Source organism: Carcharhinus amblyrhynchos, unplaced genomic scaffold (genome assembly GCF_965287045.1).
Source record: "Carcharhinus amblyrhynchos unplaced genomic scaffold, sCarAmb.v2.hapA scaffold_39, whole genome shotgun sequence".
In the NCBI taxonomy this organism is placed as follows: domain Eukaryota; kingdom Metazoa; phylum Chordata; class Chondrichthyes; order Carcharhiniformes; family Carcharhinidae; genus Carcharhinus; species Carcharhinus amblyrhynchos.
The window spans coordinates 2,531,732-2,592,650 of NW_027649780.1; the positions used below are offsets into that span (position 1 = coordinate 2,531,732).

Genomic DNA, 60,919 nt, shown 5'->3' on the forward strand with positions numbered 1-60,919 from the left:
TGTATCCATTTAGTTATCTCACCCTGGATCCCAGGAGATTTAAATTGATGCAACAACCTACCACGTGGTAACTTGTCAAAAGCCTTGCTAAAGTCCATGTAGAAATAAAAATGATAAAATGCACTGTCATCATTTATCTTCTTGGTTACCCAGTTTTAAAAAAGATCAATCAGATTTGTCAGACATGATGCTCCATTCACAAAGGCGTACAGACTGTCCCCAGTCAGCTCTTGAGTATCTAAACGCCTGTACATCCTGTCTCTCAATATACCTTTGAACAACCTACCCACTATAGAGTGAGGCTCAGCGGCCTGTCCTCTCACGCGTTTCGTTGCTGCCCTTCTTAAACAAAGGTACATTTGCCACCCTCCATCTTACCTGTGGCTGTCCATGATTCAAATTTCTCTGCAAGGGGACCCGCAATTTCCTTCCCAACCTTCCACAACGTCGTTGGATGCACTTCATCGGGTCTCGGGCGACTGAGGGGGGATCTAATAGAGGTATATGAGATTATGAAGGGTATAGATAAAGTAAACAGAAGTAAGCTACTTCCTATGTTAGAGACACACAGGACCAGGGGCCATGGGCTTAAGGTGAGGGGGGAGAGGTATAACACAGATATCAGAGGGAGGTTTTTCACACAGAGGATAGTGGGGGTATGGAATGCTCTGCCAAGTAAGGTGGTGGAGGCAGGCACGCTGGAGTTGTTTAAGAGTAAATTAGACCGGCACATGAGTGGGTTGGAGATGGAGGGATATAGGAGATTGTTTTAAATAAGGTGCAGTAGCCTTGGGACGTCCCTGGTAATGTAAAAGGATGTGGAATGATACTAATGTTTTTCTCTTTTAATTCACTGGTTGAAAGTCGGTCCGCCTTGTTGTCCAACGAGGGGCATACACACGATGGGTCGTACTAGGGCTGCTCTTGGATGTTCGAGAGTAGCCTCGTGCTTCATGTCGTTAGTGTGTGCTGAAACTGGACCAGATGGTGGGCAACACGACAGCTCAGTGACTATCGCTGATTGCTGTGCAGACACATGGATTTGGGCCGGTGTCTGTGGGAGTTTGCGCATTCTCCCCGTGCTTGCGTGGGTTTCCTCCGGGTGCTCCGGTTTCCTCCCACACCCCAAAGATGTGCTGTTAGGCTGATTGGAGGTAATAAATTGCCCCTAAATTAGTTTCCCTCAATGTGGATGGCCATAAAACATTAGATAAGGGTCATGGGTGGAGGGGGTACAGGTAATGTTAAAATGGCGGCGCGGGCTCGTTGGGCCGAAGGGCCTGTTTCCCGGGCTGTTTTTGTTCTTTGTTCTTTGACTTGTCTGCAGTGAAAACTGTTCCCTCTTGCCGTACAGCACTTTTCCAAATGTCTTGTGCTCTTGAGCTGCATGAACACTGCAATCGAAATTCTCATAATTAACTTGTGCATGGTTTGGAAGTGACACCAGCAGTTGTACAAAAACACTGTTTTGAGTTTGTAAATCCGACTGTTTGAGTTTCTAACTCCGACTGAACTTCTTTCTCCTACCAGGGTATCAGACGTTCTACTTCAATGCATTTTAAACATGTCAAAAGGAATTCATCGAGCAGAACAACTACAGTCAAAATCAAACACTCCACAAAACCACCCTGTTATTGACCTGAATGCATCCGCACGATATATAGCCGTATTGAAATGTAAAATTCATAACTGGGTATAGCCATGGAGAAGCAGACCCGCCCCGAAATCTGTGCTGCTCTGCCACCGTCTACAATGAATACGTCGATTTTAATCTGTACACATAGGAGAGAACTTGGCTGTCTTTTTGTTCAGGGCATCATGGCCATGACAATGCCCAGATTTGATTTGATTTGATATAATATTGTCACATGAATTAGTCAAAGTGAAAGGTATTGTTTCTTGTGCGCTATACAGACAAAACATACCATTTATAGAGCAGGTGAAGAGAAAGTACAGTCATAGCTAAGGGTGTAGAGAAAAGTCAAAAAGATTTAGAATAAAGTTTCGAAGCACAGGGGAGTAAAAATAGAATTAGAAGGTATGTTGTGTACAGCTTGCAAGGAGTCGCCTCACTCCTACGCCATTTTGGAAAAGGAGACCGTGCTAATACAGCTAACTCAGTATTCAGAGACCGAATATGGTTCACTTTCACCTGTAGGGCTGTCTGTTTAATATTGACTTCGATTTTATGAATAAATATATCCGTGATCATACTTTACTCAGTGGTGACTTCACTTCATATCAACGTGGGCTCCCTGGAAGAAATCAATATTAACTGGAATCAGGCAGCAGCTGCACTAATCTGCTTATTCCAATTAGTATAATTAGCGTAAAGTATCAGAACAACAACCATCTCCCAAAAGCCAGACATCAACTATAAATTTGACAGTTCTGTAAACCTAGTTAAGATGCACTGAGTTATTCGGATAGAAATGCATGGAACACCGAAAGGCTTGTTGTTTGAGATTTACTATCCATTCATAGCAACTATTGGGGTTCCAGGTAAGACATCGTAGACATTAAGTTAGTAGTAGCCATATCTCATTGGTCAGACAATTTGTCTTTGATGGGCACGGAATTCTCTTTGCAAACAATATAGATTCTCTCCTCTTGCAGTCTATTTTTGTTGCTTTAGCAATCAGGACGTTAGCATTTTTCCAATGTTAATCTATTTAAATTCCCCTTGACACGTTTATCTGCAACAATGGTCTAATTTATCCATTAACAGTCCATTGTTTTCTCTTTGCCAACAATATTCCTTTACATGTCGTTTTCATTTACTAGACAGGACAGCGTTTATTGTCCTTCCCTACTACACTTTGAGGATCCCGTGATGTTTTTTAAACTGTTACAAAATCATCAATTTAATAAAATAAACTTTGTTATCTCTGCTGTCATCTCACGATGTAAATGTAATGTTATTGTGTTATTGTAGCTGCTGCTATTGGTGAATGGTCGCATCATTTTCAGTATGCAAACGCAGAAAATTCATTGCATTTGGAGGTGGCAGAATATTCCGCAAAAATGAATGATTCATTGAGTTTTGATGAACGGAATATTTACATGTTGAAGGCTATAACTGAATGTACTGAACTATTTTCATCAACATTTCGAATATAATTTTGTTATTCAGCGAATAATTCTGATTTTTTTCCTTCTTTCCACATACCTATATGGGCCCAGTCTCTTCCCTTGGTCTCTAATTCTCATTGCTTAAGTATGTCTATTGGAGGATTGTTTGGTAACGAACAGAAAGATGAATTGCTGAAATCACACTTCATTATCAGTTGCTAAGATATAACCTTATAGTTTACAAGGCAGACTGAGTTAAAGTAGGAAACAAATTAAACATGATGCCAATGGAGATTGTGTGACTTTGCATCGAGTTGTTACAAATATTACAGACAGCAAAGGGCAAAAGGTTGAACGTGCGGTTTGCCCATGTTAAAGGACTGGATTGGAATGCCCCTCTCAGAGAAACTACCCTGGACCATTGTACAGATGCATCTCATCAACATGTAATGGAACCATAGGATCCAAACAGTGCACAGGGGATAATGCGTCTTTCAAGTCTGCACCATCGCTCTGAAACAACATCTTACCAAGGCTTCCATTCTGGGATTGGAGCCCACGTTCTCCAGAAATTATGATGTGTGTTTGGATTACTAATCTAGCGGATGGAATACGGGCTATTGTCAATCACGTTGAGGGACTACCCTTGCAAACAGGGTTGAAGATGATCATAGTTGGAGCATGACTTATTAGATGGAAGCCAGGATTCATTTTGTCTTACTTAGCTTCTTTTTGGAAGAGGGAGAGGCGATTTAAAAACAGAATAGGCAAAACAATCAAAGCCACAGACATAAAAGAGAAAGATTTTAAACCAAAAGGGAGATTGAAGATGGAAAGATAGATAGATACATAAATAGATAGAGAGAGAGAGAGGAAGAGAGACAGAGGTGGAACTTGAAGAGCAAAAGATGAAAGATATGGAGAAAATTCGTGCGCTGAAATCTTTATTACTTTGTTATGGGCAGCGAAGCCTGCATAAACATTAACTTATTTCTATCACTGGAGAACTGAAACAAAATTATCCTGAATTTTTTCACCATGTTGCCAGCTCACCTGGAATATATGCCAGGTCTGTTCGGTTATTCATGTGTCGGAAGGTCCTTGGAATCTAAATTTTTCTTTCTGCAGTTTCCGTCTGGTCAGAGCATCTGTCAATTTCTCACAATCTCCAGTCTTCACTGTGTCTTCCACAATAAGTGTTTTTGTACAACTGCTGGTGTCACTTGCAAGCCATGCACAAGTTAATTATGAGAATTTCGATTGCAGTGATCATGCAATTCAAGAGTACAAGACATTCGGAAAGGTACTGTACGGCAAGAGGGAACATTTTCCAAATGAGATAGTTCAATTTGCCATATCTGGACTTAAGAGGAACGAGGGAAATTTTAGACGTTAATCAGCTTGAGTGGTTGGACCTATCACCACGTTATTAACATCATCCCGAAAAAAATCAGAAAACACTAACTGTCCCTCCCTGAATTTCTGATTTTTTGAATGTTTTACTGAGAAAATTGGCTGCCCAAGTGTCCAAAACCGAAATGGTCTCATCAATTTGTACAATTAGGTCACTTTAGATCTTCAGTAGCAGATACTCTGTTTTTTTCTGAGTTTCCACTCTACTGTTACGCACTCGATTGAGTTAATAATCTTTCAAAATTAATTCCTGATATGTAATTATTCTTGCCTAATTTATGTTGTCATTTTATGTTCAACTTGAGGCTGAGCTTTCCTTCTGCATTGCGCTTCACTGTATTATTTCCCACAATGTTATTAATGCCTCGTTTCTGTTTAAATCCGGATTATCATTAAAAAAAAAACGACTGCCTACAGGGTGTGTGATATTTTCAATTCAATGTCTTCTCAAAGATGGAAGTCGTTCAAAGAACCGTACAGATCTGTTCAGATTGTTGGATGTCAAGCCAATCAGATGCCTTTTCTGGTCCTCTAACGTGCACACATAATGTGGATTTTTCTCTCAATCTCTCTCTCCATCTATTACAGCAAATTTGGCAGTAATTGTAATCCTGTCCCGAGGGAGGTGCGGTCTTTCCAGGTGTATTACCATTTACTTGCTGTCAATGGCGACGACGGATCTCTTGGTCTTAATCACGTCTGTGATTTTCAACAGGATTAGTGGAATGTTTTTCCCATTCACATTTCTGTCCATCACACCTGTCTGCTGTTTCCGACTTGCCCTAATCTATGCAGTAATAGATAGTTCTGCCTGGCTAACAGTTGCTTTCACCTTTGATCGATTTGTAGCTATTTCTTGCCAAAAACTGAAAGTAAAATACTGCACCGAGAGAAAGGCAATACAGATCAGAGCGACCGTCTGTATTCTGAGCTTCCTAAAGAATATCCCCTTGTATTTTACATACGAACCGTTGTACATAGTTAATCTTGTCCCTTGGTTCTGCAGCATGAAACCAATATTTTACACTTCAACGGCATGGGCTGCATTTGACTTGTTTCATTGTATTTTAACCCCTTGCCTTCCATTCACTCTGATTTTACTGCTCAATGCTCTGACAGTCAGACAAATTCTAATAACCAGTAAAGTCCGCAGGAGACTCCGAGCCCAGAGCAATGGCGAGAATCAGAATGACCCAGAGATGGAGAAGCGGAAGAAGTCTATTGTTTTACTCTTCGCAGTTTCCGGCAGTTTCATCCTGTTGTACACGTTATTTTTTGTAACATTCATCTATGTCAGAATCGCGAACGTTGCATATTTCTCCGGTTCCAATCTGAGTGAATCATCATTTATGCTGGAGGAATATGGATACATGCTTCAGCTTCTGAGTTCCTGCATCAACCCATTCATTTACGCAGGGACCCAGAGTCAATTCAGAGCCGAGTTAAAGAACGGGATGAATTATCCACTGAATTTAGTTGTTGCGTTATTTAAATGGAGAAAATAATAAAATGAAAGCGTGGATTGTTCACTTTATTTGCGTCCTTTATTTTTGTCCAACTCTTCCACGCGTTCCACTACCAGTTTCGATACGGTTGTTCATTTTGTGAATTTCAGAATGTGTAAGCGAAACTTCAACGGAATACAATTACTATTACATGTTCCCATTTGGATTCAAGACCATTTCCTCGTGTTCAATCGGCGCTTGTACAGTTGCAATCTCCGCTACCTCCCTAAATTATATCATAATGCATGTGGGAAGCAGGGAGTCCAATGTGGATGTCAGGTAGCCCTCTGTAATGAAGCAGCATAAATATTCTCGCAGACCGTATAAATCTTTTAATTTTGTAAGAGGTTTATTAGATGATGAGAGGGATTGATAGAGTGGACATGCAGAGATTATTTTCTCGGGTGGATGTAACTGTTACTGAGGGGCATAACTAGTCAGTCTTACAAGCATTTGGGGGAGGAGATGGCCTAGTAGTGTTTTTGCTGGACTATCAATCCAGAAACTCAGCTAATGTCTTGGGGACCCGTGTACGAATGCTGCCACGGCAGTGGTGGAATTTGAATTCAATTTTAAAAAAATCTGGCATTAAGAATCTACTGATGACCATAAACAATTGTTAATAGTTGGAAAAACCCAACTGGCTCACTAATATCCTTTCGGGAAGGAAATCTGCAATCCTTAACCTGATCTGGCAGACAGGTGACTCCAGGGCCACAGCAATGTGGTTGACTCCCAACCGCCCTCTAAGAGCGATGAGGGATGGGCAATAAATGCTGACCCCGCCAACTACATCCACGTCCCATGAATGAAGATTTGATTGAACTGACTTAACAATCATATTTGTAGTTCGTGTGAATTTCAGGCGGTGGGGGGGGAACAAAGGAGAAAAAAAGTGCAATCAGATGAGAGCAAGAAGTAAGAGCACAACAGGAGAAAACAGAGACAAATCTTGGAGGAAGCAGGAAAGCACATAAAATATAGAACCGGTGGGATAGTGCGGCTAAGATCGTTTACTATTTATTACATTTGCTGGATTACAAAATGGGGCGCCATCTCATCGGTAGAATTGGAACATTTTGAGCAAAGATGAAGAGGGATTTCTTCATTCAGTGAGTGGTGAAACGATTACCCGAGAGGTCTGTTTGTAATTTTTATTAATGATCTGGGTGAGGGTATAGTTGGGTGGATTAGTAAATTTGCTGATGACACCAAAGTTGGAGGTGTGGTAGATTGTGAGGAAGGGTGTCATAGTCTGCAGGGAGACTTAGATAGGTTGCAGAGCTGGGCCGAGAGGTGGCGGATGGAATTTAATGCGGAGAAGTGTGAGGTAATTCACTTTGGTAGGAGCAACAGATGTGTCGAGTATAGGGCTAACGGGAGGACTTTGAATAGTGTGGATGAACAAAGGGATCTAGGTGTATGTGTACATAGATCCCTGAAAGTTGGGAATCAAGTAGATAAGGTTGTTAAGAAGGCGTACGGTGTCTTGGCGTTTATTGGTAGGGGGATTGAATTTAGGAGCCGCAGCGTCATGTTGCAACTGTACACTACTCTAGTGCGGCCGCACTTGGAGTACTGTGTGCAGTTCTGGTCCCCGCATTACAAGAAGGATGTGGAGGCATTGGAGAGGGTGCAGAGGAGGTTTACTAGGATGTTGCCTGGTATGGTGGGGAGGTCCTATGAGGAGAGACTGAGGGATTTAGGGTTGTTTTCATTGGAAAGAAGGCGGCTAAGAGGGGATCCTATTGAAACATATAAGATGATTAGAGGTTTAGATAGGGTGGATAGTGATAGCCTTTTTCCTCGGATGGAGAAAGCTAGCACGAGGGGGCATGGTTTTAAATTAAGGCGGGGTAGCTACAGGACGGATGTCAGGGGTAGGTTCTTCACCCAGCGGGTGGTGAGGGATTGGAATGCCCTGCCTGCTGCAGTTGTAAATGCGTCTAGTTTGGGGGCGTTTATCTCTGGATAGGTTTATGGACGAAAAGGGATTGGTATAGGCTAGTGGGTCATTGTTCTTGTAACTGGTCGGCGCAACATCGTGGGCCGAAGGGCCTGTTCTGCGCTGTAATGTTCTATGTTCTATGTTCTATGTCTGTGGAAGCTCAGGCGCTTGTGTGTTCAAGGCAGTTTAAAAATACCTTCTTAGTTTTTACACATTAGGAGATCTATGGGGCAGTGAAAGAAAAAGGTGTTGTAGATGATCGGCCAGGTCTTGTCAAAGTGCAGAATAGATGCTAAGAGCTGAATGGTCTTCTCTGTTTCTATGTCCTTTTGTTCTTGAAGGGAAACGTCCAGGAATGTTCGCCAGCACATGGTTGAGGTACTCATGAGGTACACAGCCATAGATATCCGAAGTTACAGCACACATTTATCTTCATAATGATGGAGAAGAACATGCATAAAAAGAGAAAACAAATAAATAGGAACCGCGAATATTGATGGGAGAATGGGGCATTGAAAGTAAGAAAAGCAACAGCATTAACAGAAATGGATGTCCACCCCCATAGAATCATAGAATCGGTATACTGCAGAAGGAGGCTATTTGGCTCATCGTGGCTACACTAACCACAATCCCACCCAGACCCTCTTCCCGTAACTCCATATATTTCCCCTGCTAATCTACTTGATACTAGGGTCAATTCAGCACGTCCAATCAACCTAACAGCGATGGGAAATGTTTAGAAATGTTGTTCTTACCTGGTCTGGTCTGCATGTGACTCCAGAGCCACAGTAATGTGGCTGACTTTCAACTGCCATCTGAAATGGCCTGGCAAGCCACTCCGTTCAAAAGCAACTCGGGATGAGCAATAGATGTTGACCAGGCAGCGACACCCAGGCTCCCATGAATGATTTTTTTTAAGTAATTTAATATGCACCCATAAAAACAAAAAACATGAAATGAACTCAACAGCCTCAAAGAAGTTAAGTCTGCTGGAATAATTGATTGTGTCCATTAATTAATAAATAATGTAAGGAAAGGATAGCAGACGTACTCGTGTTTAGGTACATCAATTTCTACACTTGATGTACCTAAACACGTGAATCTTCTAGACTAATGTCATCCGATTTGAATTGGGGAGCAGAATTAATAACTTAGCTTCACGGCTGTGGAATGATGATACGACCCAAGGTTCTATGGAAATAAGAGCTCGCTAAAACAACACAATATGAGGAGCAATTAAGTGTGAATTACGTTTGGGGTTGAGCGCATGGAACAAAGAGACTGACAATAAAAAAAATGATGTTTTGATTGCTGAGGGAGCAAACCTTTCTAGGGGAAAAAAATCAGCTTTATTATCATCACAGCTACAGATTGACTGGGTTCAATTTCTCAGTCAAACAAACGAGAACAGTTGCTGAGATGACGGGAGAAAGAAGGGAATTGACTGAACAGTGGCTTGCTTGAGATCGTTGTTACTGAAAAACTCAGCAGGAATTCAAATATTGGTGAAAGCTAAGACAGTCTTGTCCTTTGCCTTTCCAATAGTTCCCGTGATCCCTGCTGCCTTTGCCTGTGCCCATACAACTTTTTACCTCCTATCTTCCACCCTGGGCATATTTATATACTTCAATTACTGTGTCGATGTTGCTCATTTGTGTTATTGTCACTGTTAGTCCTGCAACATTTGTCAACTGCAATGACCGTAAATGCACTTCACTGTGCTATTAACACTTACTGTGGGTGCATGCATAGGCTATATTCAGCCTGTTGAAGCACTCTTATCCTGTCATTGACAATTGTTGTGGTCGCTTTCCTAGACAGTGATTACAGCGCAAATATAGTTTTATCGTATTGTTGACGATGTTTGCTGGAGTTGCGGATAGCTATGAGGGCCAGCACAGAATACAGTACGACATAGATCAGTTGGAGACTTGGGAGGAGCGATAGCAAATGGAGTTTAATCCTGACAAATGTGAGGTAACGTATTTTGGAAGGTCTAATAAAGACAGGAAATATACATAAATGGCAGAACCCTTAAGAGTATTGATAGGCAAAGGGACACAGGTCACTGAAAGTGGCAATGCAGGTGGAGAGTTGAGGAGGAACTTCTTCACTCAAAGGGTGGTGAATCTCTGGAATTCTCTGCCCGTTGAAGTGGTGGAGGCTGCCTCGCTAAATATTTTTAAGACGCGGGTTGATGGGTTTTTGATAAGAGAGGGGATTAAGGGTTATGGGGAGAGGGCGGGAAGGTGGAACTGAGCCACGACAGATCAGCCATGATCTTATTGAATGGCGGGGCAGGCTCGAAGGGCTAGATGGCCTACTCCTGCTCCTATTCCTTATGTTCTTATGTTCTTATGTTCAAATCAAATCAAAATACAAGATGAACATTGTCATTGGCAGAATAATGAAACCGTGGCAAAATTGTGCGGATAATAATTGCCAAAAAGGGAAAACTAATATTTAGGGATAGAGACAACACAATAGTAAGAAATTAACAATAATTAATAGTAACTGTGCATATTGATATTGAAAACAGTTAGGCGTGGTGGTAGTGTTGAGCACTGCTGCCTCACAGCAACAGAGACCCAAGTTCAATTACTGGCTTGGATAACTGTCTGTGCAGAATCTGCACATTCTCCCCGTGTCTGCATGGATATCCTCCTAGTGTTCCACTTTCATAGAAATCGTGGAAACCCTACAGTGCAGAAAGAGGTCATTTGGCCCATCGAGTCTGCACCAACCACAATCCCACACAGGCCCTACCCCGATATCGACCCGCTAACCCCTCCAACCTACGCATCTCAGGGCACTAAGGAGCAATTTTAGCACAGCCAATCAATCTAACCCGCACATTGTGCTACCGTGAGAAAGACGCGCTGGTTAGGAGCATTGGCCATGATAAATCCTCCCTCAGTGTACCCGAACAGATGCCGAAGTGTGGCATGTAGGGGATTTTCACAGTTACTTCATTGCAGTGTTCACGTAAAGCCACTTGTAACACTAATAAATAGAATTAAACAAAGACCTTTAAAAAGCCCACGATAGAGAAAGCAAATACATCTGTATCTTGAGCAATATAACTGGGGAGCAGACACATTGTGTTACAATTGTCTCCCAATCTGATAGGATGACACTTGGGTACTGGAGAAAGTGCAAAGTGATTCATCAATATTTTAATGGAACGGAGAGAGAACTCGGGGAGTTGTCAACCTGTGGCATTCTCGATCACAGAAAGCGGTTGGGGCCAGTTCGTTAGTGATGTTCAAGGGGGAGCTGGACTTTGCCCGTACAACTAAATTGATGGAGAAGCATGGAGACCAAGCAGGAGTGGGATTTGGAAGTGTTTGATCTGCCATGATCATATTGAATAGTGGAGTAGCTCGAAGGACCAAATGGCCCACTTCTGCATCTATATTCTATGTTTCTATGTATCTAAGAGGAAGTACTTAACAGCAAAAAGTGAATCGGCAATGGTTATTTACTCCAGTAAGTACAATGTCGAACTGTCACTAATATTAGTATTAAAGGTTAGTCAGTTTATTTATAAAGTGAATGTAAGGTAAAACGTTTCCACTTGTGGCAGTATAAGAACCACGCGGTATTACTACAAGATCAAAAGTGGTGTATTGATAGAAAATCAAAGACAACCTTTTCGCACAAAGCATGCCTATTTCATTCGGACCTGAGATTTTTTTTAACTGAAAATCATTAAAGGTTTGAAGGGAATGTTCGGGAAGAATTTAGAAACATTCAAAGTAGCAGGTCATGTTGCTCCAAAGGCTAATAATTCAGGCGGGATTCTGGGTTTTACAAGCAAAGATTAGAATTAGGAAATCAAAGATGTCAAGGTGAAACTTTACAAAGATTGGCCTGGGCACAACTACAGTATTTGGCAACACTCTTTAGGAAGAATACAAATGCTTCAGACAGGGAGTGGAGGAAATTTGCAAAGATGGTTGAAGGAAAGAGGGACTCCGTTGTGTCTATTAAATGGATAATTCTTCCTTAAGAAGGGGCATGTTGTACGAAGATTTGAACACAATGTGACTGCAGTTAGCCAGCAGCCATTCCCATTGACATCGAAACCCAGACCTCACCGAAATGAGGTGAACAACAAAGTAACCTAAGGCAATAAGATTAGACAAGCGGGTCGGATCTGCAATGCACTGGCTGAAAGTGTGGTGGTGGTACATTCAGTCGTGGCGTTCACCAGGATGTCCGGTAACTATCAGAAGATTTAAATAAATGCACTGTTGCAGCGTAGTGCCAGGTTGATTTCTCCTGAAAATGGTCATCGCAGACAGGATGAGCTGGCCTCCTGTGCCCGAACTATTGTATAATTATAAAGTATTATCATTCATTTGTTAGCCACAAGAAGGCTTACATTTACAGTGCAATGAAGTTACTGTAAAAAACCCCTCGTCGCCACGCTCCTGCTCCTGTTTCGGTATACTGATAGATAAGTAAGCACTGCAGTTCACATAACCTGTACATCTTTGGGCTATGGGAGGAAATCAGACCACCCGGAGGAAACCCACGCAGACACAGGGAGAATGTGCAAACTCCACACAGACAGTGACCCATGCTGGGAAATGAACTCGGGTCTCTGGCTCTGTGAGACAGCAGTGCTCAATACTGTGCCACCATGCTGCTGATCTCTTACTTCTATAAACTAAATGAGTAAATAATAAAATAAATTGATAGCAGTGTTAGAAAAAAATGAGTGATTTTGCTGTATATCAACTTTGAAATCAACCTGTTGAGCTGCAATTGTTCCTATTGTGCTATGAAATCTATCTATCCATTTCTCGTTCTTTAACTAATGCTCTGCTTTACCATGCCAAATAAATTGCACTAACGCGTGCACATCTAATTACTTCAGTTTTGTTTTTCTTTTGATATGTTCATGACATTTTAATTGTGGTCTATTACAGGAAGCACCCACGTGAAATGAACTGTTTGTTCAATTCTCCGCAACTAACATGCACACAGCGGTTACGTAATTATATTGCCACTGATAAATAAGGGATCGTTTCTGGCACAGCACACACACTGGAGACATCTCGAGTAAACAGACCCACAGAGAAAATGCACTCGCCGGCAAATGGTCCTTTATATGCCATTTACTATCCTGTCCTTGCAGCAATTGGAGTTCCAGGTGAGATATGAAGACAACCCTGCAGGTTATTGGTGAGCTCTCTGTGCAGGATTATTTTAAATGTGTTTTCGAAATTAACGCTTTTGGCGTGTTTAGTTTTTCGATGAACTAACTTTCTTTCGTTGATGCTGTTTTACTTATTTCTATTCATTTGCATTACCAAAAACCTTTCACCCAGAGTCGCGCCATCTGCATCCCCAACAAGTTTATCTGTATGGTTGCCATATCATATATACATGCATACACATACTTACATTGAATTTAAAAATCGCCATCAATGTGAGGGAACATAGTCCTACAACAATCCTTCAATTGTCCCTGAACCCTGATGTGGAACAAATAATTAGACTCAAACAGGTATTGCATATTAATGCTACAACCTTGTCTAAGCATTGATAGAGAGTGGGACAAATCTATTCTGACACTGTGTAATAGTTATAGCATTTTGAATGTTTACACAACACAAATCTAAAAGCGACCTGATCAGGTTAATTTCACCCAATGTAAATGCTGACATATTTAACACAGCACAAGTTAAACATAGATTGAAGTACGGCTTTAATCTAGAGTAGATGCTGAGAATGTATGGGCAGGGCAGGAAAACAATTTGGCTCTGTCAGGGATCTGACAATATATGGTGGCACGGTGGCACAGTGATTAGCATTGCTTTCTCACAGCGCTGGGAACGTGGCTTCGATTCCTGGCACGGGTCACTGTCTGTGTGGATTTTGAACATTCTCCATTTGCCTGCGTGGGTTTCCTCTGAGTGCTCTGGTTTTCTCCAAAGATGTGCAAGTTAGGTTGATGGGCCAAGCTGAATTGTCCCTATTGTCAGGGGGGACTCGCTCAGGTAAACACATGGGGTTATGGGGATATCGCCTGATAGGGCCTGGGTGGGATTACATAAGAACATAAGAAATAGGAGCAGGAGGAGGCCATGAAGCCCTTCGAGCCTGCCCCGCCATTCCATAAGATCATGGCGATTCAATAAGATCATAGGATCACTGTGGTCAGTGCAGCCATGATGGGCCGAATGGCCTCCTCCTGCACTGTGGAACCCTATGAATTTGATCTAACCTTCAGTCTCCCTGGACTGGAACATTCCAAGTTCTATTACGCCCTGCCTCAAGAAGATAGGAATGCTTACAGGAGGCTGACACTTGAAAATGTCTGTGGCTTTGCAGCTGTATGTTACATCAATTTCAATCCAGTGTTCAGAATTCCTTTTCAGCTATATATATCACAGTCACAGCTTCAGGGATCCTCATCAAAACCAATCATTTCCTTCAATCTGCTATAGGTTCTGCAGGTAAACGGTTCCAGCTAAACTGAGTTTGATACTAATGCTTTCAGCTGATTTTTTTCCTCATAGTCCAAACAAGTCTATGGTGTACCTCCATATTTCAATCTCATTTCATAGAATCCCTACTGTGCTGAAGGAGGCTGTTCAGTCCATCGCGTATGCACCAACCACAACTGTAGTCAGACCCTATCCCTGTAACCCCACATATTTACCCTGCTAATCTCCCTGACACTAGGGTCAATTTAGCTGGCCAATCAACCTAACCCATATATCTTTCGAATGCGGGAGGAACCGGAGCACCTTGAGGAAACACACGCAGGCACGGGGAAAATGTGCAAACTCCGCACAGAGAGTGACCCGAGGCGGAATTGAACCCGGATCCCTGGCGCTGTGAGGCAGCAATGCACTACCGTGCCACCCGAATGTGGATGTTGAAAGAACTGTGACCTTGTTTTCTCTTAAAGTTATATTCCTATATAACCTTTCATTGTGTATTTACAAACGTCAATGGCTTTTGCAATTCAGGGATTACCAGTCCGATAATTCAAGTAAGTATTGGCAAGCATTTGTAAGTTGGCAAAGTGGTAAGTTCTCGGTATTTTCAGTTACAAATCAGTTGGTTTGTTTAAAAAAATATGTATCTGAACATAACCAGTGTATTGATGTACATTGTGTCATATTGTGTATGTAATTGAATGAAGCCTGGGTGATATATATTGTTTCTGTAGTTCAGTGGCTGTCACGTTTGTGTACCTACAACTCCCCTGTTAAAACCTGGATGCAAATATTATCAGTTGTTGCCCGTTGGTGTAGGTGTGTGTTTCTCACTTGGCATTGTAATTCAGGAGGTCCTGGTTTGAAATCGCAGACGAGTTTTATGCTGTTATTCCCTGTTATGGGTGACACAAAGGCACAATGGTTAGCACTGCTGCCTCACAGCTTTAGCGGCCTGAATCCAATGACTGACAGTCCATGTGGAGTTTGAACGTTCACACCGTCTCTGCATTGGTTTGCTCTGAGTTCTCCAGTTTCCTCCTACAGTCCAAAAATGGTTAGGTGGATTGGCCATGCTAATTTGTTCTTCAGTGTCCCAAGATGCGCTGATTAGATGGATTAGCCCTGGTTAGAGTTTCTGGTTAGGAGGATGGGGTCAGCATGGAGAGGGCCTGGGTACGATTCTCTGTCAGAAAGTCGGTGCAGAATCTATGGGCCAATGTTGTTCAATCTTCTTCGACTATCCTATTCTCCATTGCAAATACTTAAGCGACTCATTTTTTTTTCTATTTTTCCTAATATTAATATTCCAGATTTTACTTCCTACAGTCAAGCATGATTTTTGTTTTGCTATTCAGAACACCAATTCAAAGGCCTGACTTTAGGGATCCAGTTGGCTGAATAAACAGGATAAATTAACGGTGTGTTATTTATGGCAGAAAACCTTGAGGGCAGAAGTTAAAGAGGTAGTATAATTAAATAACCTGGCAGTAATAGTCAATGTAATGGACCAAGGAAAAGAAGAACAAAAGCTGCACTGAGTGTCACCTTTAACATATAGAGTTGTTGTGAAGTGCAACATAATATGGCGAAAATTAGTGAAAGCAGATTTAACAGTAACTTTCAAAAGTAAATTGGATAAGTGATAGGACTGTGGCACATGGTTGGCACTGCTGCCTCACAGAGCCAGCGACCTGCGTTGAATTCCAGTCTTGGGTTTTGGGTGGAGTTTTTACATTCTCCTCGTGTCTGCTTTGGTTTCCTCCGGGTGCTCCAGTTTCTTCGCACAGTTAGGAGATGTGCTGGTTAGGTGGAATGGCCATGGTAAATTGCCCCACAGTGTTAGGGGGAATTAGTGTTTTAAACGCATTGTATTATGGGGATCGGGCCTTGGTGGGATACTCTATTGAGTTGACGGTGCAGACTCGGTGGACTGAATGGCATCGTTCGGCACTGTATGGGATTCTATCATTCTATGATTCTACATTCCTAATGCGGGGTTGGAGAACAAAACTAATGGCAATGTAAGAATATAAGAAACATCAGAACATAAGATCTTGGAACAGAAGTAGGCCATTTGGCCCCTCGAGTCTGCTCCACTATTCAATAAGAGTGCAGTTGATCTTTTTGTGGAATCAGCTCCAATTACACTCCCCTCCTCAACTACCCCACCCCATGCCCCCGCCCCCCGCCCACTCACCATATCCCTTAATTCCTTTACTTTTCCAGAATCTAATTTTGTCTTTAAAAGATTCAACAAGGTGGCCTCAACTGCTTCACTGGACAGGAAATTCAACAGATTCACACCCCTTTGAGTGAAGGAGTTCCTCCTCAATTCATTCCTAAAACTGCTCCCCCTTATTTTGAAGCTATGACCCCTCGCCAGTGGAAACAACCCCTCAGCTTCTATCTTTTCCATGCCCTTTTTAATTGTATATGTTTCTATATGATCTCCACTCCCAGTCTACTCAGTTTGTTTTCATAAACCAACCCTCTCAACTCTGGAATCAACCAAGTGAATAGCCTCTGCACAACCCTCAGTACATCCTTTCTCAAGTAAGGAGACCAACCCTTTACATAGTACTCCAGGTGTGGCCTCACCATCACCTTGCACAACGGCAAAATAACCTCCCTGTTTTTAAACTCCATCCCTCTAGCAATGAGGACGAAATTCCATTTTCCTTCTTAATTACCTGCTGCACCTGCAAGGCAACTTTTTGCAATTAATGCACAAGGACATCAGTGTCCCTATATAAGAGATCGATATTTATTGGTTGACCTATCAAAGTACTGACAAAGATAGAGTATTTGAGTATAGGAGTAAGGATGTATTGCTGCATGCAGGGCTTTGATGAGTAGACCTTGAGTATTGTGTTCAGTTTTGGTCCCCTCATCTGAGGAAGGATATTCTTGCTAGTGTGTGAGTCCAGCTAAGGTTTGCAAGACTGATTCCTGGAATGGCACGATTGACATATGAAGGGACAGTTCATCGACTGTACTTGTACTCACTGGAATTCAGAATAATGAGAGGGGATCTCATAGTAAAACATAAAATACTGATTGGACTGGACAGGTTAGATGCAAAAGAATGCTCCCAATTTTGGGGAAGTTCAGAACTGGAGTAACGGTCTAAAACTAAGTGGTAATCATTCAGGACTGAGATAAGGAAGAACGTCTTCACTCAGAGAGCTGTGAATCTGTAGAATTCTTTACCACAGGAAGCTGTTGGGACCACTTCGTTAAATATGTTCAAGAGAGACCTGAACGTCTAAAGAGTCCACGGGGATGGAGAGAAAGCGGGAGTGGGATACTGAAATCGCATGACCATATTGAAGGGTGGTTCAGCCTTGAAGGTGTGAATGGCCTACTCTTGCACCTATTTCCAATGTTACTATGTTTCGATGAAAACTGAGCACATTTCAAGAGCAAATGGCATTTCAAATTGTTTTGGAACAGTTTGAGTACTTCTGAAATGATTGTACTCAGAATGTGGGCAACTTGGCCACAGACAATATCTCACATTTGCCAATGTGATTGTGACCACCATGTTCCTCACTCTTAATGTGGAAATGAGAGATATCTAATGCAGCTGACTCTTTGGACCACTACCATTTCTTTCCTTAGGATAATTTCTGGAAGAATAATTCCATGCAGCAGAACAGACCGAAACATAATATCTCACCAGAAAAAATGACATTCCCGACAGTCCCACATTGGCACCGCACTGGTGTTTTAGTCTATATTACTTTTCTCAATCTCTGGAGTGGGAGTTCAAACCATAACAGAATGAATCAAAGGTGAGAATCGTTCCAAATGAGGGAAGGTTGACAAGCCAGGTCATGTTTCGTGCTGCTCTCATTTGTTTGATTTCGTTTTGTTTGAATCCAGGACCATGGTTCTGATCGACGCATCTTTCTAAATCTGTTAGTTTACTGAAAAAGGAAAATTAGAAGACTCTTCCCACGTAGTCTTTGTTTCTTTCCTAATTTGATCACCCGTTACGTGTCCAAATTGAAATTGTAACAGGAAATTTATCGGTGTTCAGATAAAATTTAGTTATATTTATTAGGGTCACAAGTAGATTGACATTAACACTGCAATGAAGTTACTGTGAAAATGCCCTGGTCGGTACACACCGGTGTCTATTCATGTTTAATAATGGAGAATTTAGCACGACAAATTCTCCTAATGAGCTCATCTTTTGGACTGTGGGAGGAAAGCGGAGCACCTGGAGAAACTCACGAAGACACGGAAAAGTCCATACAAATGGTGACATAAGCCAAGAGTTGAATATGGGTCACTGGCACTTTGAGGCAGCAGCACGAGCCACGGTGCCACCATGCCGCTCCATATCAAGTCTTGACTACTCATTTCTAACATTATCCATGACATTTGCCTTTTAAACATAGAACATTACAGTGCAGTACAGGCCCTTCGGCCCTCAATGTTGCGCCGACCAGTGGAACCAATCTAATGACCCTCTAACCTAAACTATTTCAATATTATCCATACGCCTATCCAATGACCATTTGAATGCCCTTAAAGTTGGTGAGTCCACAACTGCTGCAGGCAGGGCATTCCACGCCCTTACTACCCTCTGAGTAAAGAACCTACCTCTGACATCCGTCCTATATTTATCACCCCTCAATTTAAAGCTATGTCCCCTCGTGTTAGCCATCACCATCCGAGAAAAAGGCTCTCAGTGTCTACCCTACCTAATCCTCTGATCATTTTGTATGTCTCACTTAGGTCACCACTTCACCTTCTTCTCGCTAACGAAAACAACCTCAAGTCCCTCAGCCTTTCCTCATAAGACCTTCCCACCATACCAGGCAACATCCTGGTAAATCTCCTCTGCACCCTTTCCAATGCTTCCACATCTTCCTTATAATGCAGCGACCAGAACTGTACGCAATACTCCAAGTGCAGCTGCACCAGAGTTTTGTACAGCTGCAACATGATCTCACGGCTCCAAAACTCAATCCCCCTACCAATAAAACCTAATGCACTGTACGCCTTCCTAACAACCTTCTCAACTTGGGTGCCAACTTTCAGGGATCTTTGCACATGTACACCGAGATCTCTCTGCTCATCCACACTACCAAGAGTCTTTCCATTAGTCCAATACTCTGTAATCCTGTTATCCCTTCCAAAGTGAATCACCTCACACTTTTCTGCATTAAACTTTTAGGTTGTGTCAGTGCTCAACTCATAGTTCAAGCTATATTGCTACTGACCAATAGTTTTTAAGCATTGTGTCTGGCAAGGTACAAGGCCATTTCCAGCTGTAACTAAAGGATGCCTTATGGGCGGTGATGAAGGGAGAGTCTTTCGATGAATCAATCACATTACGAGGAGCGTCTGAAATATCTGTATTTCCCAACAGTGGTGCCAACATCTTTGCTACAAAGAATCACGTTATTGGTCTTTGTCAGAATTAAGTTGTGGCGAGATGCAGCGGCAGGATGGCCATTAACTGAGTTCGCAACAATTGTATTTTAGCCTCGTTCCTCTTTTAGTTACCTATGATGCTCCAGATACCTTAATAGTCGAATATCTCAAAATTTCAGAAATTTCTTTAACTCAGATTTTGTTTACTTTGCATAATCAACTTAGACGCCCGGGCGTACCGACTAGGACATTTTCAAAGTAACTTCATTGCAGTGTTAATGTGACACTACTTGTGACACTAATAAATAAATTTAAATTTTATCTGAACACTGATAAATTTCCTGTTATAATTTCAATAGGTTAAAGTTAATTGTTACACAATCATAACCTCCAGACTACTATGTGCAATTGCGTTCAGTTTTCTTTCTTGGTGCCAATTTCAGAAGTCTGCAAATTCAGGTCCTGCTAGCATGAAGCGATTTCTCTCGTTACTCATTTTCCTTACTCAGTAAACCTGCGTCGAACGAATGCATGTTTATTTAAGAAATAGAGTGGCACACTGGCACAGTGGTGAGCACTGCTGCTTCACAGTGCCGAGGAATTGGGTTTGATCCCTGGCTTTGTTCACTATCTGTGTGGAGTTTGGACATTTTCCCTATGTCTGTGCTGGTTTCCTCCCACAGTCTGAAAGAATTGCTGGTTAAGTGTATTGACCCAGAGTGTGGCGCCTAGGAGAACTTCAAAGTGACTTCATTGCTGTGTTAATGTAAGCCTTACTTGTGACTAATAAATACACTTTAGAGAGTCTGTAAACATTGTACCAAAACTGCATGAAATAAAACCGTTAATGGCACTATAATCTATTACTATGTCCTCCGTTTTGCAGTTAACATCATCGCAATTGTAACCCTGGTCCGCGGAGGTTGTGGTCTCTCCAGATGTGTCACTCGGTACCTATTGTTCATGGCAGTGACGGATCTGCTGGTTATCATCACTGCCGTTATATTGAACAGAATAGGCGGTATCTATTTCAGAAACACCTTCCTGTCCATGACATTAACATGTACTGTCAGCACTGTACTTATTTATTTCTCCCGAGACTCTTCTGTCTGGTTAACGGTCACTTTCACCTTTGATCGATTTGTGGCCATTTGTTGCCAGAAACTGAAAACAAAATACTGCACCGAGCAAACAGCAGCCGCGGTTATATCAACAGTCTGTATCCTGAGCTGTTTGAAAAATATCCCCTTCATCTTCACTTATGAGCCTTTGTACACAGTCAATAATGTGGCCTGGTACTGCAACCGGAAACCGATATTTTATGCGTCGCCTTTATGGACAGCGTTTGACTGGTTTGATAGACTTTTAACCCCATGCGTCCCGGTATTCCTCATCATATTGCTCAATGTCCTTACTGTCAGACACATTTTACTGACCAGTAGAGCCCGCAAAAAACTCCGAGGCCAAAACAATACGGAGAATCAGCGAGATCCAGAGATGGAAAATCGAAAGAAATGCATCGTTTTACTCTTCTCGATTTCAGGCAGTTTCGTCCTCCTGTGGTTAACCTACGTTGTCAATTTCTTGTCTGTTCGAATAACAAATACAAGCTACTTCACGGGTTTCAACTTCAGTAGCCCAAAGTTTATTCTGCAGGAAAGTGGAAACATGCTTCAACTACTGAGCTGCTGCACGAACACATTTATTTATACAGTGACTCAGAGGAAATTCAGACAGCAGTTATGGATCTCTATGAAGTACCCACTGAAATTAATTCCCAAGATCAATTGAAACAATCACTTGAAACACACAATTTCTCAAAATTTCTAACCTTGTGCTCGACACCCCATAGTTGTCTGAGTTCCTCGCCACTATACTACCCTAATTAAAGTGGTAAACTCGACCTTCATTTCCCACTGATCTGTCATTTGATTTGATTTGACTTATTATTGTCACATGTATTAGTATACAGTGAAAAGTATTGTTTCTTGTGCACTATACAGGCAAAGCATGCCATACATAGAAGGGAGGGAAAATGCAGAATTTGCTGTCATAGCTAGGGTGTAGAGAAAGATCAACATAATGCCATTCAAACGTCTGATGGCAGTGGGGAAGAAACTGTTCTTAAGACGGTTGGTATGTGATCTCAGACTTTTGTGTCTTTTTTTTCCGATGGAAGAGGGTAGAAGAGAGAATGTCTGGGGTACGTGGGGCTCTTGACTATGATTGCTGTTTTTTTTTTCTGAGGTGGCAGGAAGTACAGAAAGTATCATTGGATGGGATGTTTGTTTGGACATCATTTAAGACCCTTTGTACATTCTTGAGCTAGTGAACAGAGCAGGGGCCATACTAAGCTGTGATACAACCAGAAAGAATGCTTTCTATGGTGCATTTGTGGAAGCTGGTGAGAGATGTAGCGAACATGCAAAATCTCCTCTGTCTCTTGAGAAAGGGGAACATTTGTTGCCATTGCTGACTCATTTATTTAAAGAAATAAGGTAACACAAGTTATTGCTTTAAGATTGATTCTTCTCATGGAAGCTGTTACTTGTCAGCTGTGGTACTGCATCATAGATCATAGAACCCATAGTGCAGAAAGAGGCCCTTCGGTCCATCGAGTCTGCACTGAACACAATCCCACCCAGGCCCTACCCCCATATCCCTACATGTTATACCCACTAATCCCTTGAACCTCCGCTACCCTGGACACTAAGGGGCAATTTCTTAGCATGGCCAATCAACCTAACCCGCACATCTTTACACTGTTGGAGGAAACCGGAGTATCCGGAGGAAACCCGCACAGACACGAGGAGAATGTGCAAACTCCACACAGACAGTGACCTGGAGCCGAGAATTGAACTCAGGACCCTGGAGCTGTGAAGCAGCAGTGCTAACCACTGTGCTACCTTGCCGCCCCATCGTGAAATGGTTGTGAGTCAGGTCTCACACGAGGCTGATGCTCTGTGCTATGGAAGGGCATTGTCATCAGTAGCTCTCTCGGATACTAAATCAGGGTCAGTTCTCACCCTCAGTTGAAATATGTTAGTGGGGTTTTCCGACAAGGTGACAGAGTCAGGAAATCAATGTCACAATACAATAGGTAAACATTGTACTAAAACCAGTGAGAAGTCTTACAACACCAGGTTAAAGTCCAACAGGTTTATTTGGTAGCAGAAGCCACTAGCTTTTGGAGAGCTGCTCCTTCGTCAGGTAAGTGGGAGTTCTGTTCACAAACAGGGCATATAAAGACACAAACTCAATTTAGAAAATAATGGTTGGAATGCAAGTCTTTACAATTCACCACGTTTTAAAGGTACAGACAATGTGAGTGGAGAGAGGGTTAAGCACAGGGTAAAGAGATGTGTATTGTTTCCAGACAGGACAGCTAGTGAGATTTTGCAAGCCCAGGAAAGTCGTGGGGGTTACAGATAGTGCGACACGAACCCAAGATCCCGGTTGAGGCCGTCCTCATGTGTGCAGAACTTGGCTATTAGTCTCTGCTCAGCAACTCTGTGTTGTTGTGTGTCGTGAAGGCCACTTTGGAGAATGCTTACCCGTAGATGAGAGGCCGAATTCCCATGACCGCTGAAGTGTTCATCAACAGGAAGAGAACAGTCTTGCCTGGTGATTGTCGAGCGATGTTCATTCGTCCATTGTCCTAACATCTGCATGGTCTCCCCAATGTACCACGCCTCAGGACATCCTTTCCTGCAGCGTATCAGATAGACAATATTGGCCGAGTTGCAAGAGTATGTACCATGTACCTGGTGGATGGTGCTCTCGCGTGGTATCCGTGTTGATGATCCAGTACATCTTGCAGAGGTAAAACTAGTGATCCATGGGAGATGTTATGTCGATTGTCACAGATACAGAATATCCGAACCTCTCAGAAAAGTTTTGAAGTTATCAATAAAAACAGAAAACTTAAACATTTTATGAGATTTCCCGCCCTTCATTAGTTTATACTTAATTAGTTTATAGACTCAATACAAATCTCTGTCAGGTATCTCAGCCAGTTGCATTGTACCTGCCAGCATGATGGTATTTCATTCGTCCATAAAACACGGACATTAACTTCCTTCTTGGCTAAAGCTACTTCACTTTTGCTTGGTTGCAGCAGACAAAATCATAGGTGTCAAAGTGAAGATCCCACTGGTTCACTGCCAAGCTGAATAAATATGTGTTCCTGCGTCCAGGGCATATATATCCTGTGTTTGGGCTATGTCTGGATCTACTCATTATGTTGCAAAATATGTTCCCTCGTGAGGATCTTCCTGATATGGGCTTTGCTAGCTCATTGGTTCCGCAGTCTTTGGCTCTAAACGTTTTAGCTTTATCATCATGCCTATCGGAAACTTACAATGATCAAATCTAACAATTACAGTAAAATGCTTAAAATATAATTAGAATATCAGCTTACATGTTTTAAAAACATAGTTACTTCTTAAATTGTCTTACTGCAATCACAAATGTATAAGCTATCCTCTTGTTTTAAGAATCAGTTAGCACTACTATTTGATGTGTTAGTATCTTAATGTATTCTATCTAAAAACCTAGAGAAATGTAAAATAATCACTTTTGTTTTGAATGACAAAGAAAAAGCAGATAAATGCTCCATCACCGTGACCAATGTTTGAACAAAGCAGGTATCAGATCAATCTGCCTCAATTTACCCGAACGGGTGCTGGAATGTGGCAGTTAGGGGATTTTCACAGTAACTTCAATGCAGTGTTAATATTAGTCTGCTTCTGATACTAATAAATAATTCTACAAAAAAAGTTTCTTTATTTGTTGTTTGTGGACGTTCAACTTCCATTGCTGTGTTTCGCTACATAATAGCAGTGGATGCAGTTCAGCAAAGCCTATAATTCAATTTGTGTACATGTTCAAGGACTCAGTGAATAAGCATCATCGTTTGCAGATTGGAACAAGCTCCATTGGTCGTTGTTGTTTAATCCCAACTCGCGGTGTATTCCTGTGAGCAGACAGCTGTGATTTGCCTCTCCACAATTATCAAAGATCAACACTCTGGACAAAAGGCAATGTTCAAAGATCAACATTGGGGCTAGCAACATTTCCTTTTGACATTCAAACAATAGTGCATCTCCCTTTGTTGGAATAACGCATCTAATTATGCATTTCTCGTTCATTCTCTGACTTCTAATCATTACTTTTATGTAGCTAAATAGCTATCAGCACCAACCTGAAATATGGAATCATAGAATCGCTGCAGTGCAGGAGGAGACCATTTGGCCCATCGATTGTGCTCTGACCACAAGGTTTTCCAGGCCTATCACCCCATATATTTACCATGCTCGTTGGCCTGAAACGGAGGGGCAAATTATCATGGCCAATCCCACTAACCCGCACTTCGATGGCACAGTGCTGCCTCACAATTCCAGGCACCTGGATTCAATTCCCAGCGTGGGTCACTGTCTGTATAGAGTTTGCATGTTCTCCCTTGCCTGCACAATTTACCTCCGGGTGCTCCAGATTTCTCCCACAATCCAATGATAAGCAGATTAGGTGCATTGGCCACACTAAATTGTCCCTTATCGTCCCACGATGCGTAGGTTGGAGGTATTAGTGGGGCAAATTTGTCAGTTTATGCGGGCATGGCCTGGGTGGGATTGTTTCAGTGCAGACTCGATGGGTTGAATGGCCTCCTTCAGCACTGTAGGGATTCTATGATGCTCTTTGGAGTCGTTGGAGGCAACCGGAGCACCTGGAGGAAACCCACTCGGACACGAGGAGAGAGTACAAACTCCACACAAAGAGTTACCTGTGGCTGGAATTGAACCCGTGTTCCAAACACTGTCAGGCAGCAGTGCTAACCACTGTGACACCGTGTCACCAAGTACATTTATGAAGCACAGAGACGCACGTTTTTGTCCACATCACAGATTGTTTTCACTTTGAATTGATATAACAGTTGGTGAAGGATCAACCTGTGTTCAGTAAAGTGCGCTCTTCTCATTTGGCATTTATTAATGTTATTTTTTAATGTATCGGCCGCTTCTTTTATCGTGACTTCTCAGCATGGAGTCGAAACCAATAATGTTCTTTGACAGTTTGCAATATAAAGGGCAACATGACGGCATATGACTCTCTGTATGGATTTGCACGTTATCCCTGCGTTGCATAGGTTACCGCTGGGTGCTCTGGTTTCATCCCGCTCTCCAAAGATTTGCAAGATCTTTGGATTGGCCATGTTAAATTACTCCAGCATAATTAAGCACCTCATAGGCACAGAACATACTCTCTTGGGGGGGGGTACATATCCCTGAGAACACGTATTCCAAAACAGCTTCTCCCCTTCAGATTTTTGAATGAATCTTCCTCATATTAAGTTGATCGTTCTCTAGACCCGAGTTCTGAATGTAACACCACTGGAGGTGAAGGGGATCAAATTAAATGGTAGGAAGTCGGGGTCATGGTATTAAAACTGATCCTTGCATTGTGGCAGAAAATGAAATTTCCTAGCTGATCAATAAGCAGTGGTTGGTTTATCGAAATCATTTCCATCTGATGTGGAACTTTGTCATATTAGTTTCAATATGGTTAAGTACAAGGTGGCAGAATAATGAAGCTGTTGCAAAACTGTGCGGATAATAATTGTCTAACATCTAAGGATAGAGACAAAAAATATTGAAAGCAACTAATTAATAGTTATTCATTATAACTTTGCATATTGGTATTGAAAACACGTGCCTGCAGTTAGGTCTGGTGGCTCAGTGTTTAGCAGTGCTGCCTCACAGCACCAGCGACCCATGTTCAATTCCAGGCTTGGGCCACTGTCTGTGTGGAGTCTGCACATTCTCCCCGTGTCAGCGCGGGCTTTGGTCTTGTGCTCCAATTTCTTTCTGCTGTCTGAAAGACGTGCTGGTTAAGTGCATTGGCCATGTCATATTCTCCCTCAGTCCACCCGAAAATGTGCCGGCCTATGGTGACTGGGGATTTTCACAGTAACTTCATTGAAGTGTTAATGTAAGTCGACTTGCCAATAATCAGCAAAAAGTCTCACAACACCAGGTTAAAGTCCAACAAGTTTATTTCCAGGACTTTAACCTGGTGTTGTGAGACTTCTGACTGTGTTCACCCCAGTCCAACGCCGGTACCTCCTCATCATAATAATCAGCGAGTCAGCCTGAGGCTGTGGCCCCGCCCACCATCTGGAACGTCACAATGCCCGGCTGATTGACGGCAGCGCCGGACCAATAAGAAGAGAGGGGGCGGGGCTGGAGGACTGAGCGGGAGAGACTGGCCCTCCAAACATTCGGAACGAATGAGGGGACGGGGCTGGGAGTGGCACATGCGCAGTGCGTAAATTGCGATTTGGGGAGATGGTTGTCTGACGAGGAGGGAAACCTCGAAGGCTTGTGCGTTTACTATCAAATAAATTGGTTGGACTACAACCTGGTGTTGTCAGACTTTTTACTGTGTTTACCCCAGTCCAACGCCGGCACATCCACATCATAATAATCAGCGAGTCAGCCTGAGGCTGTGGCTCCGCCCACCATCTGCAACCGTCACAATGCGCGGCTGATTGATGGCAGCTCTGGTCCAATAGGAGGAGAGGGGGTGGAGTTGGAGGACCGAGCGGGAGCAGCTGGTCCTCCAACCACTCGGAGCGAGTGGGGGGGGTGGAGGTGGAGCATGCGCAGTGGGAGTAATGGCGCTGGGGAGGCAGTGATCAGCTATCGAATCAGTAAGGGAATGAAATGGCGGCTCCGAGGGAGCGATGGATCCCGCGAGGGTGAGGAAAGGCTTCGTAAGCATGTTGTGCAAATGGTAAACCACAACAAAGAATTTCTCTGTTCGCGTCGACCAGAGTACAGTTTTTTTTTCTTCCGTTCCTGACCCGAGTTCACGGTCGCTATGTTTCCGGCGGGCCTGCGCGGCCGCCATCTCTCTGAGGGGCAATGTGACGACAGCACTTGCCTGGTCGCCATGTTGGAGGCAATGTAAGGCTTGCACATGCTCAGTCCAAGGTGAGGACAGCGCATGCCTTGTCTCCATGTTTCTTGGAGGCAATGCGAGAGTAGCACTTGCCCACTCACCATCTGTGTTGGGGCAGTGTTCTTTAATGTTGGGAACAACTGGATAGTCTGGGTTTGTTTCACGTGGTAAGAAGTCTCACAACACCAGATTAAAGTCCAACAGGTTTATTTGGTAGCAGGAGCCACTATCTTTCGGGCCTCGGACCCTTCGTCAAATGAGTGGCGAGTTCGGATCACAAACAAGGGATGTAAAGACGTACTCTCATTTTACAGAATACTGATTACAATGCGAGTTTTTACAGCTAATCAAGTCTTAAAGGTGCAGATAGTGTGAGTGGAGATAACATTAAGAATAGGTTAAAGAGATGTGTATTGTCTCCAGACAGGACAGTAAGTGAGATTTTGCAAGTCATGGGGGTTACAAATAGTGTGACATGAACCCAAGATCCCAGTTGAGGCTGTTCTTGAGTGCAGAGGCTGATGGGGAATTTCCAGGATTCCCAAGCCGGAAATCAAAGATGGATTCCTGGCGCTGAGGCAGCAGTGCAAAGCATGGTGCCCATGCTACATGCAACTGCTAACCTGGTCCTTCTAGATCATGTATGATTTGCGAGATTCTGTCAGAATTCTGGTCAAAATGTAAATATCTGAGATATCTTTCTTTCACCCTCTGTTCTCCTACTTCTCACTTTGTTTCTCTTTTTCTCCCATCCCTTGTGTGCAGGAGTCTTGTGCAATCCCAGATTACCTGTCAGGCTCCCTTCCCTGAAAGGCATTAATGAACAGTTGGGTTTTTAAAAAATCCAGGAGCACTTGTGGTCTCTTTTTCGTATGTGACAACACAGACTTGCTGAGCAGAAACTGATAGCCAAGTTCTGCACACGTGAGGATGGCCTCATGTCACACTATCTAACCCCCACCACTGGCCTAGGCTTGCAAAGTCTCACTAACTGACCTGGCTGGAGTCAATACGCATCTTTTTAACCTGCGCTTAACACTCTCTCCACTCGCATTGTCTGTATCTCTAAGATTTGACTACCTGTAAAGACCCACATTCCAACCATTATCTTGTAAATTGAGTTTGGGTCTATATATGCCCTGCTTGTGAACACAACTCCCACTCACCTGATGAAGGGGCAGAGCTCCAAAAGCTTGTGGCTTGTGCTACCAGACAAACCTGTTGGAGTTTAACCTACTGTTGTGAGACTTCTTACTGTACTTACCACAGTCCAACGCTGGCATCTCCACATCATCTCTTTTTCCTACCCATCACCCTACAGATTACCAGATATGTTCAGTTCAGTTTCACAACCTGTCTTTGTGCTTTTCTGGGTTCTCTCTCACTGCCTTTTTCTGTTTTCTGTATATCTAGCCATCTCTTGAATACATTCAATGTTTTGGCACCGACCACTTCCTGTGGTCATGAATTCTACAGACTCACCACTCATTGGCTGAAAAAGTGTCTCTTTATTTCCATCCTAAATGGCCTACCCCAAATCCTCAGACTGTGACCCCTCGTTCTGGATTGCCCCACCATTTGGGAACATCGTCCCTGTATTTCTATGAGATCCCCCCTCATTTGTCTGAACTCCTGCTAAAACAGTTGTAAACTTGTCAATCTCTCCTTATACATCAGTTCCGCCGTCCCTGGAATCAGCCTGATAAATCTTCACTGCACTCCCTCGAAAGCAAGAACATCCTATCTCAGAAAGGGAGATCAAAACTACACAATATTCTAGGTGTGGCCTCACCAAGACCCTGCATAATTACAACAGTACATCCTTGCTCCTGTACTCGAAACCTCTCGCAGTGAAGGCCAACATATCATTTGCCACCTTTACTGCCTGCTGCATCTGCATGCTTACCTTCAGCGACTGGTGCACAACGACATCTCCCTTTCCCAAATTTACAACCATTCAAGTAGTAACCTGCCGTCTTGTTTTTGCTTCCAAAGTGCATAACCTCACATTTATCCAAATTATACTGCATCTGCCATTGATTTGCCCACTCACCCAATCTATCCAGCTCATCACAATTCATCCAACTTGGTTATCATCTGCAAACTTTGAGATGTTACGTTTTGTTCCCTCGTCGAAATCATTCATATATATTGTGAATAGCTGGGGTCCCAGCACTGATCCCTGTGGCACCCCACTCGCTCCTGCCTGCCAATTTGAAAAGGACCCATTAATTCCTACTCTTCGCTTCCTCTCTGCCAACCAGTTTTCTATCCATCTCAGTACGCTTCCCACAGTCCCATGCGCTTTAATCTTGTACGACAATCTCTTATGTGAGACTTTGTCAAATGCTTTCTGAAAGTCCAAGAATACCACATCTTGGAGATTCTCTCAGTTCTGTTTGCATTTTGTATTAAGTGAAACTCAGCAGATCGCTGTGTCAGCAGGCAGGTATCATAGGATCCCTGCAGAGCAGAAGCATGCTATTCAGCCCATCGAGTCTGCACTGAGTCAGACCTTATCCCTGAAACCCCACATATTTACCCCGCTAATCCTCCTAACCTACACATCTTTGTACACTAAGGGACAATTTACCATGGCCTATCCACCGAACCTGCGTATCTTTGGACCGTGGGAGGAAACCAGAGAACCTGGAGGAAACCCACACAGACATAGTGCATCATAAACACCCAGTGGAAGCTGCAAAACCTGAATAAGAGCCGCCCGATGGCACATTCTCCCCAATCTGGGCTGTGGCAGCAGTTGACTGAGTTGGGGGCCTGGAGTTAATGGCCACCACCTTTCTCAGGGCAATGGGCAGCAGGGCACATGTGCGCTCATCCTGTTCCAGGCAACGGGAGGAGAGAATGTTGTGAATTTCTAATCCTCACCTCACAATGATGGCTTTTGGAAACTCCTTTGACAGGAGATTAGAATTTACACACACACACACACACACACACACACACACACACACAATTCAACTCAAGAAAAATGTTTGTTTCTTCTTAATTTCTATCCAGGACTGACAGTGATGGTTTTTTTCTTACAGGGTATTAGAAGAGTAGAATTTGAAGGTAGGAAACCCAGACCAAACATCAGTCCAAAATCTGACAGAGTCACTGGATTCATCAAAACCTGAATGTAAGTGTATCTGCAGAACAAGGTACAAACATCTGTGTGACTGGAATAGGAAAGAGCAGTGACATGGAGGGATTTGAAAGGAGGGATGAGAGTTTTAAATTGTTTAACGGGGTGCCTGTGTAGGTCAGTGAGCACAGTAAGCAGTCTCATGACACCAGGTTAAAGTCCAACAGGTTTATTTGATGGTAAACACCACTAGCTTTTGGGGCTTTGTCAGGTGAGTGGGGAGTTCTGATCGCAAACAGATCATATAAAGACACATGCTCAGTTTACAGCATACTGGTTAGAATGTGAGTCTTTACAGCTAATCAAGTCTTAAAGGTGCAGACAATGTGAGTGGAGATAGCATTAAGCATAGGTCCTGTCTGGACAATTATTGTCACTCACCTGACGAAGGGGCAAAACCCCAAAAGCTAGTGGTGTTTACTACCAAGTAAACCTGTTGGACTTTAACCTGGTGTTGTGAGACTTCTTACTGTGTTTACTCCAGTCCAACGCCGGCATCTCCACATTAGGTCAGTGAGGACAGAGTGAGGGGTGAGTGAACGGGACTCAGTGCAAAGGACGGGATTTGCATAAACCCAAATTTATCAAGGGTTGAATGTGGGAGGTGTGTTGGAATTGTCAATTCTAGAGGGAATAAAAGAATGTATATAACTGGCAAAATCGAGAATTTGAATCAAGTAGCATTGGGTTCCTGGGGTGACATAAATATGTGGACAGTAGCTGATGATGAAATATTTCATCATGGTTGTGAATCATCAGGTTCAGTTTCAGATATTTATCAGGCAGAGGGATGGAGTCAGTGGTTAGGGAGTGGAGTTTGTGGTGGGGACTGAAGACAATGACTTCAGTTTTCCCAATATTTAAACACAGGACATTTCTGTTCATCCAGTACTGAATATTAGACAAGTCAAGACGATCTGTGACTTGGAGGGGAAGTTGAACGTGATGGTTTTCACATACACTTGCCACCCTGTCCTTCCAAGGGCTTGAGTTGAGAGTTTGGAACATTCTGTCAAATATCTGGCTGGGTTTTAGATATATAAAATCCACCCCTTTCTCCATTCTGCTCTGAACTCTCTTAGCCCCCTCCTGCCATCAAAGCCAGAGCCTTGTGAACGTCCAGACCAATTATATTCTTGCAACAACCCATTAGCTTTCGTGGTCACTTTTTCCTAGTGCCAGCCCCACAAATTTCAGGAATAAAAGAATGATTAGAGTAAGATTAGGGCCAGTCAAGGACAGTAGTGGGAAGTTGTGCATGGAGTCCGAAGAGATAGGAGAGGCGCTAAATGAATATTTTCCATCAGTATTCACACAGGAAAAAGACAGTGTTGTCGAGAGGACTAAAACCTGGTGTTGTCAGACTTTTTACTGTGTTTACGCCAGTCCAACGCCGGCATACCCACATCGAGAATACTGAGATACAGGCTATTAGACTAGAATGGATTGAGGTTTATGAGGAGGAGGTGTTAGCAATTCTGGAAAGTGTGAAAATAGGTAAGTCCCCGATGAGCTGGATGGGATTTATCCTAGGATTCTCTGGGAAGCTAGGGAGGATATTGCAGAGCCTTTGGCTTTGATCTTTATGTCGTCATTATCTGCAGGAATAGTGTCAGAAGAGTGGAGGATAGCAAATGTTGTCTCCTTGTTCAAGAAGGGGAGTAGAGACAGCCCTGATAATTATAGACCAGTGAGCCTTACTTCTGTTGAGGGCAAATTTTTGGAAAGGAGTATAATAGATAGGATTTATAATCATCTAGAATGGAATAATTTGATTAGGGATAATCAACACGGCTTTGTAAAAGGTAGGTCGTGCCTCATAAACCTTATTGAGTTCTTTGAGAAGGTTGCCAAAGAGGTTGATATGGTGTATGTGGATTTCAGTAAACGTTTGATAAGGTTCCCCATGGTATGCTATTGCAGAAAATACAGAGGCATAGAATTGAGGGTGATTTAGCGGTTTGGATCAGATATTGGCTAGCTGTAAGAAGACAGGATGGTGGTTGATTGGAAATGTTCATACTGGAGTTCAGTTACTAGTGGTAATTTTTTCTTCACTACTAGTAGTTTTGGGGCCACTGTCGTTTGTCATTTTTATAAATGACCTGGATGAGGGCGTAGAAGGATGGGTTAGTAAATTTGCAGATGATACTAAAGTCGTTGAAGTTGTGGACAGTACAGAAGGATATTGCAGGTTACAAAGGGACATAGATAAGCTGCAAATCTGGGCTGAGAGGTGGCAATGGAGTTTAATGTGGAAAAGTGTCAGGTGAGTCACTTTGGAAGGAGTAACAGGAATACAGAGTATTGGCCTAATGGTAAGATACTTGGTGGTGTGGATGAGCAGAGAGATCTCGGTGTCCATGTGCATAGACCCCTGACAGTTGGCACCCAGGTTGACAGGGTTTTTAAGAAGGCATACAGTGTGTCAGCTTTTATTGGTAGAGGGATTGAGTTTTGGAGCCATGAGGTCATGTTGCAGCTGTACAAAACTCTGGTGTGGCCGCACTTGGAGTATTGCGTACAGTTCTGGTCGCCACATTATAGCAAGGATGTGGAAGCATTGGAAAGGGTGCAGAGGAGATTTACCAGGATGTTGCCTGGTGTGGTGGGAAGGCTGAGGGACTTGAGGCTGTTTTCATTGGAGAGAAGAAGGTTAAGAGGTGACATAATAGAGGCATACAAGATGATCAGAGGATTAGATAGGGTGGACTGGACAGTGAGAGCCTTCCTCGGCTGGTGACGGCCAGCACGTGGGGACATAGCTTTAAATTGAGGGGTGGTAGATATAGGACAGATGTCAGAGATAGGTTTGTTACTCAGAGTAGTAAGGGCATGGAATGCCCTGCCTGCAGCAGTAGTGGACTCGCCAACATTAAGGGCATTCAAATCGTCATTGGATAAACATATGGGATGATATTGGAATAGTATAGGTTAGATGGGCTTTAGATTGGTTTCACTGGTTGGCGCAACATCGAGGACCGAAGGGCCTGTACTGCGCGGTAATGTTCTATGTTCTAATTACCAAATTTTTTCAGCTCTATTTCACAACCTGCCTTTGTGTTTTGTTGGTTCTCTGACACTCCCTTCAATTTCACAGGGTATTACAAGGGGAGGATTTGCAGTTGGAAAACTAGAACCAACCATCACATCAGGATCTGAGAGAGTCATCCAATTTATCATAAGCTGAATACCATTGGACTTTGAGCATGGAAGGAAAAAGCTCTGTTCACAGTGGGGAAAAGCCGTACACGTGTTGTGTGTGTGGACGAGGCTTCAGCCAATTATCTGACCTGTCGAAACATAAACACAAACACAAAAGGGAGAAACCATGGGAATGTGGGGATTGTGGGAAGGGATTCAAATCTCCATCAGCGCTGGAAATTCATCGACGGTTTCACAGTGGAGAACGACCATTCACCTGCTCCGAATGTGGGAAGGGATTTACTCGGTCATCCGACCTGCTGATACACCAGCGAGTTCACAGTGGGGAGAGGCCGTACAACTGCTACAAGTGCGGGAAGGAATTTGTTTCCTCCTCCGCCTGTCTGAAACACCAGCGAGTTCACACTAATGAGAGGCCTTTTAAATGCCTGGACTGCGAAAAGTGTTTTAAAAGTTCCAGACAACTCCTGTTACATCAACGTGTTCACACTGATGAGAAGCCATTCAGGTGCTCTCACTGTGGGACTGGGTTCAGGCGATCCTATCACCTCACCGTACACCAGCGAGTTCACACAGGGGAAAGGCCATACATCTGCTCCAAATGTGGGTTGGGATTCACAACCTCATCCATCCAGCAGACACATCAGCAAGTTCACAAGTAAGTGCAGTGATTGGATTAGGATGCGAATCACTTTCAGAACTGCATCATGTTTATTGGGGTCGTTTTCTGCTGATGTTAATAATCTCCAGTGCAATTTTAGATGTTAAATCCTGTCTTTAAGGAAAAACAACTAAATCAGCTTTATTTTGAGTATTTATGTGGGCAGCTGGAAACAAAGGAATGAATTTCAACAGCAGATGACCTGTGGTAGGAGTGAAGTTAGACAAAGTTACTGCGGTGGAAATGGACTCTCTCATTGATATGTAGTCAGAAGCTCAGCTTGGTGTGAAATATGTTACCAAGAATTCTGAAGAGTCTGGTTCAGTCTCAAAGCTGTAAGAGAGATGGATGGTATTGTTGGTTAAGGAGTGGAGTTAGCAGGGACTGAAGACAGTGACTTCAATCTTACCAATACTGGAGTTGTGACAAATCAGGATAGTTTGTAACTGGGGTGGGAACTTGGAGGTGGAGGTGTGTGATGGAGTTTGAGGGTTTGGATGATTCTATCAATGTTCTTGTTGAGTTGTAGATCTATAAGATCCCTCCTCTTCACCTTTACCTCTCCCATCTCCCGCTCAATTTTCTCTCAGATATATTGTAAAGGGGTGGGTATAAACTAGCTTGTCAGGGGAATGGGAAGCTGAAAGGTGGCCCAAATTGGAAGGAAGTAATGTTGGCCGTGGGAAGCGATAATGGGATTAGAATGCAGGAGAAACAAAGCAAAACATCAGGTATGTGTTAAACACGGAATGGTGTCAGAAAGATAAAGAAGGGGAGAACAGAATATGAATGCAATCTAGCAAAAACACATAAATACGGACTGTAGCAATGTAAAAAAGAAGTGTTTTGGATAAGACAAATGTAGTTCCATTATAGGCAGAGTATTCAGAATGGGGAATAAAGAAATGGCAGAGAAACTAAATGATTACTTTGTGTGTGTTTGTACAAAGGAAGATACAGGGAATCTCCCAGATGTAGAGACCTAAGGGACTGGGGAGAATGTGGAGTTGAAGGAAATTAGTATAAGTAAGAAGTTTGCATTGGAGAAATTAATGGGACTGAAAGCTGAAAAGTCCCTGGGGCCTGATATTCTACATCCCAGAGTGTTGAAAGTGGTTGCTACAGAGATAGTGGATATATTGAGGATCATCTTCCAAAATTCTATCGTTTCTGGAATGTTTCCTGAAGATTGGAAAATTCCAAATGTCAGCCCCCTATTTAACAAGGGAGGGAGAGAAAAGAACTGGTAACTACATACCTGGTAGCTTTACATCAGTGGTAGGAAAAACGCTGGAATCTATCATAAAGAATGTGATAAATTAAGACAGCGACAATCATGATCTGATTGGACATAGCTGCTGGCATAAGTAGGAAATCATGTTTGACAAAAATTTTTAATGGAAGGGACTGAATGGATGTAGTATATTTGGACTTTCAGAAGGTCTTTGATAAAAGTCCCCATGGGAGGTTTATTTGCATAATAAAAACATGTGGGATAGGAGATGACACATTGTCATGGTTTAAGGATTGATTAACAGGCAGAAAAGAGAGTCGGAATAAACGGGTCAATCTCACATTACAGGCTGTGGCTGGTGGGTTACCACAAAGATCATTACTTGGGCCCCAGCTGTTCAAAATGTAATATTTCCAATTTGCGGATGATACAAAGCTAGGTGGGAATGTGTTGTGAGGAAGATGTAAAGTGTCTACAGGAGGGTTTGGACAGACTCAGTCAGTGGGCAAGAAAATGGCAGATAGAATATAATGTGGAGAAATGTGAGGTAACCCATTTTTGGTAGAAGAAGTAGATGTGCAGAGTATTTTCGAAATGGGAAGAAATTAGGAAGTGTGGATGTACAACGTGATCTGGATATCCTTGTCCATAAGTCACTGAAGGCTAACATGCAGGTGCAGCAAGCTATTAGGAAGACTAATGGAATGTTAGCCTTTCACACAAGTGAATTTGAGTACCGGAGTGAAGAATTCTCCCTGCAGTTGTACAGCAGCTTGGTTAAACTACAGCTGGAGCACTGTGTGCAGTTTTGGTCCCTTATCTCAGAAAGGATATGATTGCCACAGAGGGAGAGCAACACACATTCGCAGGGGGGAGGTGGGTGGGTAAGATATTTCCCTGGTTGAGGTGTCTGGAACCAGGGGACACATTTTCAAAATAAGAGAAACTAACTTGGGACAGAGATGAGGAGAAATTTCTTCATACAGAGGGTTATGAACCTTTGGAATTCTCTACCTCCGAGGGTTGTGGAAGCTCAGTCATTGAGTATGTTCAAAGAAGAGATTGATAGATTTCTGATCAACATGAAGAGTTATGGGGATTGTGTCTGTAAAAGGCATTGACATTCTTTAATCAGCCATGATATTGTTAAATGGTGCAGCAGGCTCGATGGGCTGAATGGCCTTTTCCTGTCTTCAAACCAGTTGGCAGGTTCCCTTCTTTGAGGATATCAGTTATATTCACAACAACCTAGCAGCTTTCATACTCACATTTTCTTAGTGCCAGTCCCACAAATTATCAGATTCATTCAGCTCAATTTCACGTCCTGGTTTTGTGGATTCTCTCTCACTCCTTTTTTTTCTGTTTTAAATCAATTTTGCAGGATATCAGAAGGGGAAGATCTGCAGTCAGGAAGCTCAGACCTCTCGTCACCTCAGGATTTGCTGGGGTTTCTGAATTTATTATAACCTGACTATCATTGGAATTTGAACTTGGATTGAAAAAGCACCGTTCACAGTGGGGAGAAACTGTTCACATTCTGTGTATTCAGCAAATCATCTGCTCTGTTGAGAAACAGCACAGTTGCACTGTGGGTGAACTGGAAATGTGGACAACACGTGAAAGGATTCAGTTTCCCATCCCAGCTGGAAATACATCGGGTCAGTCGCACTGGAGAGAGGCCATTCAACTGTTCCGAGTGTGTGAAGGATTCACTCAGCTATCCACACCTGTGACAATCTGCGAGTTCACACTAGGGAGAGACCATTCTCTGACTGTGTGTATCAAAAGAATTTGCTGTTTCATTCAGCCGACTGAAACACCAGTGAATTCACACTGGAGAGAGACTGTTCACCCTCACTGTGTGAGAAGGGACTGACTGAGCCATCCCACCTGCTGAAACACCAGCAAGTTCACAAGTTACTGAATGTCGATAGTTTCCAAATCACTAACTTTAGCGTGACAGCCATTTTTCAATCTGAATCAATGTTACTCAGTATTGTAAAGTAACATGGTCAAAAGTCACTTTGAGTTGATCCAGAAACAATTTAAAAACTAATTATTGTATTATCAGAAACTAGTCAAGTTGGTCAAATAAAGAGCTTTAATTGTGAGACGAGTAAAGGAATAATTATTTAATCAATAGGCTTTTGAATAAGTTTGGTAATATAGCATGCAACACAAAATCTGTAATGTTTTATATTCTATAATTACACATATTTAAAGTGTAAAATGATATCTTTCCAGCCAGTCTTATGATACAGTGGAGCTCTGGAACCTTTATGGCCTTGACAAGCTACATTCTACGGGTAGCGCAGTGGTTTACACTATGACTTCACAGCTCCAGGGACCTGGTTCGATTCCCAGTTTGGGTCCCTGTCCGTGTTGAGTTTGCACATTCTCCTCATGTCTGCGTGGGTTTCCTCCGGGTGCTCCGGTTTCCTCCCACAGTCCAAAGACATGCGGGTTAGGTTGTTTGACCATGTTTAAATTGCCCCTTAATGTCCTGAGATGTGTAGGTTAGAGGGATTAGTGGGTAAAATATGTAAGAATATGGGGTACCGTCTGGGTGGGATTGAGGTCGGTGCAGACTCGATGGGCTGAATGGCCTCTTTCTGCACTGTAGGGTTTCTATGATTCAGTTGTATCATGAATAAACCTTTATTTAAGCTGTCTGATCTTACAGTAAGGCTCTGTTTTAAAACATCAGGAGATGCTAGCAGGTGTCAGGAGACAATTATAAATCAGCAGATAGTCATATTAACCAATTATTGTTCAACACTTGTTCAACTCTGTGTCTTACTTTGAGTTAGGCCGAGAGACAGCATTGATTCAAGGTTCAGACATGTCATTCACTAAAACCAAGGGGTTAGTTCTTATCTCTCACCAGCCAGATTATATTCCCAACAACCTGGCAAAGGATCGTTTAATTCACAAGGTTTTGTGGAGCTGTTTTTGTGAATGTGTCTTCTGCATTTTGAGATGATAACTTTACCCTTTCAGCCTGATGTACTGAGGGAGTTGTAAGAAGCCTGTTCAATTGTTGAAGTGAAGTTTCCTTCTCTTACTGTTAATTACTATTAATTAACACTACTTTTGATCTTACTGATTTGCTACCTTTCTACATGGTTTAATGCATCTTTTGAATTCACCAACTAAAGCATTCATTCGTGCTGGATGGTTAAGTCTTGTCAAATCTGATTTGATTTACAGTTGTGGATTTATTACAAACGAAGTGCCAACTGTGGCAGAGACTAGTCTCTGTAACAGGTTATAAAGTGAGGTGTGGTGGATTGTGTATCAACTGGGAAAAAATGAAGGTATTCTTAATCAGAATAGCCATCTAAATATCCCATGTGAAATATATTTCTTCAACATGTATATTTATTTTAATTTGTGTAAGAATCTCAACTGCAATTCTTCCCATCATTGGGTCAGAGAAACTCCTAATTGTCACACACTGTGCATGGAACCTGCAGAAACTCCTGCTCCTATTTCAATACTAATCCTCTTAACTCAGAGTTTGCAAAAGTGAATTGGACAATTTCTTGAAAAGCAAAAATCTCAAGATTACTTAGAAACAGACGGAAATTATTATGAACCAGCCAGGTCTTTGATAAAAGTTGGCATTGGTGCCATGGGTCGAATGGCCTCCTGCTGAACTGTGTCATTTTACAGAATCAAATCATTGAATTGCTACAGTGCAGAAAGGCCGTTTGGCCCATCATGCCTGCACCAACTCTCCGAATGAGTGTCCTATCGAGGTCCTACCCTCGGCCCTATCCCAGTAACCTCACACAACCCCCCCCCACCACGCCCGATCTCTTCCCTCCTTCCAAATGATCTGTCTCCCACTCCACTGACCCCATCTCCCTGCCCCCCCACCCACTCCCTGCGGTCTCTCTATCTCCCACCCCACCACCTCAGGTCTCTCCCAACAACCCCCCACCCCCCCCCCCCCCGAGTCTCTCTGCCCCCTCTCCCCCAGGTCTCTATCCCCGCACCTATCTTGCCCCTCGCTGCCTCCCTCCGCCGGCCCCTCCACCCCCGACTGCAACCCCTCCCTCTGCCACTTTGCCCTATTCCCCCCCGCCGTGCCCCCTCACCTTGCCCCTTCCTCCGCTCCCCTCCCCGACCTCTCCTCCCGTCCTTTCCCTCCATCCTCTCCCTCTCCCCTCCCCATCACCCCTTCCATTCTCTGCCCCCTCCTCCCTCTGCCCACTCCCCTCCGCCCCTCCCCTCTGCCGCCACCCCCTCCTCCTGCCACCCCTCCCCTCCTTCCACCTCCTCCCTCAGCCCCCACCCCGTCTCCCCTCCCCCGTCTCTCCCTCCCCATCTCCCCTTCCTCCTCCCACTCCCGTTTCCTCGTCTCCCCCTCCCCGCTTTCCTCGTCTCCCCCTCCCCGCTTTCCTCGTCTCCCCCTCCCCGCTTTCCTCGTCTCCCCCTCCCCGCTTTCCTCGTCTCCCCCTCCCCGCTTTCCTCGTCTCCCCCTCCCCGCTTTCCTCGTCTCCCCCTCCCCGCTTTCCTCGTCTCCCCCTCCCCGCTTTCCTCGTCTCCCCCTCCCCGCTTTCCTCGTCTCCCCCTCCCCGCTTTCCTCGTCTCCCCCTCCCCGCTTTCCTCGTCTCCCCCTCCCCGCTTTCCTCGTCTCCCCCTCCCCGCTTTCCTCGTCTCCCCCTCCCCGCTTTCCTCGTCTCCCCCTCCCCGCTTTCCTCGTCTCCCCCTCCCCGCTTTCCTCGTCTCCCCCTCCCCGCTTTCCTCGTCTCCCCCTCCCCGCTTTCCTCGTCTCCCCCTCCCCGCTTTCCTCGTCTCCCCCTCCCCGCTTTCCTCGTCTCCCCCTCCCCGCTTTCCTCGTCTCCCCCTCCCCGCTTTCCTCGTCTCCCCCTCCCCGCTTTCCTCGTCTCCAACCCCCCTACCCCAGCATCTACCCATGTGAGACTGTCACAGGTAACATCATTTCACTGGACGTATTCATTTTAGATTCGTACAGCTGATGGCAAAATTTCTGAAACAGATGTTTGCAAACAAAAGCTCAAAACAACTTTCCTTTCTCCCACTGCAATACTGATCTTTTCAATATACGCGCTCTGCTTCCGTATTATAAAATAGTTTGAGAAGAACTGGTGAAAGTGCAAGAAAGCTTCACTGACATGATGGTAGAATTGGAAACCTACGTCAATCAACAAATACTGAGCAGATAAGTAAAGCTTTCTGTATAAAAGAGAGCAAGGGGTGACTTGATTGAAGTCTTTCTATTACAGAAATGTTTGTAGCATATTTCCACCTGCAAATAAGAACATAAGAAATAGGAGCAGGAGTAGGCCATCTAGCCCCTCAAGCCTGCCCCGCCATTCAATAAGATCATGGCTGATTTGTCGTGTCTCAGTTCCACTTTCCCGCCCTCTCCCCATAACCCTTAATCCCCTTGCCTATCAAAAACCTATTAACCCGCATCTTAAAAATACTTAGCGAGGCAGCCTCCATCACTTCAACGGGCAGAGAATTCCAGAGATTCACCACCCTTTGAGTGAAGAAGTTCCTCCTCAACTCCATTCTAAACCACCCCCCCCTTTATCTTGAGGCTGTGCCCCCTAGTCCTACTGTCCTTTCTGAGCGGGAAGAGCCTCTCCACCTCTATCCTATCCATCCCATTCATCATCTTATATGTCTCAATGAGATCTCCCCTCATTCTTCTAAACTCTAATGAGTACAAGCCTAGTTTATTCAGCCTCTCCTCATAACTCAACCCCCTCATCTCCAGTATCAGCCTAGTAAACCTCCTCTGCACTCCCTCCAAGGCCAAAATATCCTTGCGTAAGTGCGGCGACCAAAACTGCACACACTACTCCAGCTGCGGCCTCACCAGTGCCCTGTACAGCTGCAGCAAGACCTCCCTACTTTTATATTCAATCCCCCTTTCTATGAAGGCCAGCATCCCATTCGCCTTCCTGACCACCCGCTGCACCTGCAGGCTGGGTTTTTGCGACTCATGCACAAGGACCCCGAGGTCCCTCTGCACCGTCGCCTGCTGCAGTTTTTTGCCACATAAGTAATAGTCCTTCCTACCATTATTCCTACCAAAGTGGACAACCTCACATTTGCCAACATTAAATTCCATTTGCCAGTTCCTAGCCCATTCGCCCAGCCTATCTAGGTCCTTCTGCAGACTCTCCACACCCTCCGCACAATTTGCCGTTCCACCAATCTTGGTGTCATCAGCAAATTTTGACACCATACACTCGGTTCCCTCCTCCAGATCATCTATATAAATGGTAAATAGCCGAGGCCCCAGCACCGACCCCTGGGGCACTCCACTAGTCACCAACCGCCAATCCGAATAGCACCCATTGACCCCCACTCTCTGCCTCCTATTTGACAGCCAATCCTCTATCCACGCTAACACCCTACCCCCAACTCCATGCCCCCTGACCTTCTGTAATAACCTCTTGTGAGGTAAGAATAGCTAAGAATAAATATAAACTTAGTAAAGCAATATAATAAACAATTATAAATATTAACTTAGTTACCAATACATCAATTGTTCAATTTAACCAGAGATAAATACATAAAATACTGAAATTCTCTATATATCTGGGACTTATTCAGGATTGAGAACCAAAGTTAAATTTTAAGGTTTGTGCACTGATTCATTCCTGATAAGGAGTCACAAAGCTGAGATTAAACGTATGCTGATTCCTCTGTCTATACTTCACCAAATAAGAACGTTCTGTTTTTTATTTCATGTTATGACATACATTCTTCTTTGGATGAGAATGTAGAACTGATTACCCGTAGGATTAGTGAGCCAAGTCTGAGCTGGAAACTCACCAGGTGAAATCACACTGAAAAGATCATTCACCAGCTGAATGTGGAAATGCATTCACTTGATCACCCGATTGCTTGTCACAGCAGCAGTCCCACCCGACAGAGAAAACTCAGATACTTCATTTATTCAAAGGGATTTACTAAGTTTGACCACAAATTAACAAACCAGCATTAAATACTTAAAGCATTAAATCCACAATAAGCGCATTCTTTCTGACAATGTGGAGTTTAAATGTTTGATGCTGCCAGACCTGCTGAGTCTTTCCAACATTTATTGTTCTTATTTATGTGTTCAAAAGTATGACATGAAAAATCACTGATTCACCCTGCCCGCTAGGATTCCAGTGAATTCACATCTAATTGCAGTATTTCGTCCTGTTATTGACTACACACAGGATGGGAAAATGATGGAGGCCTGCGCATTTTGATTGTTGTATCAACTTTGATTGTTATATGAAGAAGAGTCACCTAGATTCAAAATGTTAACCTTTTTTATATTCTCTACTGATGCTGCCACAGCTCCCCAGATTTTCAAGTATTTTGTGTTTTCATGTCAGATTTCCAGCATCTGTTAAGCTTTCCTCGTATTTTTAATTTCATTTAGAACAAAGAACAAAATCAGCCTGGGAAACAGGCCCTTCAGCCCAACGAGCCCGCGCTGCCATCTCAACACCACCAGTCCACCTCTCTACCCATGACCCCAATCTAATGTTTTATGGCCATCCAGATTGAGGGAAACTGATTTAGGGACAATTTATTCCTGCCAATCAGCCTAACAGCACATCTTTGGGGTGTGGGAGGAAACCGGAGCATCCAGAGAAAACCCACGCAAGCATGGGGAGAATGCGCAAACTCCCACAGACACCGGCCCAAATCCATGTGTCTGCACAGCAATCAATGATAGTCACTGAGCTGTCGTGTTGCCCAGTATCTTGTCCAGTTTAGGCACACACTAACGACATGAAGCACTAGGCCAATCTCGAACAACCAAGAGCAGCCCCAGTACGATCCATCGTGTGTATGCCCCTCATTGGACACGAGGTGGACCGACTTAAAACCTGTGAATGAAAGAGGAAAAAAAACATTATTATCATACTATACCCATTTGCATTACCAGGGACGCCCCAGTGCTAATGACCCTTATTTAAAAGGTTCTCCTATATCCACCCATCTCCAACTCAGTCATGTGCCTGTCTAAGTTACTCTTAAAGGACTCTAGCGTGTTTGCCTCCATATCTTGACACTATGGTTCCAATCCGCATTGGGTCACAAGACATAGGATGACGGCGACAACATCGTCTCCCAATGGCGGGTCTCTCACCCAGCATTCACAGCGGCTCGGAAAGCGCCCTATCTGCACCGCGCAATCCTTGCACATGCGCACTGTGGAGAGAGCGAAGGCGCCTTGCGGTCTTCTCCCTGAGCATGCGCAATGCAGCGCTGGGTTGGCGAGGTCGTGGAGAGCGACTGAGAAAATGGCGACTGGAGCAGAATAAGAGAGTTAGTTGGTTGAAGGGGTGGGGAAGGAATGGAGCCGGCGGGGCCGGGGGGCTTCATACACACTCGGTGCAAGGTTCAGGTCCGGAATCAGAAACTCGCGGCCCCGCGTTTGCAGCGAACAGACCGGCAATGGCCCGGGGGCTGTGCAGCAGGGCGCATGCGCGCTCCTCCTGTCCCAGGAGCAATGTTGTGATGGTCTATCCTGCACTCACACTGATGGCTTTTGGACACCAAACTCCAAACCAAGAGAGATGTTTGTCTCTTCTCAATTTCTACCCTGGTCTAACGGCGCTGCATTTTTATTTCTTTTTTTGCAGGATATCAGAATCAGGATTTGAAGCTGAGACCACACATCAGATCCAAACCTGACAAAAGTCACTCGATTCATCAGAACCTGAAGGTAAGTGTACCTGTAGAAAAAAATAGTGAGAAACTTTGTGTGACTGGAAATAGGGAAAAGGGGTTCGAAAAGAAGGATGAAAGATTTTTCAGTGGAGTTGTTGTTTACTTTGGAGCTTGAGTAGGTCAGTGAGGACAGAGTAATGGGTGAGTGAATGGGACGCCGTGCAGAGGACGGCTTATATAAGCTCAAATTGATCACAAGTTGAATGTGGAAGGCCAGCTGATCAAGTCTAGAGGAAAGAAATTTATGAATGAAAGTTTGAGAAACATCCTGTCATGGATTTTATTGACTGAATCTGTTACTGATCAAAATTAAGGAGCTTCATCCCAAACAGCACTGTATTTTTCCCTACACTGCAAAGACCACAAAAGTTGAAGAAAGCAGCTAATGAGCTCCTCCTTGATGGGCAAAACACAGGCACTAACACCCGCATGGTCTAAATTTATTAAAAATAAATACTTTGCTGTGCTCCTAAAACAGCCTAGTTCAGACGCAGAGTTACCAGGGGGAGGAATGGTATCAGTGTACATGGGATGGGGACTGAAGACACCATCTTCAGTCTCTCCACTAATTCAGTGGAGGAAATTTCTGTTTATCCAGCACTGGTGGTCAATCCAGTTGGAACAATGTGTGATTTGGGAATGAGGTTGTTCATGTTTACAAATGACTCTGGTCCTTCTAGATAGTGGAGGTAGATGGTTTGGAAGATTCTCTCTAGATGTCTTTCTTCCCTGCCTCTATTAGTCTTTTCACCGCCACCACCATCCTCCCCAAACCCACTGGTCACATTGAAGACCAAGTCTTTTCAACTCAGATCAGTTGGCAGATTCCTTTCCCTGAAAGGGATTGGCGAAACAATTGGGTTTTTACAACAGTGCTTGTGGTCACCTTTTCCTAGTGCTAACTCCTCAAATATCAGGTTCATTCAGCTCAATTTCACAACCTGTTGTCATGTTTTTGGAATGATAGGTGTATGCATTCTCACATGGGTCAGTATTCATTTGCTTGTACTAGGTGTGGAATTACCAATTAGTCAAGTAAGGAACCATTGCTCATTTAATGAGCCATTCACAGTTTCATTGTTGTGTTTCTGTGTGTTCGTTCCGACCCCATGTTTTCTGCTTTACATCAATTTCACAGGGAAATGGAACAGGAGGATTTTCAGTCAGGAAACTGAAATCAAACATCACATCAGGATCTGACAATTTCACCATTTGTCGCAACCTGAATGTCATAATATTCTGAACATGGAAGGAAAAAACACCATTCACAGTGGCGAAACATCAGACACGTGTTCTTTGTGTGCACAAGGCTTCAGCCAGTCATCTGATCTGTCAGAACATAAATGCAGCCATAATGAGGGGAAGCCCTGGAAATGTGACGATTGCGGGATGTTATACAATTGCTCGTCAGTGCTGGAAATTCATCAACATTGTCACGCTGGAGAGCGATCATTCAGTTGCCTGCAGTGTGGGAAGGGATTCACAAGGTCATGTGACCTTATGAGACATCAGCGAGTTCACACTGGGGAGAAACCTTTCCTCTGCTCCGAGTGTGGAAAGGGATTCAGTCAGTCATCAGACCTGCTGACACACCAACGCGTTCACACTGGAGAGAGGCCATTCAGCTGCTCCCAGTGTGGGAAGAGATTCAATCAATCGTGTGACTTGCTGAGACACCAGCGAGTTCACACCGGGGAGAGACCATTCACCTGCTCTGAGTGTGGAAAGCGATTCACTCAGTCATCGGATCTGCGGACACACCAGAAAGGCCACACTGGGGAGAGACCGTTCACCTGCTCCGAGTGCGGGAAAGGATTCACTCGGCCATCTGACCTGAGGGCACACCAGCGAGTTCACACTGGAGAGAGACCGTTCAGCTGCTCCCTGTGTGGGAAGGGATTCACTCAGTCATGTGACTTGCTTAGACACCAGCGAGTTCACACTGGGAAGAGACCATTTCTCTGCTCCGAGTGCGGGAAGAGATTCACTCAGTCCTCAGATCTTCTGACACACCAACGAGTTCACACTGGGGAGAGACCATTCATCTGCTCGCAGTGTGGGATGGGATGCACTACCTCATCCAACTTGCGGACACACCAGCGAGTTCACACTGGGGAGAGACCATTCATCTGCTCACAGTGTGGAATGGGATGCACCACCTCATCCAACTTGCGCACACATCAGCAAGTTCACAAGTAACTACAATCATATGATGTTAATCACATCCAAAACTGAACAATGTTTGTTGAGATATTTCTGGACTGGTGCTAATAATCTCTCGTACAATTGTAGCTGTTAACATTCTTGGTGAAGACCAAACAAATCAAATTTGTTTTGAGTTTTGAATGGCCTTATGAGATAAGAGATAATATGCTAAAACCAATGGGATATATATTTTTTAATTTGTTCATGGGTTGTGGGCATTGTTTGCTGGTCAGCAATTCTTGGCCAACCCTGCGAGCAGTCACCCACTTTGCTGTGGATTCAGAGTGTCGGGTAGGCCAGACCAAGGTGACAGATTTCTTTCCCTGAGGGAGATTAGTGAATCAGGTGGGTTTTACATCAATTATCATGATTTTTTTCCATGCTGATATGTGGTATTGATATATTTTATGTTTAAAGGGCCTGTGTTAAGTTTCAGCTTTTTTCTACTGGTGTCAGAGTGTCTGGAAAACATACAACTGAGATGCTGAAGAGCAGGATAATTATACATTTTAGCCATGTAGTGTTTATTCAGGAAAGGCCTCTTGTTTATAAATGAAGATCTTTCCCATTTTATTTGCTTAATGGAATAGCAGCTGGGATTCTTTTTAAAGAAATGAGAGGAATGAGGTTTATAGCAGAGAAACAGGTTTCAGTTTCAGTTTAGAGTTCAGTTGCTGACTGGAGCTGTTTAAAGTCTGCTCCTCTCTCTGACAGCTTCAAGACTTTCAACTATTTATAGTAAGTATGCCTGGGCTTAATAGCTTTTTAGTGTGGCATTTAAGTCGAGAAGAAAAATGTTGCCTACTTGGAAATTGTTCAACTGTACAGATTAAATTGCTGCATTTTGTTAGATTTATGTTTAACTTGCATTCTGAATAAAGATGGTTTTCATTAAGAAGATTTTTAATTTGTTAGTGAAATTATTCCTGGAGCTACGCATTTCCTCATCTTTACACAAAAATGGAAAATAATATGTTGGGGTCTATTCTGGCTTAACAATATACCTTGGAGTTCTGTTCTGGGGCATGAACACTTATTTCTAGGATTTGAATACAGGTCCAGTGATAATACAACCACACTACTGCCTCCCCTCTTATCTCATTCTCGACAAATCTAGGTTAATTCATTACTTCCGAAACTCTGGCATACGAGGGCTTACAATATCTTTTGTAAGTAAAATAAAGGTTTTGAGAAGCAATTTTAGTTGACTGGTTATCTACGTTTTGATTACCATTTCACTTTTCGAGCCTAATTCTTCAAGGAAATTGTGAGAAGTCTGTTCAATTGTTAAAGTTAAGCTTTCTCCTCTCACTACTAATTACTTCTAATTACAGTTAGTTGACACATTGCCAAACACAATTTCAGAGTGAGAAAATGTTCAATAATTCAATCTTATTGTTACATATTAATTGAATACAATATCTTACACTGTTACATTTCTCCTTCCCCAACAGTTCTGCACACAACCAAACCTGAAGCCTTCATTGCCTCCAGGTGGCACAGTGGTCAGCACCACTGCCTCACAATGCCTGGGATCTGTTTCTGACTCTGGCCTTGGATCACTGTCTGTATAGAGTTTGCATGTTCTTCCTGTGTCTGTGTGGTTTTCCTCTGGGTGCTCCGGTTTCCTCCCACAGAACAAAGATGTGTGGGTTAGGTTGATTGTCCATGATAAATTTCTCCTTAGTGTTAGTGGACCAGGAGGGTAAATATATGGCGTTACAGGGATAGAACCTGAGTAGGATTGTTGTCAGTGCAGACACGATGGGCCAAATGGCCTCCTATACTGTAGGTTCTATACCTTTCACTCCCATTTCCAGCTCTGACGTTTCAGATAGTTTCTCTCACGTTTGCACATTCCGGCTGTTTGCTGTTGATTTGTGTCAGATTATTAAAGGCTCCTGCAGCACCACCTCCATTAATAACATTTGCTCGAATACATATTTCAGATGGGGAAACAAAGCCGATCTTTCACTACACCCTAGCTATGACTGTAACACCACATTCTACACTCTCTTGTTTCCTCTTCTATGCCTTGCCTGTATAGCACACAAGAAACAGTACATTTCACTGTATACTAGTGCATGTGACAATAATAAATCAAATGAAATCAAATGATGGCAGATCATCAATGAAAAAACTCAAAAGAAAGAGCAACAGAGTAAACCATTAAAACTGTTAGTGGACATGGTGATGTTGGGTGATCAGTTTAGTGTGGAAAATTTTGATGGAAGCAGGAGATGGGTCTCGTGGGCAGAATGAGCACAGAGACAGTACAGGTGAAGAGAGGTGATAAGATAAAGATGTGGGCTCAAGGGTCAGAGAAGGTGCAATTTTTGAGACTGTCCCCATCCCGGCCCCGCCCTCATTCAGTCGGATTGGTTGGAGGAGCAGCTCCTCCTGTTTGGTCCTCCAGTCCCGCCCCCTCTCTGCCTATTGGTCTGGAGCTGCCATCAATCAGCCAGACATTGTGATGGTTTTAAATGGTGTAAGTGGCTGCAGCCTCAGGCTGACTTGCTGATTATTAGAGCTGGAGATGGATGGTCAGTTCCCCTTTGTCTGGGGGATTCACACTCATTTCCTCAGGGCACTCATTACCACCTCAACTTTACAGGAGAAAGTCCCCGAATTAATTTCGCTGAGCTGAAAACAGATGGGTAAATATAACAGAGTGAATAATGGGTTTTTGATAAGAGAGGAGATTAAGGGTTATGGGGAGAGGGCCGGAAAGTGGAACTGAGCCACGACAGATCAGCCATGATCTTATTGAATGGCGGGGCAGGCTCGAAGGGCCAGATGGCCTACTCCTGCTCCTATTTCTTATGTTCTTATGTTCTTAATAATATCACCACGACGTGACAGTGGAAAGAGAGTCACTCACTCATTTCTTTTACTGATACGACAGCACAGCCACACTGGAGAGAAACATTCCGATAAGAACATAAGAAATAGGAGCAGGAGTCGGCCATCTAGCCCTTCGAGCCTGCCCCGCCATTCAATAAGATCATGGCTGATGAAGTGGATCAGTTCCACTTTCCCGCTTTCTCCCCATAACCCTTAATTCCTCCGTCTGTCAGAAACCTATCTACCCATGACTTAAATATATTTAGCGAGGTAGCCTCCACCACTTCAACGGGCAGAGAATTCCAGAGATTCACCACCCTTTGAGTGAAGAAGTTCCTCCTCAACTCCGATCTAAACTGCACCCACCCCCCGCCCTGGCTTATCCAGAGGCTGTGTCCTCTAGTCCTGCTATCCTTTCTAAGCGGGAAGAATCTCTCTACCTCTACCCTATCCATCCCCTTCATTATCTTATACGTCTCTATAAGATCCCCCCTCAGCCTTCTAAACTCCAACGAGTACAGCGTTGGATACATCGTTGTTGTTGTGAAGGAATTCACATTCAAATCCTCAGTTTCCACAGTTGTCCCAACTGTTAACATTTCCAGCTATAAAGTTTCCAAGGATTTCAGCCACATTCAGTGCATTCCTACTGAGAAGACGTGGTTTAAATGTGTCTGTGGAAGGAACCTCAGTGAATTCACTGATAATTTTATGGATTTTTCTGCCGAGGATAAAAGAATGGGTGCATAGCCCAATGCAATTCGGTTGCAATATCAGTTGATTGAATAATTTTGTGGGGGGGGAGGTTTTGCTGTTTCAATCACAATGGAATCAGGAAACATCCCAGCATTGGTTACAGGGCAAAACATGCTGAGTCCTGAGCAGAAAAGAGCTGGCGCAGGCGCAGTGGTGAGTTGTGAATTGGGCATGCGCATTGCCGTCTCGGATGGGAGCATGCGCACTGTGGGTGTTGTTCTCTATCAGGTGGTTCTGTCGGTTCCGGAATCAGAGAGAAATTGGGGATCTTGCAAGGGTAATGGAGGCGGCGGAGTGGGCAGGGAGCCTTCATAAACACTCAGCGGAGATGCTAAATCCAGATTAAGATCACCCCGATCCCGGCAATAACGTCAAACCCGGGCAGCCTTTCTGCCGCCAGCCCCCGGTTAAAGGCCGCCATCTTTACTGGGCGATGGGCAGCAGGGCGCATGCGCGATCGTCCTGCTCCAGGCTGCAGAATGAAAGCATCTCTGCAGTGCAGGAGGCCATTCGGGCCATCGAGGCTGCACCTACTCTCCAACAGAGCAAATTATCCAGGCCGACATCCCCGTCACCCCACTAATTCACCCTAACCTACACACCTTGGGACGCCAAGGGGCAATTTATCGTGGTCAGTCAACCGGTACCGCACGCCTTTGGATTGCGGAAGGAAACTGGAGCACCTGGAGGAAACTCATGAAGACTCGGGAAGAATGTGCAAACTCCACCCGAGGCCGAAATTGAACCCAGGCTTCCAACACTGTGAGGCAGTGGCACTGTGAGGCAGCAGCGCTAACCACTGTGCCATCCTGTCACCCTAGAATCATAGATAGAACCCTACAGTGCAGAAAGAGGCCCTTCGGCCCATCGAGTCTGCACTGAACACAATCCCACCCAGGCCCTACCCCCATATCCCTACATATTACACCCACTAATCCCTCTAACCTCAGCTACCCTGGCTACTAATGGGCAATTTCTTAGCATAGCCAATCAACCTAACCCGCACATCTTTGAACTGTGGGGGGAAACTGGAGTACCCGGAGGAAACCCTGTTGCGTTGTGAATTTTTATCCTGGACCCACATTGATGGGTTCCAGAAACTCCTTTTACAGGGGATTGGAAGAGGTTTTGACGCACAAAACTGAAACCAAATCCAAAGATGTGCAGTGTCGGTTGCTTGTTTCTTAATTTCTAATTTGGACTGACAGTGATGATTTTCTTACAGGATTAGAAGATCAGTATTTGAAGGTGCGAAACTCAAAGGAAACATCAGATTAAAATCCAACAGAGTCACTTGACTCATCAGAACCCGAATGTAAGTGTGTCTGTGGAAAACAATTCGAACATCTGTGTGACTGGAAAGGGCACTGCAGGATGGCATGGTGGCACAGTGTTAGCACCGCTGCTTCACAGCGCAGGGGACCTGGGTTTGATTCCCGGTTTGGGTCACTGTCTGTGGGCATTCTCCTTGTGTCTGCATCAGTTTCCTCTGGGTGCTCTGCTTTCCTCCCACACTCCTAAGATGTGCAGGTTAGATTGATTGGCCATGTTAAATTTCTTCTTCATGTCAAGTGGTTAGAACAGTTAGTAAGTAGGATTATGGGTATAGGGCCTGGGTGGGATTGTGGTCAAAGCAAATTTGGTGGGCCGAATACCCTCCTTCTGCACTGTAGGGATTCCATGATTGTAATACTATGGAGGGACTTGAGAAGACACATGAGAATTTTACACAGTTGTTGTTGTTTAACCAGTGGGTCAGCAAGGACATATTGATTGTTGAGTGAATGGGAATCTGTGCAGATGATAAAGGCACCAGGTATGCTCCTGAATCACTCCAGCTACTGCTTGATCCCTGAAACCCAGAGCTCAAGTTTCTACAACTGACAGCACTTCCTGTACATGTAGTCATCCAGGACACCGGTTGTGTCTGTGACTTTGCACATAATGCAGGACATGCATTCCACTCGACTGAGCTGCCCTGTCATGCCTTTATTTCTCTTGCGTTAATCAATTGTGTTTTGAATTACTCCTATTAGTCAGGATGGTGTGTGACTTAGAGTGGAACTTGGAAGTGATGATGTTCACATACACCTGCTACTCTTGTGCTTCTGGATGGTGAAGGCTGAGTGTTTGAGAGTACTGGAAGAAAGAATATTACTTTGCATTAAGTTGATCTTTCTCTACACCCTAGCGATGACTGTACCAGTACATTCTGCACTCTTTCGTTTCCTTCTCTATGAATGGTATGTCTTGTCTGTATGGCATGCAAGAAACAATACTTTTCACCGTATGTTAGAACCATAGAGCCCAGCAGTGTAGAAAGAGGCCCTTCGATCCATCAAGTCTGCACCGAACACAATCCCACCCAGGCTTCACACCCACATCCCTACATGTTTACCCGCTAATCCCTCTAACCTAAGCATCTCAGGACACTAAGGGGCAATTTTAGCATGGCCAATCAAGCTAACCCACACATCTTTGGATGTTAATACATGTAACAATAATAAATGAAATCAAATATTATTTATATATGTAGGCCATAGCTTTTTCTTATTCCAGGTGTGAGATTTTTAAAACACTGTCTTTTATACTGAGCACCAACCAGTCAACTGGCCAGTTTGCTGTGATCACACTTATCTTGTAAGCTCACTGTAGGCTTAACCCAGCTGAAATATTAAATAACCAGCCTGTTCCCCTGCAGCAGGGCAAGACCACTTTATGAATGGTGGAAAATGTTATAGAAAGCAAAAGAACACCTCTTTTCCCGTATGTAGAGAACCCCACTCTGATCCAAATTCCCAAATATCCTCTGACTGTGTCACGCTCAGGATCTGGCCTGTCTCACTGCTCGTGCACCACTGAGTGATGCAGATTCGTGCTTGGGAGTTCAGCGTGGGATAAAATATGACATCAAATTTGTGAACCGCTGAGAAGAATTGCCAGGGAGAGGGATGGAGTCTGAATCTAGGGAGTGGAGTTTGTAGCGGAGCCAGAACACCATCAATCTTCCCAATATTTAAATAGAGAAAATTTCTGTTCATCCAGAACTGGTTATCAAACAAGTCAGGATGGTCTGTGACTTCGAGCGGAACTTGGAGGCGATGGTGTTCACACATACCTGCTACTTCGGGCCTTCTCTAGGTGGTGGAGGCTGAGGGTTTGATAGATACTGGAAGTGACCTCCTCAAGTTGTAAAGGCATAATATTCTACACCTTACTCTCCTTCCTCCAACACCTCCCTCCCCCTCTTACTATCCCTCTCTCTGTGTCTCTCATCAGTAGAAGCTAGAGTCATGTGTAGGTTGACACGGGGTGGCAGGTTCTCTTGCCTGAATGACATGAGTGATCCAGTTGTGTTTTGACAACAATCTTGCAGCTTTCATGGTCACTTTTTTCCCAATGCTGGTTTCACAAATTACCTGATTCATTCAGCTCAGTTTCACAACCTGCCTTTGTGATTTGTGGGTTCTCTCTCACTCACTTTTTTTCCCTTTTCAATCAATTTCACAGAAGGGGAGGACTTGCAGCCAGGAAACTAAAACCAAACGTCATATCAAGATCTGACAGAGTCACCCAATTCATCGTAATCTCCCGATCATTGGATTTTGAACATGGAAGGAAAAGGTACCATTCACAGTGGGGAGAAACCACACACTTGTGTGTGTGGACGAGGATTCAGCCAATCATCTGACATGTCAGAACATAAATGCCGTCACAACAGGGAGAAACCGTGGAGATGTAAAGACTGTGGGAAGGGATTCAAATCCCCATCAGAGTTGGAAATTCATCTGCGCAGTCACACTGGGGAGAGACCATTCTCCTGCTCTGAGTGCGGGAAGGGATTCACTAAGTTATCCAACCTGGTAGCGCACCAGCAAAGCCATACTGAAGAGACACCATTCATCTGCTCTGAGTGTGGGAAGGGATTCACTCGGTCGTCTTACTTGCTGCTACACCGGCGAGTTCACACTGGGGAGTGGCCGTACACCTGCTCCACGTGTGGGAAAGGATTCTCTCGGTTCTCGGATCATTTGATACATGAGCGAATTCACACAGGGGAGAGACCATTCACCTGCTCCACGTGTGGGAAAGGATTCACTACCTCCTCCGCCCTGCTGATACACCACCGACTTCACACTGGGGAGAGGCCTTTTAAGTGCCCCATCTGCGAGAAGTGTTTTAAAAGCTCCAACGAATGCATGTCCCATCAACGTATTCACACTGACGAGAGACCGTTCAAGTGCTCTCACTGTGGGACTGGGTTCAAACATTCATCGACTCTCACTGTACACCAGCGAGTTCACACTGGGGAGAGACCGTTCATTCTACCCAAGTTTGGGAAGGCGTTCACTACCTCATCCATCCAGCGGACTCATCAACAAGTTCACAAGTAAGTATAGTGATTGGATATCCATGTTAATCATCTCCAGAACTGACCTATGTTTTCTTTCTATTGATGGTAATAATCTCCAGCACAGATGTAGGAGTTTGATTTGTTTTTTTACACAGAACTCTATCAAATTTTAAGTTTTGAATTTCCCCCATCTTTATGTGGGCGGATGGGAATAGTCCAGTTTCGAAGGAACAAAGGAATGGATGAATTTCAGCAACAGATGAGCTGAAGCAGGAATGAAGTTAGACAAAGTCACTGAGGTGGAAATGGATGCTGTTAGTGATATGTAGTCAGAAACTCAGCTGGGGTGAAAGATGACACCAAGATTGTGAACAATAAGAGGGATGGATAGTGTTGATGGTTAGGGAGTGGAGTTTGTAGTGTAAGACAAAGAAATTGGTCTTCCCAGTATTTAAATAGAGGGAATTTCTCTTCATTCCGTAATGACTGTTGGACAAATCAGGATGGCATGTGACTTGCAACAGAACTGGGAGGTGATGGTTTCCACATAGACTTGATATTCTTGTCCTTCTAGGCAGTGGAGGTTGAGGGTTTTCAAGACTCTATCAATGTTCTTGTTGAGATGTAGATCTATAAGACCCCTCCTTTTCATCCTTGCCTCTCTCGTCACCCTCTCTACTTTCTCCCAGAGATATTCGAAGGTTGTGGGAGGCTGGGTTGAATTTAGTTTGTCAGGTGGATGAGAACATGAAGGGTGGCCCAAATTGGAAGGAAGTAATGTTGGTCACAGAAAGTGATGTTGGACTAGAATGCAGGAGAAACAAAACAAAACATTGAGTATGTGTCGATTGCGGAATGGTGTAAGAGAGACAAATTTACGGAGCTGTACCTGAATGCACGCAGCATTTGGAACAAGGTAGACGATCTAAAGGCACAAATAGCAGTAAATAGGTTTGATATAATTCTCAGTATGGAAACATGGCTGCATGGTGACCAAGACTGGGAGCTGAATATTCAGGATATTGAAGGTTTGGGAAAGACAGACAAGAAGGGGGTTGAGCTGAAGTAGTGGAGTTTTATTGATAAGCAATGGGATCAGTGCAGTAGTAAGAGAATCTCAAATCGGAAGAACAGTCTGTGGAATCTGTTTGGTTGGAGCTAAGAAACAACAAAGGGCAGTGGACATTAGACTTAATAGAGTTGTTTACAGGCCCCCAAATATTAATGGTGATGCGGGGCATAGGATTAATCAGGAGATAAGAGAAACCAGTAGCTTGGGCACCGCTGTGATCATGGGTGACTTCAATCTGCACATAGACTGGTTAAACCAAATGAGCACTAATGCTTGTGGAAACGAGTTTCTGGATTGTGTTAGGGATGGGTTTCTAGAGTAGGTTGCTGAGGAGTCAACTGGAGGAAAACCTGTTCTAGATCCCTTATGGAATAAAAAAGGGCTAATCAATAATCCAGTAGTAAATGAACCTTTAGGAAAGAATGATCGCAGTGTGATAGAATTTTACATTATGTTTGGAAGTGAGGAAGTTCAATCCGAAGCCAGGATTTTAAAGTTGAATAATTGTGAAGACATGAGGGGCAAATTGGCAGAGTTAGATCGGGGAAATATATTAAAAGCAATGACTGTGCTTAGGCAATGCATAGTTTTCAATGAACAATTACAAAACATACAGCATCGATGCATTTCTTCAGAATGGAAATGCCCCCACATCAAAAAAAAGTTCACCATGGCTCACAAAGGAAGTAGAGGGTTGTATCAGATGAAAATATAGTTGACAGAAATAGGTGTAAACTTGAAGGTTGTGAGGTTTTTAGGAAAAAAACAAAGGAAGGCTAAGAAACTGATAGGGAAAGGGAAAATGCGATGCAATGTACAAAAAAAACATGGACTGTAGAAGTATCTATAGAGGTATAAAAAGGAAGTGTTTGGTTAAGACAAATGTGGGTCCATTACAAGCAAACAATTCAGATTGTGGAATAGAGAAATGGCAGAAAATCTAAATCATTACTTTGTGTGTGACTTCACTAAAGAAGGTACAGCAAATCCCCCAAATGTAGAAACACAAGGGTCTAGGGAAAATGTGAAGTTGAAGGAAATTAATAAAACATAGTTGTATTGGAAAAATTAAAGGAACTGAAAGCTGAAAAAACCTGGGGGCTGATACTCTACATTCTAGAGTGTTCAAAGAGATTGTACAGTGGTTAGCACTTCTGCCTAACAGTGCCAGGACTTGGGTTTGATTTCCGGTTCGAATCACTGTCTTGCAGAGTTTGCATGTTCTCCCTGGTTTTCATAGGTTTCTTCCTGAGCTCTGGTTTCCTCAAACAGCCCAAAAGACGTGCTGGTTCGGTGCATTGGCCATACTAAATTCTCCCTCAGTGCACCCGACCATGCACCGGAGTGTGGCAACTAGGGGATTTTCACAGTAACTTCATTGCAGTGTTAATGTAAGCCTAATTATGACAATAATAAATAAACTTTAAACTGTAGAGATAGTGGATGCATTGCTGATCATCTTCCTAAATTCTGTAGATTCTGGAATGATTCCTGAAGGTTGGAAGGCAGGAAATGTAACCTCCCTATTTAATGAGGGAGGGAGAGAGAAAACTGGGAACTACAGACCTGTTATCTGACATCAGTGACAGGGAAAATGCTGGAATCTGTCATAATCATGATCTGACTCAGCCTGTGTTTATGAATGGGGAATTATGCTTGACAAACTTGTTGGAGATTTTTGAAGATGTTAAATTGATAAAGACGAGTCAGTTGGTGTGGACTTTCAAAAGGCTTTTGACAAAGAAGGTTGATGAGAAAAATAAAATCACGTGGGATAGGAGGTGACACATTATCTTGGATTGAGGATTGTTTAACAGGCAGAAAACAGAGAGTTGGAATTAACAGGTCATTCTTGCCTTACTGTGGCGAGTGAGGTACCACAAGGATCAGCACTTTGGGACCCAACTGTTCAGAATATATATCAATGATTTGGATGTGGAGACAGAATGTAATGTTTCCAAGTTGCAGATGATACAAAGCTTGGCAGGAATGTGCATTTTGAAGAATATGTGAAGCTAAGGATTTGTACAGATTCAACCATTGGGCAAAAACATGGCAAATAGAATAAATATAACATGGAAATATGTGACATAACCTATTTTGTTAGAAGGAACAACTGTGCAGAGTATTTCCTAAGCAGTAAGAAATTAGAAAGTGTAGATGTACAAAGGGACTTGGGTGTCCTTGTCCATAAGTCACTGAAGGTTAACATGCAGGTGCAGCAAGCTATTAGGAAGGTTAATGGAATTTTTAAACTATTAAACTATATAATTTTTCAATTATATAGTTTAAATTTATTTATTAGTGTCACAAATAGGCTTACATTAACACTGCAGCGAAGTTACCGTGAAAACCCCTGAGTCGCCACACTCAGGTGCCTGTTCAGGTACACTGAGGGAGAATTTAGCGTGGCCAATGCACCTCACCTGCACATCTTTGAACTGTGGGACGAAACTGGAGCATCTGGAGGAAACTGATGCAGACACGAGGAGAACGTGCAGACTCCACCAGGCAGTGACTCAAGCCCGGATTTGAACCCAAGTCCCTGGCAGTGGCAGGTCCAGGGTCGTTGGCAGAAGTACCAATGACGATGCCACTGTACCAGCCATCAGGAGCTTGGCTAGACCGCACCTGGAGGACTGTGTGCAGTTTTAGTCTCCTTACCTCACAAAGGATATTGTTGCCTTGGAGGGAGTGCAACAAAGGTTCAGGGGGATGGTGGGACTGTATTATGAAGAGAGATTGGGCAAACTAGGCCTGTGTTCTCTAGAGTTTTGAAGAATTAGAGTTCATCTCATTCGTGAACCAGTTGGGTTTTTACAACAATTAGCAGCTTTCTTGGTTACTTTTTCCCAATGTCATCCCTGCAAATTACCAGATTCAATCAGCTCGATTTCACAACCTGCCTTTGTGTTTTTGTGGGGTTCTCTCTCACTCATTTTTTTTTTATTCTATTTTCAACCAATTTCACAGGGTGTCAGAGGGGGAGGATCTGCACTCGGGAAGCTCAGACTTATCATCACCTCAGGATCTGTTGGAGTTTCTCAATTTATTGTAACTTGGATATCATCAGATTTTGAACATGGAAGGAAAAAGCATCGTTCACAGTGGGGACAAACCGTGCACGTGTTCTGCATGTAGACGAGGACTCAGCCAATCACCTGGTTTGTCACAACGCAAGCACAGTCGCACTGCAGGTGAATGTGGGAAGCAATTCAGTTCCCTATCCCAGCTGGAAATACGTTTATGTGGTCACTCTGAGGAGAGCCAATTCACCTGATCTGAGTCTGTGAAGGAATTCATTCAGTTATCCACATTGATGACAACCAGTGAGTTTACACTAAGGAGAGACCATTCTCCTGATCTGTGTACACAAAGGGATTTACTGATTCATTCACTGCTGAAACACCAGCAATTCAGACTGGAGAGAGAGAGAGAGAGACTGTTCACCTACACTGTGTGAGCGACTGACGGAGTCAGCCCACCTGCTGAAAAACCAGTGAGTTCACAAGTTACTGAACGTCGATAGTTTCCAAATCACTGACTTTAGTGTGACAGTCATTTTCTTACCTGGGTCAATGTTATTTAATTTATTGAACTAACGTGGTCACAAGCCACATTGAACTAATTTAGAAGACATTTTAAAAACTAAACCAATTGCTGCATTATCAGAAATCAGCCAGGTTAGTCAAATAAAGATCATTAATTGCGAGACAATTGAAGAATAAGCAGTTGATCAATTAATGTTTTAGTAAAGTTGGTAAAATAACTGATAGGACAAAATCTCTAATATTTTATGTTTTATAAAAACACATTAAGTACACAAGTCATAAGTCAATGGGAATTGTAAAATGGTTTATTTTCAACCTGTCTGGACAGATATGGTGGAGCTCTGGAACCTTTATGGCCTTGACAAGCTACATTCAGTTGGACAATGAATAAACCTTTATCTGAGCTGTCTGACCTACCATCAGATTCTGCTAAAACAGAAGGAGATGCAAGCAGGTGTCAGGAACCAAGTGACCAATTACTGTTTGACACTTAAACTACAACTCTTATCTTCTACCCTAAATGACAGCATTGTTTGAAAGGTCAAGACAACATGTTTCATTAGGTAAAGCCAATGGGGTTAGTTCATATCTCACTCTAGCTAAATTATTGACAGATGCTCTATTTCTGACAACCTGGTTGAGGAGGGCTTGCATCTTTTAAATATAAAATCAAGTTTTGAGAAGCCGTTTTTGTTCATGTGTTATCCATGTTTTGGGATTATCACTTCATCCTTTCAGCCGGATCCACGAAGCTAATTGTGAGAAGTCAATTGTTAAAGTTATACTTTCTCCTCTTACTCTTAATTACTGTTAATCGACATAGTGCTTTTGAAGTTTCTGATTTGTTAACTTTCTACCGTCAGTGGTTAAATATATCTTTGGCGTTCATCATTTAAAGTGGTCATTCACTTCCGATGGTTATGAATTTGAATTGATTTACAATTGGGGATTTATTACAAACAACCTGTACCCCACAATTCAACAAAAAGTGGCAACTGTGGAGAGACCAGTCTCTGTAACATGTTGTATAGTGAGCGGAATTAGATTGTATATTGACTAGGGAAAATAAGGACATTTTGATTAGAAAACGATCTTGTAAGTATCCCATTTGAACTAAATTTCATAGATATGCTTTATTTTTAAAATTGTATAAGAATCTGAGGTGCATCTCCTCCTATCATTGGGTCAGAGAAACTGTTCATTTTTACACACATGTGCATGGACACTGCTGAGACACCTATTTCCAAGTTCATTTTCTTGACTTCAGAGCCTTCAAAAGTGAATTGGACAATTTCTCGAAAAGGAGAAATCTCAGGGTTTTTCACATTTAGAAGAAATCGGTACTAACTGTGCAGTTCTTTGATAAAAGTTGGCATTGATGTAATGGGTTAAATGGCTTCCAAATGAACTGTGTCATTTCACAAATTATGGAATCACATCATAGTATCCCTGCAGTGCA

General features: G+C 43.5%; 1 protein-coding gene across 1 annotated transcript; it reads left to right on the forward strand.

The window, feature by feature from the left end:
• The first annotated feature begins 27,453 nt into the window (after positions 1-27,453).
• On the forward strand, positions 27,454-59,268 carry LOC145363514 (uncharacterized). The gene is made up of 7 exons (XM_080218707.1): positions 27,454-27,578; positions 30,797-30,888; positions 33,995-34,666; positions 41,151-41,173; positions 46,090-46,873; positions 54,073-54,873; positions 58,883-59,268. The coding sequence occupies exons 3-7, from the start codon at positions 34,104-34,106 to the stop codon at positions 58,965-58,967; spliced, it is 2,256 nt and encodes a 751-aa protein (XP_080074833.1). The 5' UTR covers positions 27,454-27,578; positions 30,797-30,888; positions 33,995-34,103; the 3' UTR covers positions 58,968-59,268.
• Positions 59,269-60,919: the final 1,651 nt, after the last annotated feature.

What these genes read in the sequence shown, in the direction of transcription:
- LOC145363514 (XM_080218707.1), top strand. Translation starts at nt 34,104, where the DNA reads ATGGAAGGAAAAAGCTCTGTTCACAGTGGGGAAAAGCCGTACACGTGT. An exon ending in TACATCTGCTCCAAATGTGG is followed by an intron (nt 34,667 to 41,150) that starts GTTGGGATTCAC and finishes TGAGCAGATAAG; the next exon opens with TAAAGCTTTCTGTATAAAAG. An exon ending in AGCTTTCTGTATAAAAGAGA is followed by an intron (nt 41,174 to 46,089) that starts GCAAGGGGTGAC and finishes ATTGCTCGTCAG; the next exon opens with TGCTGGAAATTCATCAACAT.